Here is a 72089-nt window from a genome sequence, read left to right as displayed (position 1 = left end):
CAGATGATTGCGGTAAGGAAATTCTTTTTGAACTATTTGTGATCAGAGACGCACAGAATGAATCGACCAAATTCAGACTATTTGAATTATCTTTTGAGCATGAAATAAAAGGACTGTTAACATTGGTTAAGGAGAAATTAATAAGGCAGAATTCAGAGACCACCCATTTGGAGAATGTCAAATTTTAGGGAACGATTAAACAGCGCAGAAGACTGAATCGTTTGGAGATAGGAGTCCCTGATGGTCACGGCTGTGAACACAACCTTCTGCAGTTTCTTACAGTTCAGGGCACAGCGGTTGCCGTACCAGACTGTTATGCACCCGGTCAGTACGCTGTCAATGTTGCATCTGTAGAAGTAGTGCATGTTGAATTTTCTGAGCCACCCGAGTGTTCTTGACTGTCACACCTAGGTGAGACATCCAGGGTTGGCAGTTATCGTCACTCCGAGGAAGTTGATGCTCTGTACGTCCTCAACCGTTGATGTAGATTGGGGCATACTCCCCGACTTTCTTAGTGAAGTCAATGGTCAGTTCTTTACTTATGCCAAATTTGAGAGAGAGGTTTTTATCATTACACCATGCCACCACACCACTATGTCCTTTCTGTATTCTGACTCGCAGTTGGTTGTTATACCTCCTGCTTTGGTGATGTCAGCAGCAAACATGTAACTGGCGTTGTTTGGAATTTAGCAACACAACCGTGAGTGTATAGGGAGTACAGTAGGAGGCTGAGGGCAGAGCTGTGGGTGCACAGGGAGTACGGTAGGGGGCTGAGGACACAGCCATATGTATACATGGAGTACAGTAGGCGGCTGAGCACACAGCTGTGGGTGCACAAGGAGAACAGTAGGGGGCTGAGCGCACAGCCGTGGGTGTACGGGGAGTGCAGTAGGGTGCTGAATACACAGCAATTGGAGAACAGAGAGTCCAGTGGGGAGCTGAGGACACAGCCGAGGGTGTACAGGGAGGAGAGTGGGAGGCTAAGGGCATAGCTGTGAGTATATGGGGAGGACATTAGGGGGCTGAGGGCACAGCCATGGCTGTGCAGGGAGTAGAGTAAGGAGCTGATGACACAGCCCTGGCTGTACAGGGAGTACAGTAGGGTACAGAGGACACAGCAGTGAGCTTACAGGGAGTACAGTATGGGGCTGATGACACAGCCGTGGCTGTACAGGGAGTACAGAAGGGTACAGAGGACACAGCAGTGAGCTTACAGGGAGTACAGTATGGGGCTGATGACACAGCCGTGGCTGTACAGGGAGTACAGTAGGGGACAGAGGACACAGCCATGAGTGTACAGGGAGTACAGTAGGGGGCTGAGGACACAGCTGTGGCTGTACACGGAGTAGAGTAGGGGGCTGATGACACAGCTATGGATATACAGGCCGTACAGTAGGCGGCTGAAGGCACAACCTGTGTGTAGGGGGTACAGTATGTGGATGAGGGTACAGCCGGGGTGTACACGAAGTGCAGTGGGGGGCTGAGGACAGAGTCTTGGGTGTGCAGGGGTTACAGTAGGGGGCTGAGAGCATAGTTGTGTGTGCACAGGGAGTGCAGTAGGGAGCTGAGGACACAGCCGTTTGTGCACAGGGAGTACAGTAGGGGGCTGAGGGACACAGCCACGTGTGTACAGGGAGTACAGTTGGGGACTGAGGACACAGCCGTGTGTGTACAGGGAGTACAGTAGGGGACTGAGGACACAGCCGTTTGTGCACAGGGAGTACAGTAGGGGTGAGGGCAGAGCCGGGGTGTACGAGGAGTACAGTAGGGGGTTGATGACACAGCCCTATGTGTATGGGGAGTACAGTTAGGGGCTGAGGCCACAGCAGTGGATGTACTAGGAGTACAGTAGGGGGCTGAGGGCACAGCCAGGGTGCACAAGGAGTGCAGTAGGGGGTTGACGGCACTGCCCTGTGTGTTCGGGGAGTACAGTAGGGTGCTGAGCTCACAGCCCTGTGTGTGCAGGGAGTGCAGCAGGGGGCTGAGGGCACAGCCATGTGTGTACAGGGATGCAGTAGGGGACTGAGGGCACAACTGTGAGCGTACAGGGAGTAGTGAAGGCAGCTGAGGGTACAGCCGCAGGTTTAGAGGGAGTATAGTTGGGTCTGAGTGCACAGCTGTGATTGTGTACAAGGAGTACAGGAGGTGGCTGAGGACACAGCTGGGGTGTACAGGGAGTCCGGTAGGGGTTGAGGACACAGCTTTGGCTGTACAGGGAGTACAGTAGGGGGCTGAGGACATAGCCGGGGTTACAGGGAGTGCAGTAGCGGGCTGAGGACATAGCTGTGTGCGTACAGGAGTACGGTAGAGGACAGATGACACAGCCTTGGGTGTACAGGAGTACATTAGGGTGTTGAGAACACAGTTGTGGATGTACAGGGAGTACAGTAGGGGTCTGAGGACACAACTGTGGGTATACAGGGAGTACAGTAGGGGGCTGAGGTCACAGCCGGGGTGTACAGTGAGTACAATAGCAGCTGAGGACACAGCGTTGTGTGTACAGGGGGTACACTAGAGGGCTGATTACACAGCCTTGGGTGTACAGGAGTACTGCAGAGGGCTGAGGACATAGCTGTAGGTGTACGGGGTGTACCACAGGGGGCTGAGGACACAGCTGTGGGTGTATGAGGGTGTACCATGGAAGCGGAGGACACAGTTGTGGGTGTATGGGGAGTCCATTATGGGGCTGAGGACACAGCTAAGGGTGTACGGGGAGTACAGTAGGGGACTGAGGGCAATGCTGAGGGTGTATAGGGAATACAGTATGGGGCTGAGGACACAGCTGTGGGTGTATGGGAGCACCGTGGAGGCAGAGGGTGTACAGGGAATACAGTAGGACGTTGAGGACACAGCTGTGGGTATACAGGGAGTACATTAGGGGGCTGAGAGCATAGCTGCGGTGTACAGGGAGTACAGTAGGTGGCTGAGGACACACTGTGAGTTTACTGGGAGCACAGTCGGGGGTTGAGGACAGAGTTGTGGGTTTTCAGGGAGGACAGTATTGGACTGAGGGCACAGCTGTGAGTATACGGGAAGTGCAGTAGGGGGTTGAGTGAACAGCCTTGGGTGTACACGTGGTACAGTATGGGGCTGAGGATACAGCCGTTGGTATACGGGAGTACAGTAGCGGTAAAAAAAGCCATTTTATCTGCCTTTGAGTTTGTTCCAGAAAGCTATAGACAACAATTCAGGAATCGAAGGAAGGATCGTGGTCACACCTACATTGAGTTTGAAAGGATCAAACAGACTAACTTCGATAGTTGGATACGAGCATTAAAAATCAAACAATACTATGATGACCTTAGAGAGATAAGTATTTAGAAGAATTCAAAAATTCACTGTCTGAAGTAGTGCAAACTCGTGTGGAAGAACAGAGAGTGTAAACAGTAAGGTTAGCAGCTGAAGTGGCTGATGATTATGAACTGGTTCATTAGACTTGGTTGAGCTTTCAGATACAGTTCCAGTCTACAAGAGATAAAAATTGGAGCAAAGAGATATCCTTACGTGCAAAGGGAAAGGTAGATCTCAGTGAAGATCATCAGGATAATTTACCACGGCAAAAAAGAAAAACTTGAGGGGGAAAAATTAGTTAAAAAAAACTCTGGTGTTTTCATTGTAATAAAGTGGGCTACACAAAATCACAGTGTTGTTGGGCTGGGAGAAAACCAGATGTAGGAAAACCAGATAACCACACCAGCCTAGACATTTTGTTGCACTAGTAACAAAACGCACAAGGGAAGATAGGTAACTGCCTCAGAGTGTACAAGGTAATCAGAGGACCTGCCAGATCTGCATAAAAAGTCTACATGAAAGGGTAAAGTTTATTTACATAGGCCAGAAGTAATTTTGTAAGGAGGTTCCAATACTAATTGACGTAGGATCTTTTCAGTCTGTAATGCTGAGGGGTGAGGATATATGCACTCTTGAGAGGCTATTGCCAGAAAATGTGCTTGTAACAGGAATTCATAATGAGACAAAAAGTGCTCCTTTATGTAAAGTGAGGCTAAAGAGTCCCGAGAAGTGTAGATAATGTGTGGTAGGAGGACTGGACACATTCTCAGCTCCAGGAATAAAATTTGTCCTTGCAAATGATATAGCTGATTCACCGGTAGGCGTGCTGCCTACTCTAGTTGAAAGTCAGTGGAAATGCAAGCAACTGAAGACCTGGAGAATGTTTATCCAGAAATTTTCCCTGATTGAATGATCACAAGATCACAGATGCACTGGTTGAAGCAGGGTATAGGCGCAGATAAGGAAGCTGACATCGAGTTAGCCAAAAGTTGTTTTTGATCAGTTGCGTGGAACAGAGAAGGAGCAAGTAGGAAAACATGCAAGTATTTTTAGCTCTGCTAAGCGCATTGATTTGCAGCAGAAAGATGAGGAGTTACATCAGTTATATCAAAAGGCATTTAGCAAGAAATAGAATGATTGCTTTCCTGTGTGTTAATATTTAACAAATGATGTCTTAATGTGGAGATCAGCACACATTGAAGCAGATCAGACGTGGACAGAAATTCATCAAAATGTTTTGGGTATAGAATGGAGGATGCTGCGAGTGGTTTATGAGCTACCACGTGGAGATCATTTCGGGGTGAGAACAATACAGGCTGGAGTACAAAGGTATTTTCACTGGCCTGTACTACACAAAGATGTAGTTGAATTTTGCCAGACGTCTCAAACATGTCACACAGGCAGTAATAAGACCTGCAACTTCAATACATATTCCAGTATTTGAGGAAACTTTCAGAAGAGTCTTGATAGATTGCGTCGGCCCCTACCTCAAACACAAAGTAGGAATAAGTATTTATTAACAATAATGGATGCGTCGACTCGATTTCCAGAGGCAATCCCATTATGCACCATCACAGCTAAAAGAGTTGTAGAAAAAAATACTTCATGTTTTTACTAGATACGGACTACCAGTAGAGATCCAGACAGATCAAACCTCACATCTGAACAATTTAAGGAGGTGATGGATAACTTGGGAATAAATCAATTCAAATCTACTGCGTACTATTCGGAATCTCAGGGAGCATGAGAGAGATGGCATCAAAAACTGAAGTCCATGTTGAAGTTTTAAGGTCAGGATTATCCAGATGATCGCGAAAAGGAAATTCCGTTTGAACTATTTGTGATCAGAGACGCACAGAATAAATCGAACAAATTCAGTCTGTTTGAATTAATTTGCAGGCATGAAGTAAAAGGACCATTAACATTGGTTAAGGAGATATTAATAAGTCAGAATTCAGAGACCACCCATTTGGACGATGTATCAAATTTTAGGGAATGATTAAATAGAGCTGGGGAGTTGTGTAGACAGCATTTAAAAGTATCGCAGCATACAATGAAACAGGAAGTGGATCAGAAATCACAAATTGGCAATTTTGCAATTAGGAATAAGGTATTGGTGTTACTTCCAGGAACAGTTGAGCCATTAGAAGCAAGATTTTGAGTACCATATCAAATTGGGAAGAAATTGAATGAAGTGAACTACTTTGTACAGACTCCAGACAGGAAGAAATCTCACAGAGTGTGTCATGTGAATATGCTCAACAGGTATTTTGATAGGGAAGGAAAGCAAGAGGAGAAGGTATTAATGATTACAGCATAGAAGGAAGGATTCTGAATTAGACATTCCTAATATCAAATTGAACAATGAGAAAGTTGCCAAAAATTGGGATAAATTATTGAGATACCTTCCACAAGAAAAGCATAGTGACCTTAAAGAGTTATTACGGTATCTTGGAGAGATATACGGAAATAAACTGGGAAGTACGACCATAATTGTGCATGATGTAGACACAGGAGATGCTGTTCTGATTAAATAACATCCTTAAAGGCATTATCCTCTAAAGTTGGCACAGGTTCAGAAGGAAATAGAGCACACGCTCCAAGATGGCATAATCGAAATGAGTTACTGCGCTTGGAGCTCATATATAGTCATGGCGCCAAATACAGATATTACCCAGTGGACATGTGTGGACTATCACAAACTTAACTTCGTTACAAAGACTGATGCATATCCAATTCCATGTTTGGAGAACTTTGTCGAAAAAGTGGGAGAAGCTACTTGCATTTCTAAGTTGGACTTGCTCAGAGGCTACTGGCAAGGACCTCTGTCAGAGAGAGCAAAGGCAATTTCGGCTTTCATAACACTAAATGGATTCAGTTCAAAGTTGTGGCATGTGATATGTAAAACGATCCAGCCACCTTTCAGAGACTGATAATGAGGTCATTGTCGGATTCCCCAACTATGTGGTGTACATTGATCACCTGGTAGTTTTTAGTCACTCTTGAAAGGAACATTTACAGCATTTATCGGACTTGTTTGATTGACTCCAGAAGGCAGGCTTGCTGGTAAACCTAGCTAAAAGTGAATTTGAGAAAGCCAAGTCACGTTCCTGTGTCATGTTATTGCACATGGACCAATGGCCCCATGAGATACAAAAACGAAAGTAGTTGGTGAATGTTCCACACCGTCGACAAAAATAAATATGTAATACTATGGTTCCTGGGATTGGCTGGATTTTACTGAAAGTTTGTGCCAAACCTTAAGCGGTGTGGCTGCTCCACTCACCGAATTGTCAAGGGCAAGAACTCTCAGTGGACAGAGGACTGTCAAAAGGCATTTTCCAGCCTAAAACCTGTGTTAGACACTGCCCCAATATTAGCTACACTAGATTATACGAAGTCCTTCAAGGTGGCTATCGATGCCAGTGATGTTCAGTGTTCCTGCAGCAGGATGATGAGGGAATAGAAAGACCGATCGGGTGTTTTTTCTGGCAAGTCGAACGGACATCAACAGAAATGTTCAACAGTGGAGAAAAAGACTTTAAACGTGGTGTTGGCATTACACCATAACTGTGCTTATATTACCAGCAATGCATCTGAAACAATCGCATACACTGATCACAACAGATTGACATTTGTGGAAAAATTAAAGACAAAAACGCCAGACTGTTTAGATGGAGCTTGTTATTGCAGCTGTTCAATCAGACAATTGTGCATGTGGCAGATCGCGAAAACGTGAAAGCTGATGACTTGCTGAGACTAGAATGAGATACGGAGGTGTTCGGTGGTGGGTATACAGCAGCCTGGTTTTGTATGGGTTTGTGCATGTTTGAATGTTTACAATTAGTACAGTATATCTGTCAGTTTTAAGACTACTAACTGGGTCTGAAGGGTTAAAAATGCAGCCACCTTTGATCATTGATGTTTTTTTTAAGGGGTGAAAGATGTGTCACAAAGCAAGTCCCTTTTTGTCTAAAAGCTGTTCCTTGGCTCAAGTAGACTCTGTCCTTGGTTTTTTTTTCAGAGGAGCAATAAAACGGGGCCAAGTTCCAATCAGAGCTGAAAATTGTGTTGCTGGAAAAGCGCTGCAGGTCAGGCAGCATCCAAGGAGCAGGAGAATCAACGTTTCCGGCATAATCCCTTCCTCACTTTCTCCAAGCTCCCATCAGTCTGGTTTGGTACAGAGATGAAAAGTACTTTCAGAGGTCTTTTATTTATATGGAAACAGATGAGTCTTCAGGCTAAAGTGGCCATGCTTTATAAGTGACCAGTGTAATGGACGGAGAGTGGGGAGCGATTTTAGCTGAACTCGCTGAGCTGCGCAGTTTTCAGTTGAGTCCTGAACTGGGAAGTTCAACTGGGAGCTGTGTGGAAACTCTCTCTCTTTTCTGACCTTCAACTTCAACCTGGAAGTTTGTGTTCCATTTATACTGTTTTTTTATTATTGGGAGTTTGCTTATTGGGCCATTTGTGTGTATTCGGAATAGCATAATTAAGTCTAGCTGAATCAGTTGAATTCTGTCGTGATTTTTTATTCTGTTCTTTGTGTTTCATTGTGTAATTTTATGAATAAAGTTTTTGTCTGTTTCAAAATCTAGTAGTCAACCTCGCTAAATTACCTCAGGTAATTCTCATTGTACACTTACTGAAACAAACTGCAAAGGTATGCTCTGGGCTGCCTGCTTAAAAGTGTTTGGAGTAGTCTAACCTAGTTCATAACATCTCGGAGATTGAAGATGCCTCTTGGGACTTGGCACAAACCATTCACTTTCCCTCCTCATGGTCAGCAAACCACGTTAACATAGCACGTGTGTACCATTAGCAATGGGGCCAGGAGGAACAACATGGAGCAGTTTGTCTTTGCAGTCTATGGCTCATTGGTTTGTCGTGTTGCAGCAACAATGACATCCTCCAATTTCAGTCTAACAGTTTGGAAAGGGCTGATTGGCCTCTTCTGTTCATGTGTCAGTGTCTGGAGGAACTGAATTCTTCCTCCTGGCCCGAGGGCAGAGGTTCAAGGACTTCAGTGGGCAACCCTTAGTTCCTGCCTACCAGCACGCTGTGCAGACTAGACTCTATCTTCCTGGGATGTAGGAGACAAACAGAAGGCTGGAAGAACACAGCAATCCAGCAGCACCATGAGCTGGGAAAGTCAACATTTCAGGTATAACCGTTCTTCAGAACTGGGTTGGGGGGTGGGGGAGCTGCAGATAAAGAAGGAAGGGAGTGGTTTGGGTGGGGAGATCAGGGAGATGGTCAGTTGCGGCTATGTGGACATAAGTGCTATGTGCAACCTGGTTGGGCGATGGGAGGCATGAATCCGGATGGTAACTGAAAGGTAGTTGTTAGGTGAAATGGAAAATCTCCCAGTCACTTCCTATTTCAATTCTCTTTACTAATGCCTTTCTGACATGGCCATCCTTGGCCTCCTCCATTGCCACAATAAACCAAACCATAATTTGGAGGAACAAGATCTCATCTGTTACCTGTGCAGCCTGCACCCCGGGGATTCAACATTGAATTCTTCAATTTCAAATAACCTCCCTTCCAGTCCTCCGACTCCCTTCCCAGGCCCTCCCCTCCCGTCCATTCCTCTGAGCAACCTTTGTCCAGCTACCAACTGGATTCAGCCCTTCCATCAACAACTCGCTGATCCCCTTTATCTGTGTTCACTAATCCCCACCTCGCCACTCTGCCTCCTCCTTCCTCACCCGCACTTTATCTATAGAACCCCTTACTCCCATCCACAGTCCTGACGAAGGGTTATATCCAAGGCATACGCTCCTCAAAGTGTTAATGCTGCCTTGCTTATTCTGTTCTTCCAGCTCCTGAGTGTGTATTTTCGATTCCAACTCCTGCTTTTATTTTAAATTGTCTTCTTGTGTAATAGGCAGGAGTGAGTGAACGCATTGCACCTCTTGTTATCCAATAGATCTGATGGGCTGAATGGCTTTCTTATATTACTGTGAAACTAGCTGGACTTGCTGAAGGGGTCCCTCTTTCTTTTAACTGTGGAAATGTTTAATCTCCAGCAGTGCTTTTAATTCATGTTCCCTATATATTAACAGCACAAGCTTGAATGTTGTCCAGATTTGATTCTTTAGTACCTTAGGAGGTGACTTATTGTTCTGAACATTGTATAATCTTGAAAGAATATCCCCACCTCTGATTGCATGAAAGAAGGAAAGACATTGATGAAGCAGCTGAAGATGTTTATGCCGAAGAAGTTACCCTGAGGATTGCCCACAGAGATATCCAGGGACTGAGAGGATGGATATCCACCAGCCCCATTGTGCTCTGAATGATCCAACCAGTGGGGAATTTACAACTGATTCTCATCAAGTTCAATTTTGTTCAGTCTCCTTGACATCTTGTTCAATCAAATACTGCCGTGATATCAGGGCCAGTCACTTTACACTGTGTTCATATTTTCTATCCATGTCAATAGACCAAGGTATATGTGTGGGAAGTAGTTCCTTCTCTCAGGGAATAGTGATAGTTGGGCCAGACAGGTAGGGGAGGCTACATCACTGAAATGTTTGGGGGGTGCGAGTGGGTGTCAATGGGTTTTGACCCGTCAGAGAGTCGACAGCTACAAAAAAATGGGCATGAAAGAGAAATTGCGGCCGAGTGCAAATCAGCCCTGACTTACTGAATGGAAGAGCAGGTCTGAGGGGTTATGTCGCCTGGTTTTATTCCAGTATACTCCATAATCCAGTCACTTTGTGACCTCTTCTATTTCCTGTGTTACTGACTTCAAGTAGCTGAATAGATTGATCCTGTTGCTGTGCAACTGGATACTGGTGCTGCATGATCTGGTTACAGTTTTATAGGCCCTAGGGGCTTATTGGCCTCCTCCTGAAATTGTATATCAGGCTCCACGGGCTAAAAGCCTCATTCTGTTCTGCTGTAACTGAAATCCATATCGACTGAATCTACTGCCAATGGAAAAATTGAGCACAGCAGATGCTGGAGATCAGTGTCGAAAAGTGTGGCACTGGAAATCACGGCAGGTCAGGCAGCATCAGAACAGGAGAATCGATGTTTTGGATGTTCCTGATTAAAGGCTTATGTCCGAAACATAGATTCTTCTGCCCATCGAATATGCCTGACCCGCTGTGCTTATCCAACACCACATGTTTTAAAATCTACTGCCCCTCACAACTCAATCTTCCTGGTCACATCATCCACTTACTTGAAGAGAATTGTCAGGCACAATCTTCCTCGCACAAAGCCACACTTACTATTCCTAATCAAAGCCTGTCTTTCTAAATCCATGTACATCTTTCCCTCAGAACCTTCTCAAGTAACTTACCTACCACGGATGTTAAACCTGCTGATCTGTAGTTCCAAGGCTTTTATTTGTTCAGTTCTTCTTGAATAAGGGCACAACAATTGCGATCCTCCAGTCTTCGGGACATTACCGGTGGTTACTGATGATAAACATTAAAAGCCAGGGTCCCCGTAAATTCTTCTGGAGCCCCTTGAGGTGTTCTTGGATATATCGGGTAAGGACCATGAGATTTATCCACTTTCAAACATTCTAGAACGTCCAAAATCTCCTCAACTATGATATAGATTGGCTCTAAGATATCACCACTAACTTCCTCTAGTTCTCAAGTCAACATGTCTTTCTCCACAGTAAACAGAGAGTAGAAATATTCGTTGAGGACTTCACCCATCACTTATAGTTCCACACTTACTTGTCCACATTGGTCTTCGAGGGGTCCTATTTTCAATCCTGTTTTGATTTTTTAAAAATATATTTAAAGTACCTTTTTGGATTCATCCTAATCTTCTCAGCCAAGGCTCTTTCTTGCTCTCTTTTCACCCTACTGATTTCCTTCAGCAGTAAACTCCATTATCTCTTATATACCTCCAGGAATTTCTTTGTTCCCAGCTGCCTGGACCTGAGCCATGGCCCAAGTACGAACATGAACCGGTGGACCAGTTTTGTCCTTCTCCATAACTATTTGAATATTAATAGAACTACGGTTAATGGTCACAAAGTGCTCCCCCACTGTTAACTCAATCACCTGTCCTGCCCTATTTCCTAAGAAAATTTCGTGTTTCTCTGTATATTGCTTGAGGAAACTTTCCTGAAGCTTTTATCAGATTCTATCTCATCAAATCCCTTAACGCTCTGGCCATTCCAGTCTGTATTCGAAAAAATAAAAGCCCCTATTATGAAAACCCTATTGCTCTTGCAGGTTTCCCCTCTCTCCCTGCATATTTATTACTCTCATTCCTGTTGACTATTTGGGGGCCTATAGCACATCCCCAATCACCTCACGAACATTTTCCTATTTCTTAACTCCACCCACAAAGCCTCACTGGGTGATTCATCAGTTATTTTATCTCTGATTACTGCTGTGGTACTCCCCTTAATCAGAAATGCAACTCCACTCCCTTCCTTCCAATATCTCTGTCTCACCTAAAGCAACTGTACCCTGGCACATTAAGCTGTCAGTCCTATCCATCACTTAGCCATGTTTGTGTAATGGCTATAATATACCAGTCCCACCTACATTTCCACGCCCTGTGTTCATTGGCCTTACCTGTATTGAAATAGTGCAATTTAATCCAAAAGGCATTTCCCTCTGTCATTTTCCAGCCTAAATTTACTATTTCTGATGACTCTATCTCCTTCCAGCCGCGCACTTGTCTCCCTGCTCTTGAGGATACCCTCCCCCCTGCCGATCTAGTTTAAACCAACCCTCGGAACACGAGCATAACTGGCAGCCAAGATATTGGTGTCCCTTCCAGTGCATGTCTCGGACGGTAATCTCCCTCTAAGGAGATGACCAATGTCAAGGTTTTTTTTTAAATGTTTCTCCGAGCTCTCTGTAATCTCACTCCAGAACCTCGGCCCTATTTCAACGGGTATCATTTGTGCCAACGTGCATAATGATTTCTGGATGCTCACCCAACCCCTTGAGAATGTTCAGCAGCCACTTGTCGACATCCTGGACCCGAGTAGCGGGGAGGTAATCCACCATCCTGGATTCCCATTTGTGGCCACAGAATCTCCGAATGTCCCTCTAACAATCGACCCTCCTATCTTTAACGACCTGTTTACCTTTACCCTTTCCCGCTGTGCCCCTGAGCCAGTGCCAATCCCACCAGCCTGACTATTGCTGCTTTCACCTGAACGGGCATCACCCCCAACAATCCAAAATGGTCTACATGTTATGGAAAGGAATAGCCACAGGCTATTTCTGTACTCTCTGACGACTCCCTTTGCCATTCCTGGTGGTCGCACAGCTACTCTCTACCTGGAATATGACGGAATCAAGGATCGCCTCTTGGATTAAATTGTGTTTATTTAAATACAACAGGACTGACAGGTAAACCTCATGAACCGAGGGCGATGAACGTTGACTGGAATATTGCAGTCATTAAAGAAACATAACTTGGGCTGTGTCTTGGGTGTGGCCACCACCACTAAAGCACTTATCTGTGAAGTTCTGAGTATCTCAGATGACCCTGAGTGCATCCTAAATAACCTTCAGCCCAACAAGTCCGCACCGAGCCTCCAAAGAGCAGCCCACGCAGACCCACTCCCCTACACTACAGGCAAATTAGCACGACCAATTCACCTAATCTGCACATCTTTGAACTGTGGGAGGAAACCGCATCATCCAGAGGAAGGCCATGCAGACACGGGCAGAATGCACAAACTCCACACAGACAGTTGCCCGAGCCAGGATTTGAACCCTGGTCCCTGGCACTTTGAGGCAGCAGTGCTAACCACTGAGCCACCGTGCCGCCTAGCTCCAGCTCCCTAACACGGTCTCCCAGGAGCTGAAGCTGGGTGCACAGTCCACACGAATAGTCATCAGGGACAGTGAAAATCTCCGTGAGCTCCCACATGAAACAAGAGGATCGTGTGACTGCCCTAACTGCCATCTCGACGGCTATAACAATAATGTTAAAAGGACTTTATTTCAGTTTCCCTGTACATTTTGCTGAGCTGGAGCTGTCTGAAGCCTCTCGTGTCAAAGCCTTACTGCATACTCTGCAACAACGGCATGTCTCTCTCCCCCTCCATATATAGTTTTGGCCAGCGAAGGAAGGAGACACGACAGTGATGCAGTGTTTAGGTCTTCAAGACTCCTTGACACCTGGCCACTGACTTCCAGGTCCCCAGTGCACGTCTCTGATTGGCCTTGGAGGGTGTCTTGCTGAGATCTTCCTTCTGGAAGTGGTGACTCTGTCAATGCAAATCCTCACCCCGACAGGCAATCTGTGTTGTCGCAGTCCCCTCATACTTTCTGTCTATTAGTATCGCGTTTATGAATTCCTTGAATCCCTCGAGAGAGGTGATGTTCTTGTGAATGCAGGGCTATTGGAAAAGATGACCATTAGACATAGGGACAACAAAATGTCTGTCCTCTAAATGAGTCTGTGTTTCCTTCGATTCGGTTATTTTTATTTTGTTAATCCCCATTCCACTTTTCTGCAATTTCCCCGTAACACTTGTATAAAAATCTGTCTGTCTCAGCCTTGAAGATATTTAATGATCCAGCCTCAACAGCCCTCCAGATTTTCTGCAATTGTTTCCCTCTCACTGATGTGAGACTTGGTGGTCTTTAATCTGGTGATTTGCCCACTCTATCTTGCATAAACTTCCAATTCTTCCTCAGCTCCTGTATCAATTTGCTCAAGGGTCAGACGGTCACTCTCCCTGAATCCAGTAACAGCTTCTCCAAACTCAAGATCGATTCGGAGGATGTATTTAACATATTCTCTGTCTCTGTGGACAGACTGTCCCCTTAGTCCCTAACACTCCCATTCTTTCCCACGTTAGCGTCTTCCCCTGAATACACCAAAAATATGACTTTGGATTCTTGCTAATCTTACCCGCTAATGTTTTATCATCCCTCCTCCTGCTCTTCCGCTGACTTTTGAGTTTAGCCCTCCACTTTCTGTATTCTTTTAGGGCAATCATTGACCTGCTCACTTGGAACCTGCTTTAAGCTTCTCTTTCCTTTTTCATCCTGTTCGGGATTTGTGTCGACATCTGAGGTTCTCTGGGCTTGTTTTCCTAAATTTTAACTTCGGTGAAACATGCTGGGCCGAGACTGTCATCAATTCAATTTTAATCAAATGACCCCCCAACCCCCGCCCCAACTTGTTCTGTTATAGTTTCATCCAGAAGCAACTGCACTTTGGCAGGATTCTGTCATTTTTTTCATAAAATCTGTCTACCCAATCCAAAAAGCTTTTATGATTCAAACATTTTGGGGTCTTTTCCTTAGCCAAGTCAAAATGTGTGATATCACAATAACTGGTCCGATAATGCTCTCCCACTTCTGCCTGGAACATCTGACTGGCTTCGTTCCCCACGTGAGGCCCAACGCTACACTGCCCATTGTTGTATCTGCTCTATGTTGATTTAAGGATTTCTCTGGAATAAATTTCAAAGCACCTGCTCCCTCTTAAGAAATTATCACTACCATAATGAATGTTTGGAATTGAAATGCCTAAATATAATGATCCTATTAATGTTTTTACACACCTCAATAACTTGATTATATACCTGCTCCCGTACGTTCCTTTATCTGGGGTTCTACAATATATCCCAAGCAGTGTTTCTGTCATGGTTTTGACACTGAGCTTTAACCACCAAACCTCATTAGATGATCCTTTCAAGATATCGTCCCTTCTTAAGCCAGTAACTAAATCCATAATTTATAAGCCAACACCACCTCCTCTTTTACCCTCTCTCCTGGCCTGACTATATTTCTGTTACCACAGAATATTGAGTTGTCAGCCATGACCTCCCTCGAACACATCTCTGTAATGGTAAAAATGACACACTTCCACATGTCATCTCGTTTCCTTGTCATATCTGTCTGTCTGATAATATTCCCAGCATTAAGGTAAAGCACATCCAACCTGAAATATATTACCTGGAATACTCTGTATCTCGGAGTTCTTCAGTCATTCACTGTTGGTTATCAAGCTGCCTAATTCATGAACCAAAACTGTAAATCTGCGACTGAATGAATATTTGTTGAGTTGTAATTTCGTTTTTAGTAAAAGTGTTCATCAAATGCAGCTTTTCAGAACTGAACAGTCAGCTCTAACGACAACGGGTTTCCGCTGATTAATTGCCTGCTCAGTGTGCAGAGAGGACAGCCCTCAGTAATGGAGAATGTGAGGACTGCAGGTCCTGGTGATCAGAGTCGAAAAGTGTGGCGCTGGGAAAGCACAACTATTCAGGCATCATCTGAGGAGCAGCAGAGTCAAAGTTTTGGCACCCCCCTCCCCCCGCCCATGAGAAAGGCATTTGTGCCTTCCCATGTTTGCCATTCCATAATATACAGGATATTGGGAACCATACTTGCTCAGGAAGGCAGCACTGTACAGAGCCCTGAAATGGAAAGCAGTCAATCAGTTGGCTAGACAGGGAGTAAACAAGTTGAGGTCAAATACAGACTGAGGATAGATAAAGGATAGATAAATCCCTCAGCCACACGGGAAACACCCTAAGTTACGACAGGAAGAGAGGAAAGAGATTTCTGTGCTTTTGGCGATGGTCTTTGCGTCTTCACTCTCCATTTGAGAAGCGTCTGTTGATTGGAGTGTGGCAAATGTTAGTCCCTTGTCCAGGCAAGGGAACAGGGATTGTCCTGAGAATGACAAACCAGTCAGCCTTACATCAGTGTTGGGCAAAGTATTGGAGACGTTCTGAAAAATCAGAGTTTGATTAGAAACAGTCAGCATGACTTTGTGAGGGGCAGGTCATACCTCACAACTCTTATTGGATTCTTTGAGGATGGGGATTAAACGCACTGAAGGAGAGAGAGCAGTGAATGCGGAGTGCATGGATTTTAACAAGGTGTTTGATAAGCTTCCCCGAGGTAGTTTCATTCAGAAGGTAAGGAGGCATGACATACAGGGAGTCGTATCCGTCTGGATAGAGAATTGGCTAGCCCATAGAAGACAGAGGGTGGTGGTAAATGGGAAGTCTTCAGTGTGGAATTAGGTGTGCAGTGGTGTTACGTAAGGATCGGTTCTGGGACCTCTGCTGTTTGTGATTTTAATAAATGACGTGGATGACGAAGTGGAAGGGTAGGTTAGTAAGTTTCATGATGTAACACCAGTTGGTGGAATTATGGATAGTGTAGAGGGCTGTTGTAGTTTGCAACAGGACATTTACAGGATGCAGGACTCAACTGCTTAGTGGCATATGGTGTTCAATATGGGAAAGTGGGATGCGATTCATTTTGGAAGGTCGAAGTTGAATGCAGAATACAGGGTTAGAGGCAGGATTCTTACATTGTGGAGGAACGGGGGATCAAATGGGCAATGGCGTAGCTCCCACAATGTTTCTACACAGGTTCATAAGGTGATTAAGAAGGTGTTTGATGTGTTCAATAGCCGAGGGATTGAGTTTAAGAGCTGGAAGGTTATGCGTCAACTATATGGAGCCCTGGTGAGACCACACGTAGAATATTGTGATCTATTCTGGTTGCCTCATTGTAGGAAAGATGCAGAAGTTTTGATGAGAGTGCTGAGGAAATTTATCAAGATGCTGCCTGGACTGGAGGGCATGTCTTGCAAAGAAAATTTGAGGGAGCTGTGGTGTTTTCCTCATTGGAACGAAGAAGAATGGAACGTGACTTGACAGTGGTGTACAAGATGATGAGAGGCATAGATAGAGTGGATAGCCAGAGAATCTCCCAGGGTGGAAATGGCTACCTCGAGGGGTTATGATTTTAAGGTAATTGGAGGAAGGTTTAGGGGAGATGTCAGAGGTAGGTTCTTTACACAGAGAGTGGTGGGTCTGTGCAATGAACAGCCAACAGTTGTAGTAAAATGAGCTATATTAGGGATATTTAATTGGATAGACACATGAATGATAGTATAATGAAAGGTATGTAGGTTAGTATGATCTTAGAGTACATAGAACATAGAACATAGAAAAGTACAGCGTAGTACAGGCCCTTCAGCACTCGATGTTGAACCAACCGAAGCCGACCTAACCTACACTAGCCCAATAACCTCCATATGCTTATCCGATGCCCACTTGAATGACCATAAAGAGGAAGAGTCCACCAGTGATACTGGCAGGGCATTCCATGAACTCACAACCCGCTGAGTAAAGAATCAACCCCTAACATCTGTCCTATACCTACCACCCCTTAATTTAAAGCTGTGTCCCCTAGTAACAGCGGACTCCATACACGGAAAATGGTTCTCACTGTCAACCCTATCTAAACCCCTAATCATCTTGTATACTTCTATCAAGTCTCCCCTAAACCTTATTTTCTCCAATGAGAACAGACCCAAGTGCCTGAGACTTTCCTCATACGATCTTCCTAACATGCCAGGCAACATCCTGGTAAACCTCCTCTGCACCCGTTCCAGTGCATCCACATCCTTCCTATAGTATGGCGACCAAAACTCTACACAATACTCCACATAAGGCCGCACCAGAGTCTTATACAACTGCAACATGACCTCAGGACTCCGGAACTCAATTCCTCTACCAATAAAGCCCAGTACGCCATATGCCTTCTTCCCAACACTATTTACCTGGGTGGCAACTTTCAGAGATCTGTGTACATGGACACCAAGATCTCTCTGATCATCCACACTACCAAGTAGCCTACCATTAGCCCAGTAATCTATCTTCTTGTTACTCCTACCAAAGTGAATGACTTCACACTTACCTACATTGAACTCCATTTGCCACCTTTCTGCCCAGCTCTGCAACTTATCTATATCCCGCTGTAACCTGCCACATCCTTCTTCACTGTCCACCACTCCACCCAAATTCGTATCATCCACAAACTTGCTCACCCAGCCTTCAAGCATCTCCTCCAGGTCATTTATAAAATTGACAAACAGCAATAGTCCCAAAACAGATCCTTGTCGAACACCGCTAGTAACTGCACTCCAAGATGAACCTTAACCATCAACTACTACCCTCTGTCTCCTTCCAGCCAGACAATTCCTAATCCAAACCTCTAATGCACCCTCAATGCCATACCTCCGTAATTTTTGCAGTAGCCTACCATGGGGTACCTTATCGAACGCCTTGCTAAAATCCATATACACCACATCTACTGCTTTTCCCTCGTCCACTTCCTTAGTCACCTTCTCAAAGAACTCAATAAGGTTTGTGAGGCACGACCTGCCCTTCATAAAACCATGCTGACTAACCTTGATCACATTATTCCTCTCCAGATGTTCATAAATCCTATCCCTTACAATTCTCTCTAAGACTTTGCCCACAACAGAAGTGAGATTCACTGGCCTATAGTTACTAGGGCTGTCCCTACTCCCCTTCTTGAACAAGGGGACCACATTCGCTATCCTCCAGTCTTCTGGCACTGTTCCTGTAGACAACGACGACATATAAATCAAGGCCAATGTCTCCGCTATCTCCTCCCTAGCTTCCCAGAGGATCCTAGGATAAATGCCATCAGGCCCAGGGGACTTATCTATTTTCACCCTTTCCAGTATTCCCCGGAGCTCTTCCCTGCATACCTCAAAGCCATCCATTCTACTTAATTGTGACTCAGTATTCACATTGGCAACAACGTCCTGTTCCTGAGTGAATACTGACGAAAAGTATTGATTTAGTGTCTCTCCAATCTCCTCTGCCTCCACGCACAACATCCCACTAATATCCTTGACTGGACCGATACCTACCCTAGTCATCCTTTTATTCCTGACATACCTATAGAAAGCCTTAGGGTTTTCCATAATGCTAGCAACCAAGGACTTTTCATGTCCCCTTCTCGCTGGGGGAAGCTGTGGGTGGGAGATCTCCTGAAGTGATGAGGTTCTGTATGGTCTGGGAGATGATGGTTTGGTGATGGGGGTGGGGTCATGGTCGAGGGGGCAGTAGGAAGAGGTGTCCTCGAGTTGACGTTTGGCTTCAGCGGTGTAGAGGTCAGTGCGCCAGACTACCACAGCGCCCCCTTTATCCGCTGGCTTGATGGATAAAAAGTCAAGGGCCAAAAGGCCTGTACAGTGCTGCACTATTCTATGTTTCCAGTTTCAGCCGGCTTGTGGATTCCCCTTAAATTGTTGAATGTGTGAGGGAGTGATATGTATGGGTTCAGGAAGCTTTGGAGGGGTGTAAGGCCAAAGCCTCCAGTTGTGGTGTGCATTGTTACAGGCACCTGAAAGCCAGTATATTATTTGTGTTTACTTAGACCAGACAGTATCCACAAAGTTCAGTTATTAATGTGAATTTGGATTGCCGTTTGCTGCTGGTTACTTCACATCAGTTCGACTGTGTGATCCATGTAGTAACTCTGACCATTCACAGAGATGTACAATTTTATTTTAATACTGGAGAATGTGAAGGTGACATTTAGTAGATATGGCTTAAGAGACACAAGGAACTGCAATAGAATGTCAACTTGTTTACGTCTTCATCCATGCCTGGTCCGGGGTGCAGATGTATGGAGTCTGGGAGGCAGGTCAGGTTTCATCACTATAGGTAACTTGTATGGTGTGATTCTGGCTCTCAATGTCAACACATCTGCTCTCTGGGCCAGGCTCTGACTGAAGATGAATTTCAAAACCTGGTTGCTGGTCAGCCATTAGTATTTAACCTGGACAATATTTGTACCGACACTGAGACCAGTTATAGTCTGTTGGCGGGTTATCCACCTACCCAAGGAAGGTTCCAACTGATTTGTTTTGAAGTGATATTTGCCTGACTGACCTGAAGCAGGTTAGAAGCTCCATGCACAAATTTTGGAACAGGCCACTGAGTCTCTCTGTATCACAGGCAGCTGTGAGGTCCATTAACACTGTAAATTATTTCAGCTAAATTGGAAGCAAGTTTCAGCGTAGCTCATTGCAAGATGTTGAGTTTACTGACACCGAACAATAATCGGATATTTGCTATAGTTCATGAATTGGGCAACAAGAAGATGATGTAAAAACATTAACTGCAGATGCTGGAAACCAGATTCTGGATTAGTGTTGCTGGAAGAGCAAAGCAGTTCAGGCAGCATCCAACGAGCAGCGAAATCGACGTTTCGGGCAAAAGCCCTTCATCAGGAATAAAGGCAGAGAGCCTGAAGCGTGGACAGATAAGCTAGAGGAGGGTGGGGATGGGGAGACACCGGCACCAATCAACCACACTGCCCCGTGGCCCAACATTTCAACTCCCCCTCCCACTCTGCCGAGGACATGGAGGTCCTGGGCCTCCTTCACCGCCCCTCCCTCACCACCTGACGCCTGGAGGAAGACTGCCTCATCTTCCGCCTCGGAAGACTTCAACCCCACGGCATCAATGTGGGCTTCGACAGTTTCCTCATTTCCTCTACCCCCACCTCACTCTAGTTCCAAACTTCCAGCTCAGCACTGTCCCTATGACTTGTCTGGCCTTGTCCTACCTGCCTGTCTCCTTTTCCACCTGTCCACTTCACTCTCTCCTCCCTGACCTATCACCTTCATCCCCTCCCCCACTCTGCCATTGTACTCTATGCTACTTTCTCCCCACTCCCACCCTTCTCTAGCTTATCTCTCCACGCTTCAGGCTCTCTGCCTTTATTCCTGATGAAGGACTTTTGCCCGAAACGTCGATTTCGCTGCTCGTTGGATGCTGCCTGAACTGCTGTGCTCTTCCAGCACTACTAATCCAGAACAATAAAATGAGAACGATAATCCTTCAACTGGACTATAATCTCTTAAATCAATTATGGTGATTCTATATTTATGGAACTAAAATTTTACTCCTGTCAAGATTTTCTTACACAGATATAAAGCAGGTACATTTTATTTTATCGAAGAAACAACATAACTCTTGTGGTAAGAGAATTAGATATTCAATGTCAGGATTCAAAGCAATGTTTTGCCACTCCAACATTTAAAGTGGTTGGTTTTTGGATAATTCGATGTTCAGAGTGAGCAGAAGATTGAACATACAAATAGAATTAGCGTTCTTAAACATTTATATATAATCAATCAGTTTAATTTCTCACTGAAATGTACGATCTTCAGCTATTTGCCAGCAATTTAAAATGACAATAATTCAACATGAACTGTGAATATTAAACCAAATAAATTATTTGTGTCATCAAATATCAGTGAACAATAATTTGAAAACTTCCAATGTTTAGAATGAATGGTATTTAATATGAAATGTGGATAGTGAAAAAAAACCAACAAACATAATATCGTGTCAGCGAAATGTCAAAGCTTTCCAAAGGGCTTTGTGCCAAAGCAATGATATATTTGTTTTAGTAATTGGAATACAACATGTAAAATATTGATGTTCTGAGTAACAATTAGACTTCATAATGAAGCTGACCTTGCAATAATTTTAAATACTTATGCTGCACCAAATAATCAGATATTTGTGAGCATTTACAATGTGAAATACTTGGATACTGACTTTTCTGCACAGCTGACACTTGATAGAATACAAAACTTTAAAGTACAGGAGGAAGTCATTGGCATTATGCATGAATCAGCTCCAAAAATGTCTCCCAGCACCTCCCATATGCCAGCCCTCTCTCTGTTGCCCGTTAAATTAATAATTTCCAAATATTGGCGACTTAGTCATGGGCGACTAAACTTCCCAAATATTGATTGGAAGCTCTTTAGATCAAGTAGATTGGACGGGGCGGTGTTTGTGCAGTGTGTCCAGGAAGCTTTTCTAACGCATTATGTAGATTGTCCAACCAGAGGGGAGGCCATATTGGATTTGGTACTCGGTAATGAACCGGGACAAGTGGTGGGCTTGTTAGTGGGTGAACATTTTGGTGATGGCGACCACAATTCTGTGACTTTCACCTTGGTTATGGAGAGAGATAGGTGCGCACAACAAGGAAGTTTTTACAATTGGGGAAGGGAAATTACGATGCTGTAAGACAGGATTTGAGGAGCATACGTTGGGAGCATAGGCTGTCAGGGAAGGATGTGGTGGAAATGTGGAACTTTTTCAAGGAGCAGATACGACGTGTCCTTGATATGTATGTACCGATCAGGCAGGAAAGAAATGGTCGTGTGAGGGAGCCTTGGTTGATGAGGGAGGTTGAATGTGCAGTAAAGAGGAAGAAGGAGGCTTACATAAGGTTGAGGAAACAAGGTTCAGACAGAGCAGTGGAGGGATACAGGATAGCCAGAAGGGACCTGAAGAAAGGGATTAGGAGAGCTAAGAGAGGGCATGAAAAATCCCTGGCGGATAGAATCAAGGATAACCCCAAGGCATTCTATGCGTATGTGAGAAACCTGAGAATGACGAGAACGAGGGTAGGTCCGATCAAGGACAGTGGTGGGAGACTGTGTATTGAGTCGGAAGAGATAGGAGAGGTCTTGAACAAGTACTTCTCTTCAGTATTTACGAACGAGAGGGACCGTATTGTTGAAGAGGAGAGTGTGAAACGGACTGATAAGCTAGAAGAGATACCTGTTAGGAAGGAAGATGTGTTGGACATTTTGAACAACTTGAGGATAGACAAGTCCCCCGGGCCTGACGGGATATATCCTAGGATTATGTGGGAAGCAAGAGAGGAAATTGCAGTACCGTTGGCAATGATCTTCTCGTCTTCACTGGCAACTGGGGTGGTACCAGGGCACTGGAGAGTAGCCGATGTTGTGCCCCTGTTCAAAAAAGGGAATAGGGATAACCCCGGGAATTACAGGCCAGTTAGTCTTATTTCTGTGGTAGGCAAAGTAATGGAAAGGGTACTGAGGGATAGGATTTACGAGTATCTGGAAAGACACTGCTTGATTAGGGACAGCCAGCACGGATTTGTGAAGGGTAGGTCTTGCCTTACAAGTCTTATTGAATTCTTCGAGGAGGTGACCAAGCATGTGGATGAGGGTAGAGCAGTGGATGTAGTGTACATGGATTTTAGTAAGGCATTTGATAAGGTTCCCCATGGTAGGCTTATGCAGAAAGTCAGGAGGCATGGGATAGAGGGAAATCTGGCCAATTGGATAGAAAACTGGCTAACCGGTCGAAGTCAGAGAGTGGTGGTAGATGGTAAATATTCAGCATGGAGCCCAGTTACAAGTGGAGTTCCGCAGGGATCAGTTCTGGGTCCTCTGCTGTTTGTAATTTTTATTAATGACTTAGATGAGGGAGTCGAAGGGTGGGTCAGTAAATTTGCAGATGATACAAAGATAGGTGGAGTTGTGGACAGTGAGGAGGGCTGTTATCGGCTGCAGAGGGACTTAGATATGATGCAGAGCTGGGCTGTGGAGTGGCAGATGGAGTTCAACCCTGCCAAGTGTGAGGTTGTCCATTTTGGAAGGACAAATAAGAATGCAGAATACAGGGTTAATGGTAGGGTTCTTGGTCAGGTGGAGGAACAGAGGGATCTTGGGGTCTATGTACATAGATCTTTGAAGGTTGCCACTCAGGTGGATAGAGTTTGTAAGAAGGCCTATGGAGTATTATCGTTCATTAGCAAAGGGATTGAATTCAAGAGTCGTGAGGTGATGTTGCAGCTGTACAGAACTTTGGTTAGGCCACATTTGGAGTACTGTGTGCAGTTCTGGTCGCGTCACTTTAGGAAAGATGTGGAAGCTTTGGAGAGGGTGCAGAGAAGATTTACCAGGATGTTGCCTGGAATGGAGAGTAGGTCGTACGAGGATAGGTTGAGAGTTCTCGGCCTTTTCTCGTTGGAATGGCGAAGGATGAGGGGTGACTTGATAGAGGTTTATAAGATGATCAGAGGAATAGATAGAGTAGACAGTCAGAAACATTTTCCCCGGGTACAACAGAGTGTTACAAGGGGACATAAATTTAAGATGTAGGGTGGAAGGTATAGGGGAGATGTCAGGGGTGGGTTCTTTACCCAGAGAGTGGTGGGGGCATGGAATGCGCTGCCCATGGGAGTGGTGGAGTCAGATTCATTGGCGACCTTTAAGCGGCATTTGGATAGGTACATGGATGGGTGCTTAATCTAGGATAGAAGTTCGGCACAAAATCATGGGCCGAAGGGCCTGTTCTGTGCTGTATTGTTCTATGTTCTATGTTCTATATATCCAGTTCTCTTTTGAATCTTCATTGACAACTTTCCCAGTCAGTCAAGTCCAATTTGTAACAACTCTCTAAATAAAAACACTTTTCCTTATTTCAGTCCTCGCACTTTTGCATATAACCTTGAAATTAGAATTCTTTGGTGCTATAATGCCAACTAATAAAGTACTATTTTTCACTCTGACAGTTTATTCATACTTTTGAGCACCGCAATAAACTCATATCTTTCTCTGTTCTGCTCCAGGAACAATAAGCCTTGCAAGAACTATAACAAACACTATAACGGAAAACAAGCAGAAAACTAGTCACCAGGATATATGAACATCAACTAGCCAGAAAATACAGGATCCCAATACTAATTTCTTACGTACTGATGAGGAAATACGCCACTTTGACTAGGTCTGTATATTCATTCTAGGACAGGCCAAACAGACACAAGCACAAGAATTCCTAGAAACATGGCATTTCAACCGGAACTCCATCAATAAACACATCAATTTTGATGTCATCTCCCACCCTCTGACGAATAGGGCCGGAAATGACATCATGGACAGAGGAATTTACATGACCAACGCAAGGAAACCGAAACACTTCAATAGAAAGTGGCAGATAACACCAGCACTTCACTGGAGGTTCACTCACTGAGTACAGTCAATGGAACAAACCAGGAACTGCCATTAGCTATTGCTTCAGAATATATCAGTGTTCATGGCTGTCACCACATAGAATCATTGAATGAAAATCCGAGCCTGCATCACCAAGGGTATATCCAAAGGCTTTTTGAAACATTTGTGAGATTATCTGCTCCATCACCCGCTGAGGAAATGCACTCCAAACACATGTCACCAGGGGCAGAACAGTGGCTCAGTGGTTAGAACTCCTGCCTTCGAGCGCGGGGACCCAGGATTGATTCCAGCTTCGGGTGACTGCCTGTATGGATTTTGCACATTCTCCACATGTCTGCGTGGTTTCCTCCAGGTATTCCGTTTTCCTCCCACAATCCATAGATGTGCAGGTTAGGTGAATTGGCCGTGCTTAATTGCCCATTGTGTTCAGGGATGTGTAGGTCAGGGGTAAATATAGGAGGAACGTGTTTGTGTGAGCTATTCTTTGGAGGGTCAGTGTGGATGTGTTGGACCAAAGTGCCTATTTCCACACTGTAGGAATTTTAGATTCTCTGTCTGTGCCACCCTCCCAGTTCAAAACAGACTCACAAATCCTCTCTCAATCCCCTGCCTTTCACTTTAAGTATATATCCCTTTGTTTTTGACCCTTCGAGTAAGGGAAACAGCTGCTGTCTGCTCATCATCTCCTTTCCCCTTCTGCTCTTGTACACCTGTACCAGGTTTCCTCCTCAACCTTCCCTGCTGCAATGAAAAAAGGAGCAAATTTAGCCCTTGCAATTCACAGTTTGAGTACTCATTTGTCTTGATAAATGTGAGACGATGAAAATCTGAATTAACAGTGTTAAACTTCATCGGATATTAATCTGGATATAGAAATCATCTGTTTATATCGTCCTGTAGCCTAACCCTTTCTACTTCACTGTGAACCACCCAGCTAATCTTTGTGTCATCCCCAACATTTGTTATCATTCCACTGCCCCCATCTTCCACATTCTCACCATCATCATTTATGAATATCACAAACAAACCTTGATTTCCTTCCTGTTCTCCCGATGTTATTCAAAGAAGAGGAATTATGAATTCCAGTCTCTTGCTAATCTTATTTTGGGGAATTTACATAGTGATGTAGTTAACACCTATTATGAGGGAACTGCTAATAGCATTTTCGACACAGAGTTGAATTCACCTTTTTGACTCTGCCCCTTAGCATGTCTTATTCATAAAGCGTGTACCTAATTTAAGATGAACTAGGGTTTGGCCCCTTGCACTGGAACATAAGCCATTTGTGTGGCACTGTTCTTTGTATCAATAGTCAGAGCTGAAGAAGTTTTTCATCTGCAGGATGGATACTGAGTCAATGCTTGAATCAGTGAATGTGATGAGGATAACTATTCAATTAAATTCTACGTTATGGGCAAACTGCAGGAGATCAAATCATGTTCTCATGTCTACCTTGAATTGGAAGCAAATACATATTGTTAAAAAATTCAAAAATGTTGGGATACCATGCTCGGGGGAAAAAATTTAATCCGCACTTGATGGAGATACAAAAATACAGAGTGAATGTGCAATCTGATCAAGAATCAAGTATAGAAAATGAAGGACATCAAATCTTAATTTTCAATGGAACCAGATCCCAATTTTCCTGAATGGTGATATTTTTCACCCAACCTCACATTTGCTAAAGCAAGTTTTTCCCAGTCACTAAAACTTCATTAGCCATTCTTCTTCGGCCTTCTTACTCTTTTCTTACACTCCTACTTCCCTTGCACCTCCCCATCTGCAGCTACATACTCTTCCATTAATGATTTCTCTTCGCATCTTTCTTCTCCCACTCCCACTGTAAGTTACACCACTTCCCTAGTTACTCCCACTTCCACTGGCCCTTCCTTTCCCTGTTTGCTTTCCAACAGGGGTGATGGGAACTGCTGGCTTCTGTGCTGCTATTGTTCATCAGTGAATGATGAGATTGGGATGATCAATGTCAAATAGGAACAGACAATAGTGTGTGTCTGTCACCGTCCAATGCACCGTAAACATGATGGTTCTGTTCCCTATACAGAGTGGAACGTTATTTCTGTCTCTGTGTCACACGCTTAACCAAACCAGCCTCATCACAAATAGGACAAACCTCACCTCAGAATCAGACGACCATGCATCAGTTTTTCCTTAAACGTTGTCAGGACAGTGACCACATTGATCAAATAAGCTGTGTTCTATTATTTTGCTCTTTACCATTTTAACTGATTTTCCAATGCCATTAGAGGTGAGATCAGAGTAACTTCCCTCGCAACTAAGTAATATTTGACTCATGTAGCATCATTAACCCTCAGAACACTGTGGTTAACGGGAATCAGAGGAAATTCTGTGCTGGTAATTTCCTCAATGAACAATGAAACCTTCCCTAGAGCTATTGGGAATGACAAATAAACTCTGCCTTTGCTACTGCAATCCAAAACCATGGATGGATTTGTCTTATTAATAACATCATTTGTTTTCACAGTTTTGTCTAAAGTGTCAGAAAAGTAAGACCTTGCTGGTTGAGTTTCACCCCAATGAAATCAGAGAATTCCAATAAGATAACGATAATTTTCAATTACTTTCTGTGGACTGATCGTGCGATGTCAGTGCCACTGAGATCAATATTTTCTCTGCCCACAGCATCTCATCAAATTGACTCAAGGTTGCACCATTCCACAATTTTACATCATTCTCCAGCTCATCCGCCGTGCTCGCCGGCTATACGAGGACTACAAGGTGGAATAACTTAGAGATGCCTATGAGCTTCTGGAACCTGTCACCCCACCCATGCCTTGCGCTCTGAGACCATCCCCTCCCCCAAGCCCACCTCCTGTCGTGTATTCACCATCCCTCCTAAACTGCCACGCTGTAATGCTGAATGTTCTGTACTCTGCAAAGTTCTTAGCTTTATCCTTCTGCGCCCCCTTTAATGAATTGCAGGAACGACATAATGTTGAACTCCTCTTCCACTGTCTTCTCCTCGGTGTCCAGTTGTTTGGGCAAGAGTCCACTCTCCATCCCAAAGACCCTTCCCCCAGCTGCAAAACTCTCCCTCCACCTGCACCCATTCCTCTGGTGTTTACTTTGACTCAATCTGTTCTTTGAGAACTTTCAATGTGACACTGGTTGTTTTAATTTCTCTGCATCCCCCCCACCCTATCCCACGTATCACTGGTCACCTATCACCCTCTGAACAGTCTATAAGCTGTATGCTTCGATCCACCCCTGACTGTGTTATTCAGCCTGTGTCGATAAGGGTGATGCTGCTGTAGTCTGGTGAACTCACCTCTCCATTTCAGAGGCTGAGTGCCAGCTCTCGGATACTTCCACATATCACCTGCTCCTCCATAACCCTGCCATGGCATATCAGGCCATTTTATTAACTAAATCTGACAACATTTCATCTGGAGGTTCCCACCCACTCGCCCCCACCTAGCAGTATTCCAGGACATTTCCACGCAAGCTGGATGAACAACACCCCATTTTCCATGCACGGCACCTGCAGCAATTCAGACTCAAAATAATGTTCAATAATTTTCGGGACTGGACTCCTCAAAGCCCCCTACCCATACCCCAGGCCTAGTACTCACCCCCTATTGTTAGCTATTAACAGTCTCCATTTACAGCTATTCAGCCTCTTCTGTATATTAATCAACATTTTCAGGGCTAACATCCGTTCTGAGGAAGTGCCACTGAAATAGAAATGTTAATTCTGATTTCTCTGTACAGACGCAGTTAGACTCGTTACGTCAGCTTTTTTCTCTCATTACGGATGCTGCCAGACCTGCTGAGATTTTCAAGCATTTTCTCTTTTGGTTACAAATTACTGGAGATTCAACTCAGATAGCAGCTTTGCTTATATCGTTCAGATCAGTCAATTTGTCACGGTTCAGAAAAAAAAGAAAAAATCGATAGAGGGTAGCTCAGCAGGTCTGGCACCCTCTGAGCAGAGATACTTAGAATTAACCTTTGATTCCAATATGACTTTTTCAGAACAGGGTTACATCATATTCGATATGTTCACTTTCTTTATCTCTGCAGATACTTCCTCATCTGTGGCGCTTCTTCACCATTTTTAAATTTGTTTTTCATGTTTCTGTATCACTATATTTCATGTTTTTTGACAGGGCTACATGCTGAATTCGGTTATATGTGGACAATGTAGTCCTTTCCTGTTCCTGTTATAGTTGGTGTGTCTGTGACACCTGTGTTACAGCCGAAATCTGTTGCTTCTTTAAGATTCAAAGGAAAAAAGAATATTTTTCTGATTATCCTGTAAATCTCAGGAACTCCACTTTGTTTGAAAAGACATTTTAGAGGCAGCAGAAATTTCATGAGATAACAGGAATAAATTATTGATGGTGGAGCACTCTGTGTCCTTCGTTGAACTCGTTTGTCTACCCCATCCCAAAGGCTTTGGTTACATATCACAGAATTATTTACAGCAAAAGTGGGGGAAACTCAGCCCATTGTCTCTTCCAGTTTGGAACGACTATATCTCTACTGTTAGTCTCCTGCACTGTCCCCATAGCCCTCCACATTTTGTAATTAGTGTCTGCTTTTATTTTTAAGTATCCTGCCGGATATGAACAATATGATCAAGCTCAAACCAAAAAAAAAGCAGACCTTAGAGGGCAAGCTCAGCTGGTCTGGCAATATCTGTGAAGAGAAATCAAAGTTAATGTTTCTGGTCCAGTGATCCTAATCGAACTGTATTCCCAATGATTAAGTGGTGTGTATATTAGATAAAGCTCACTTTATCACATTTAAAATGATCCTGTTCAGTTCACATTGTCATTCAGCATTGCATCTCTCAAATGTTGGCAGTTTCCTTGTTGTGCATTAGATTTAATTCTGTTTGGAAGAAAGAGTGATGATGACTGGGGAATATCATTGTACCCCCCCCCCCCCAAGCAGTCTCCACAGCCACTATCCCATTCCGTCCTATCTCCCAGCGAATGTCATGATCATCCGAACCTGACTCATTAATTCATAAGTCTTAATGAATAAGTTCATTGTAATTATCACTTTTGGTTTCGACTGAGGCCAAAATGCGTAAAAAAGTACGGTTTTAGACAAATAAAACTGCATTTAGAAGTTTGTCAATTTGTATAAATAAATTACTGAAGCATATTCCCTAGTTGCCTTATTAGAGCAGTGAGAGGAACATTCAGAGAAGTCCAAACTTCCTGTCTATGTTCAAGGCGACTGTGCCCAGTGACAGTGTTTTGGCTGGCGGTTGTTCCCGTGGAGGAGAGATCCGCACAGAAGCAATATCCTGATTGTGTTTATTTTGGTGGGTGGAGGGATTTGGGGAGAGATGGTAACAGCAGAATCATCTAGCCTACGAAAAGATAGCATTCATCTTTCTCCCTCACAACTGACATCACTAGAGCAATTGGTGATGGGAGATTTGACCAATAGCCAGCAATGTCGACATGTAGTCGAGTCCAGTTATATTCTGAACTGAATGTGCTGGATTAAAAGCTGGGACTGTTTGCTCAGTGACTGTGATTAATGTCAGTCTCCATGCAATGTAACTGTGTCACTGGAGGGTTTCCCTCTCCTATTGGTGAAGGGCTTCATTCAGTGCGCTATCCCAGTGTAGGAGCAGATGCATCAGCTCCAACAATAACAAAGATCAGCAGCTGCGTACACAGAGAGAGGACAGATCTGAATCTGAGAATAGCGGACTGGAACATTACAACAATGGAGAGGAGGTTTTTCTTGAATCTTTTCAAGTGTGACTCCTCTTCAGAACAGAAAAGGATTGTAAAAAGTGCTTTTAAATCCCTTGACCGCAGTAGAGGAGGGGTAACGGGAAACAAGATGATGTAGAGGAGCAATGCCACTGACAAATTGACTTTTATTTCTGGTAAAAGAGAATCAAATGTAAAATGAGTATTAATTAGATGTGAAGGGGGAAATGGGTTCGTTAATTAACTGCAAGACAAACGATTCACAAATAGGGCAAGTTCATTGGGAGACCAGGAGAAAGAATGTGTGAAGAATGGAGACCAGCCATAATGTGGTCAGGCTGTGCAAGTATGGAATTGAATAAAACTTCCATCAGGATAGAACGTTCCAACGTCTAAAGTGAGATGTTATTCGAGCTTGGGTTTTGCTTCATTGGAGCATTACAGCAACCCAGGACTAAAATGTTTGCATGTGAGTAAGGTAAGTTTTTGAAATGGGAAGCAATGAGAAGGTCAGGGTTATTCCCACAGAGAGAGTGGGAGTGTTCCTCAATACAGTTTCTGTTTGGTCTCCCCAATATAAAGGAGACTGCATTGTGAGTAGCAATGACAGGAGACTGGATTGAAAGAGTACAAATGAAATGCTGCTTCTTCTGGAATATGTGTATTGGGTTGTTAAGAAATAACAGATGTGTCCGCCATTTCTTCAAATGTCCAAATTTATTTTTTCTTATATTTAGACCACCTAGTTCCACAGCTTGGAGAGAGGAAGTACTATAGGTGCGGGAGGCCAGAGTTAATATACTTGGAGCTGGATAAACACAGCAGACCAGACAGAATCAGAGGAGCAGCAAAGGCAATATTTTGATCGTGGACCTTTCGTCAGGACGGGTGAGGGGGAGGGGAGCCTAGAAATGGAGTGATGGGATATGAAAGGGTGGCAGGTAGGTATGGTGGTGGTAGGTACATGCAGGTATGAGGTTACTGTGATTGGTCAATGAGAAGGATGGAGCAGATACAGGTGGGTCTGGTCAGGGAAAAGGGACATGGGATAAGGTGGCAGCCAGAGGGTTTTTGAATCGGCTTCAGTCAATATTGAGGCCATTGGGCTATCAGCTTCAAAGGTAAACTCTCAGGTGGTGTATCTCTGATAGTGGTCTGGCTCAGGATGGGCATGTTGCCGGGCGAGTGGGAGTGGGAATTAAAATGAATGGTAACTGGAAAGTCGTGTTGGTTGTTTCGTACAGAGCACTAATGCTCCATACAGAGCCTGATCCTGGCCTACCGAGCTCATCTCCAAATCCCAACGTTGTCTCCTCTCTGTTGTGGAGACCAAAGGGAGACTCACGGACATAATTATGGAGCATCGGCTCTCTGCATGCTTTAACAAATTCAGCATTCCAGTTGCTATCCATTTCAATCACTCCCCTCCCCTTGCTCATCCGGCGACAGGCCTCCTCCACTGTCAGAGTGAGGTCAAACAGAAACTGGGGAACACAACTTGATATTTCAGCTGGAGACCTTACAGCTTAATATTGTCTTCACTGGCTTCAAAATCTCTCGATCAACAGCTTTACCCCATGTCCCCTTTCCCTGACCTCACCAAAGCTGTGCATCTTCCCATTCGCATATCTGTTGCACCCTTCCCACTGAGCAATCACAATAATTCCCTGCCTGCATCCCCCTATCGCTATCCCACCTAGCCTTCCACCAGCTCCTCGTCCCTCCCTCTATGTACTTCCCGGATCTCCTTCCCCCACCCCAATCCTGATGAAGTCTTTCAGCCTGAAACATTGACTTTCCTCCTCCTAGGATGCTGTCTCACTTGCTGTGCTTTTTCAGATTCATAGGTATTGGCTACATAGTTGCACGTTGAGACCTTCTCAGCAACAGATTTTATTGTGCTTTTTATACATTCCTTGTCTGTTTACTGACAAGCTGATCTCAACATTCTCACAAAAGGATCTAGGAAACAGTTTTTTTGTCACTAATGCTCCTGTCTGCTTCGAACTGATTTCCTTTGTTTTAACCGTACTTTCATCACTGCTGTTCGCAATGGCATTGTAATTGTAGCTCTTGTTATGCTGTAGCTTAACCACACCATTTCCAATATGCTTCACAACTTCCTTGTTCTTATGCTCCACACATCTATTCATAAACCCATAGATCCAATAAGTCCTTCTATAATTTCCTGTCTTCTGTGTCCCTCTCTCCTTAAACGGGGAGGTTACATTTACCAGTCCTCCCTCACTCCAAAGTTTCCTGAAAGATCACCAGCAATGCCTCTACAATCACCTTCGATATCTCTTTAGAACTACGAGCTGTTGCCCAACTGGTCTCGCTGATTGATTCAACTTCATCCACCCCAGCGCCTTCTCCTTACTGAGGTCAGTATACACACCTCTATACCCTGACTGTCTTGATACACACACTCACACACACAGAGACACACATACACAGATACACACACTCTCTCAATCACAGGTACACATACAGACACACACACAGTCACACAGACACAATCACACAGACACACACAGACACACACTCACTCACACACACAGGCACGCACACTTTCACACACACAGACACACACACGCACACATACAGACACACACACACTCACACAGACACACACACACTCACTCACACACACTGACACACACACACTCACACACACAGACAGGCACACACACTCACTCCCACACACAGACACGCACACACTCACAAACACGCAGACACACACACACTCACACACACACTCTCTCTCTCACAAACACAGATCAATCATTGTTCGGCCATTCCATTTCAAATTATCCTGTTTCATTTACACTGTCACTTGCTATTCCTTCTTCCGAATATATCTGTTTCTTTCTCTACATTTGATTTTATTCTCTCTGTCAAGAAGACATTGGGGACGGGGGGATGCCACTTTACTCCTCATCAGTCTCCACAGTCACTGTCTTCTATTCCCTTCTGTTTCTTAGCCAATGAAAAATACATACTGTGTCTGACCCTTGAATCCCGATAAACATGTTTTTTTTAGATTCCTACAGTATGGAAACAGGCCCTTCGGCTCAACAAGTCCACATCGACCCTCCGAACTGTAACCCACCTAGATGCATTCCTCTACCCTCGATTCACCCCCGACACTGTGGGCAATTTAGCATGGCCAATTCACCTAACCTGCATATCTTTGGACTCTGGGAGGAAACCGTAGCACCCAGAGGAAACCCACGCAGACACGGCGACAATGTGCAAACGCCACACAGACAGTTGCCCAAGGCTGTTCAGTAAACAAAACATTTACTTTTGGGCTAAGGCTACAAAAAACCTAAAAAAGAAACGGCATACAAAATCTTATTAGATGTTTGCACCTTTGCAAGTAAATTATAGAATTACATTGTGTAAACGATAATTAACTGATAAAAGGTATAAGAGTATAATCCAGCAAAATCCGTAGCACTTCAAGAGAATAACATGCAATTACATTTAAACTTGAGGATTATGGACTAACATTTATTATGTCCGGAAAAAAGATGGTGATTTTGTGAGAAATTGCATTTTCCCCATGATATGTAATTCCCAGTAGTTCACGTACCAGTGTGGACACCCCATGTTGGTTGAGAGGGAGCTCCAGGCTCTGAATGAATTCTCACTGTCTCAATGTGCAGTTGGCGTGTGTCTCTGCAATGTTCATAAATCTATCAGAAGCCTTAATGCCTTACTCCTGAAATAGTTCGATATTCCCACCACCTTCTGTCCTCTATAGGAGTACAATAATATCTTCTCGGAGATAGAAGGCATTTCCTTGAGACTTCGCACAAACATTTCACTTCTCACTTTTCCCTCTCACGTTCAGCAAACCAGTTAAAGTGACACATATACACCACGAGCAAAGGAACAAGGTGGAACAACATAGAGCAGTCTATATGAGTAGACTCTGCTTCACTATTTGTCATGTTGGGGCATCAAAGACATCTTCCTATTTCTGTATACGTAGTTCGATAGGCTGAATGGCCACGTCCTGGTCATCTGGAAGCAGCTCAAGGACCTGACTTGGCGACTCCGGTTCCTGTTTAACATATCGATGTGCTGACTACACTCCTTCACTCCTTGTGTAATAGGCAGGAGGGTCTGAACGGGCTATCCCTATTCTTGTCCAATAGTTTCAATCGATCGAATGGCGTCCTTGTATTCTGTTGAAACCACGTTTAGCGCAGAAGTATATGCTCAGAAACGGCAATTCTCCTGCTCGTTGGATGCTGCCTGAACTGCTGTGCTTTTACAGCGCTATACTGTCGAGTCTTCAGTCAGTGAATGGTCTCCTCGGTTTCTGTGCACCAGGTTATCGGGGTAGATGAACTCCAAACGCTCCTGTCTTGCAGTTTTGAGGAACTGAATGGAACATAGGGACGTAGGGCTGAGGAGTAGGAGTGTGTCATTAGACACATTAAGCCTTCTCAACTAGGCAGTAAGATCGTGGCTGATCTGGATGTGTTCTCAGCCCCACTTCCATATCTGTAGTTCATTGTCCTTTACTGTCCAATATCTGACTGCCATTGCTTTGACTAAATGCAAACACACAGGCACCACAATCTTCTGGGGAAGAGCATTCCCACACAAACAAACTTTTGTGAAATTCTCCTCTTCCATGTTCAGACTGGGGCTGGACGGACCACTGTTTCATTTTCTAGTCCCGTTCCTCCATTGATCATGATAAATTTTAAATGTAGCTCGGTTGGTGATATGACCAATGATATAGGTATCAGACTAAGTCAGGTTCTTTGCTGGGGACAAGACATTTCGATATCTTACATTTGCAAAAATAATTCACCATAGCAAAGTTACTCAAAGCTAAGATGAAAAAATACATGGCAAACTGTTTGGGCAAATCTGTACATTAATATTTATCTATCAATGCATACTGAGATGCAGTCTGTGCATACACACAGACACACACACTAAGACACGCACAGTGTCACACACACAGGTGCACACAGACACATGCATACTCATGCCTAAAGACAAGCAGGAAAATAAACCTTTGCAAAGTATCAGCTTGAAAGAGCTTTGACCACGCAATAGTTAAACTCAAGACAAAAGTAAAATAATTAAATGTTATTCTGCCTCTGAAGTTGTTCTGCTCACACAAGCAGGATTTATTCCTGGAACAGTCGGATTTGCTAAATTCCCTTTGATTTTAGGCAGTGGGGAGATGCCAATGATTCCTCAATAGTAATCCGACATGAATGATAAAGATGACTGAACGGTTTTCACCTCTCATACATTGCTGGGAGAAGGAACAAGGAAAGAGAGGGAGCAATAAGCAGTGGCTTCTCCAGCATGTTGCCTTTTCTCCATATCTCAATAGAAATATACGTTAATGTTATCTGACCATGAAACTGGACCACGTGAGGCCTCCTTGAACATTCTCAGAACTGTATGACTTCGACCCTGTTCTCTGCTCCATGTAGGAGTTTTAATGAAGATACATTCGTATGTGTCCTCATATTTTTGTCCAATAAAATCATGTCTTCATAGTACTTGTTTTCTTATACTATGAAAAGAGTATATAACATAGACATGTTGTTTTCTTAAATTTGAATCCTCAGTTCTAGACTCCCATACCAGAGAAAATGTCCATAGGCTATGCATCAGATACACTCTACTCAATATCTTATGAACGCCTCTGGTTCTCAACCCTGAAGTGTTCAATCGACCTTCCTAATTACTTGCTGCATATGCATAATAACCCCGTGTGATGTATATACCAGGGTGAACAAATGCCTTTGTACAACTGAGTTTTGTGCTCTCTCTTCTTTTAATTAGTTTACTGTTGTTTTCCCCTTCTGCCACAGCACAAACGTCGGTAGCCCATGTTATCCTGTTTCTGCTGAAGGTTTGCACACTAACCTTCCCTGTCTGTATCACACTACAGACTCTCTACCTCCACTTGACATCTTATCGAATGATTATCTTAGTGGTTGAGCCAATTGAGTTCCATCCAATCAGTTCCCACACGCAAATCATTGACAGATTCTACATAGCTTTTGATGTTGCACTAATCTCTGAGGCACTTCACCAAGTTAAAGATTTCCAACCCGAAAATAAACATTTCTCCCGACTATCTATTTTCTGATAGTTACCCAGGGCTCCCCTGTTTTTGTGTACCAACCTAGAAAGTAGGTGTGAACTCCTGTTGTGCTGCGTAATGTACTGAAATGGCTGAAAAACTTCATCCTAATCCTGTGTAAATCATTAGAGGAGCAGAAAGGTCTCCTCATGTCTCATTGAATCGATCCTGAATGGATGAATGCGATCTTCCTCACCTTCAGTAACAGCATCGCGGGGTTCAGTGAGTGAACAACACATGAAGCAAGATCAGCAAGTGGCCATTCAGCCCCTCGAGTCTGCTGCACAATTCAGAATGTTCATTGTTGATGTGATTATAACTAAACATCCCTTTCCTATCTGTTCATAATAAACATTGATTCTCTTGTTCATCAAAGATCTATATAACTCTGCCTTGAGTGTTTTCCGTAACCCAGTCTTCACTGCTCCTTGGGAATGAGAAGACCACAGAACACACAATCCTAAAGAGAAAGGAACATCCCTTTCCCAGTCTGAAATAGGAATGCCCTTATTCTCAAAATGGTTTCCTCTCAAACCAAGGACACAACAGTTAGGAACAGATATAGACCATTCAGCCCCTGAAACCTCCCCAAATTTTCATTAACCTTCGACAATCAAACACTGACCAGATTAACCTCCACTGATGTTAAAGGAATTCCAGGTATAATATTTTCGCAAGAGTTCAAGAAATTAGAACAGCGAACATTGATCAGTACAGCACAGTAAGAGCCCTTGAGCCCTCAATGGTGTGCTGACCTTTTATCCTACTCTAAGATTAAACTAAACTTCAGAGCCTTCATCCTATTGTCATCTTTGTGCCTATCCAAGAGTTACTTGAATATCCCTAATGTAGCTGATTCTACTACCAGTGCTGGCAGTGCATTCCACGCACCTATCACTACCTGTGTAAATAACCTGCCTCTGACATCTCCCCAAAACCTTCCTCCAATCACATTAAAATTATGTTTCCCTCGTGTTAGCCATTTCCACCCTATGAAAAAGACTCTAGTTATCCATCCTATCTGTGCCACTCATCATCTTGCACACCTCTATCAATTCACCGTTCATCCTTCTTTGCTCTAATGAGAAAAGCTAAAGCTCCCTCAAACCTTCTTCATAAGACATGCCCTACTGAACAGGCAATATTCTGCTAACTCCCGTCTGCACCCTCTCTAAAGCTTCCACATCCTTCCTTTAATGGGGCGAACAGAACTCAACACAATATTCCAATTGTGGTCTAACCAGGCCTTTATGGAGCTGCAGCAAAACCTCGCAGCTCGAAACTCAATCCCCCAGTTTATGAAAACCAACACATCATACACATTCTCAACAGCCCTATCACCTTGAGGGCTTTGGCAACTTTGAGGGATCTACGGACGTGGACCCCAAGATCCCTTTGGTCCTCTACACAGCCAAGAATCCTACGTGTAATCTGCATTCAAATTCAACCTTTGATAGCGAAACTCTCCTGAAAATGGGAACATGGAGCAGAATCAGGCCACTTAGCCGATTGGATCTGCTGTGCCATTTGATCACAGCTGAACTGTTTCTCACCGACATTCTCCTGCCTTCGCCAAATGATCATTAGTTCCCGAATTAATGAGAAGTTTATTCATCTCTATCTTAAAGAAACTATGTGCAGGAGTGTGCATGTGTTTGTTTGTGTGTCCATATCTGTATGTATATGTGTTGTGTGTTTAAAGTGTCTGTGTATGTTTGTGTGTATCTCTGTGAGACGAGGTCTTGCCGTTTTTTGGGATAAATCCATTTAAATTGCGATCAACTCCTCACCACCCTCCACAGCCCTACGTCTGTCCCTGTTAAGTTTTAAGTTATATAATGCCACCCTCTGTTCGCCTCCCCATGCCTTTGCACTAGTGTCAGTTTTTTTGTTTCTTTCAGAGGACATCAAATACTGTCAATCTCTCACATTGCATCGCTGTTTGGTTTTTCTAATAACGTCATTGGAAGTACAGAACAGTTTCATCTGATACCTAGCGATATCGTTACTGAGATATTACCACCAACACTGTGTCAATCTCAGAACATTTCAATCTTTTCTCATTTATCATTTGTAGGAGTGCATCATAAATCATTTCAAGATAATGAACGTGCAATATATTCATTGCATCAACTTACAACTGGTTCCGTCAACCTTGCTTGGAAGCATGTGCGGTGGAAATACTTTTTCATTTGGGCACTCTGGGTCATGAATAATCTTCAAAGACAAATCACTTCCACATTGCAGAGCGAGCATCGGCATTAGTTCACATGAACATTCTCCACTCGAAGGGTCCTCAGTACAATTACAATCCTCCATATACCAAACTGTGGGTGTGTGTGCGTGTGCAGATGGTTCTATCAGTTTGGATGGCGCTATGAGCTACCTCCCTCCCACTCCCTCCCAGACTGAATCCCCTGATGGTTGTCACCCTGTGGCGCTGTCAACTCAGAGGAGTGTGAAGGCCAGCAGAGGGGGACATTGCATCACTTTAAACACCAGAGAGGCTGACAGATCCGCTGTGCACAAGGACACACAGATACACAGAGAGACGAATATAGTCATGCAGACAAAATACAGAGATGAAAACAAACACACAAATACACAAAGAGACAAATACAGGCACACAAAGATGAATACAGATGCACAGGCGCACACAGAGACAAACACAGACGTGCAGGGACACACAGAAACAAATACAGGCACACAGATACACACAGAGACAAATACAGACATGCAGATACACAACAGAGATGAATACAGGCACGCAGATACAGGGATGAATACAGGCACGCAGATACACACAGAGACAAATACGGACACGCAGATACACACAAAGACGAATAGACTCGCACAGATGCCCACAAGAATGAATACAGACACAAGGATGCACACAGAGATGAACACAGACACACAGATAAACACAGAGACAAACACAGGCGCGCAGATACACAGCGATGAATACAAACACACAGACACTCACACATGAATACAGGCATGCAGATAGACATAGAGACGAACACACATGAAGATACAGATATGAATACAGGCATGCAGAAAGAGATAAAGACGAATACATACACGCAGATACATACATGAATGCAGACACGCAGATGCACACAGAGACGGATGCAGACACGCACAGACACAGAGACACGCATTTACACAGAGAGACGGATAGAGACACACAGATACACGCAAGATTAATACAGACACGCAGCTACACACAGAGACAAACACAAATACGCAGATACACACAGAGACACGCCGATACTCACAGAGACGAATAGTCACACAGATGCCCACAGAGACAAATACAGACACACGGATACACACAGAGATGAAAACAGACACATAGATACACACAGAGACAAACACAGATGCGCAGATACTCATACAGACTCGCAGCTACACACAGAGACGAATTTAATGATACACACAGATGAATACAGGAACGCCCTTACACATAGAGATGAATACAGACACGCATATTCAGAGATGAATGCAGACATGCAGATGCACACAGAGACGAATACAGACACAGATACACAGAAAGACAAATATAGACACGCAGATACACAGAACGACAAATATAGACACATATAGAGACGAATAAAGTCACGTAGATACCAACAGAGACGAATACAGATACACTTATACACACCGAGTTGAACACAGATTTAAACTGACACACACAGAGACAAAAACAGACGCGCTGATACATACAGAGATACGCAGATACACACAGAGACGAATAGAGACACACAGATATACACAGAGATGAATGTAGACACGCAGATACACACAGAGGTAAATCCAGACAGTCAGATACACACAGTGACGAATACAGACATGCAGATGCACACAGACGTAAATACAGGCACGCAGATACGCACAGAGAGAAATACAGACATGCAGATAAACACAGCGATAAATGCAGAAACACAGATACACACAGAGACAAAATCAGATATGCAGAGACACAGAGATATAAATATAGATGCATAGCCACACACGGAGACTGATAGCACATATACTAATACAGGCACACAAAAACAAATACCGATAACAGATGCACACACACACACACACACACACACATAAACACAGATACCCAGTCATCAATGCAGACGCACTCCACCCACTGCCTTATGCACATTGGAATCTGCCAGTGTTTATTTTTCACGTGGTGACTTTCTCAATATTTCACTCACTTTGAGGTGGCTTGTGTCAATCTTTCTGCTGTTCCATAGGTAATTCTCTGCGCCATGTCTATAGCTTCCACCTCATTCCCTTAATGAGGTGACTAGAACACGGTATTACAAGTGTGGTGTTATGACACGGCGATGAACCCTTCTGCTAATTAAACTAAACACTGAGAAAAGCTCACCTCGCTCAGAATCTGTTAAAGTCGAGTGTAGAGAGCTCGCAAATTCCACTACTTAATAGAAAATAATATCAATGTATTCCTTAATTCTAAAAGTTAACATTGACAACAACAGTTTTCCCAACTCTAATCTTCCCTTTCTCTGAACTGTTTGTTATCTTCCTCCACCTTTGACAATATACTCTTCCAAATAAAGAAAAACTGTATGAAAATTACATAAACCAGACAGTGGTTGTTGTCTCCAATGCCCTCCTTCTTTCCACTAAATATCTCCCTGGGTCATGTTCTGTCTTTTAATGCAAGGGTCTTTCGTGAAAAAAAGGTATCTTGCACAGAGAATGTTGTTCATGGCAGACTCGCACAATGATAGTTTACTCTCTGTCTAACTTTCAAAATGCGTGCCTCTTTATTCCCTCACTATCAGCTCATCTCATTGGTTTGATGCTGGCATAACAATAAATTTAAAATTGATTGGGTTTAGTATAGTGGGTCAGAATTTCAACTTGATTGTTTAAATTCGAACAGTTGTCAAAAGAGCAACCAAAGCTCAACATATCTGTTTCCTGATGAAGGGCTTTTGCCCGAAACGTCGATTTCGCTGCTCGTTGGATGCTGCCTGAACTGCTGTGCTCTTCCAGCACCACTAATCCAGTATTTACTTTCCAGCATCTGCAGTCATTATTTTTAACCTCATATCTGTTTCACAGCCAAATGTTTCAGATGATTAGGGGTTTAGATAGGGTTGACCATGAGAACCTTTTTTCACGTATGGAGTCAGCTATTACGACGGGGCATAGCTTTATATTAAGGGGTGGTAGGTGTAGGACAGATGTTAGGGGTAGATTCTTTACTCAGCGAGACGTGAGTTCCTGAAATACCCTGCCACTAGCAGTGGTGGACTCTCCCTCTTTATGGGCATTTAAACAGGCATTGGATAGGCATATGGAGGATAGTGGGCTAGTATAGGTTAGGTGGGCATGGATCAGTGCAAAATCGAGGGCCAAAGGGCCTGTTCCTGCGCAGTATTTTTCTATGTTCTATGTTCTAGTTTAAATTGTCCAGTACACGCTGAAAATATTAGCTAGTGATATGACAAGTACTTGCAAGCTCTCAATGCAGAACAGCATTCAACTTTATCACAGTGAGTTAAACAGTGGGATTATAGAGCTGCAGTATAACCTCACAGCTCTGAAACTGATCTCCCCGGCTGTGAAAGCCTACACATCATACGTCTTCTACACAAAAGCAACAACTAGATGGCAACTTTGAGCATCCATAGATATGGACCCCAAGATCCCGCTGTTCCAGTTTTATCTCGATCTGTCACTCATCAACTCAGTTCTGTCAATGTCTGTTGCAACCTACAAGTGCCCTCCATACTAACCACCAACTCCACCAAAGTTCGTGCCATCAGCAAACCTATGAATCCATCTTCGTCATCCAACTCTTATTTTAAAAAATCACAAAGAGCAGAGGTCCCAGAACAGATCACCAAGCTGGTCACCAATCTCCTGGCTGCATCTGCTCTATCTACCAGCACCTTCTGTCTTCTGTGGGCCAGACAATTCTGCATCCAGACAGCCAGATCTCCTTGTAAGCCATGCCTCCTTACTTTGCGAATGAGCCTACCGTGGGTTACTTTGTCAAACGCCTTGTTAAAATCCATATATACCACATCCACTGCTCTAATTCATCAACGTGTTTTGTCACATCCTTAAGGAATTCAATAAGATCTATGAGGCATGACCTGCTCCTCACAAAGCCATGCTGACTGTCTCTAATCATTTATAATTTTCCAAGCATTCATAAATTCTGCCTCTCAAATCCTCTCCAATAATTTTCCGGTGACTGGCGTAAGACTGATTGGCCTCTTATTCCCAAGATTATGCCTATTCCCTTCCTTGAACCAGGGAATAACTTTTGCCAGCCTCCTGTCATCTGGCAAGACTCCAGTGGACTGTAAAGACGCAAAGAACATCGCAAAATGCTTCTCTCGCTTCCTATAGTATCCCAGGGCATATCCTGTTTGGCCAAGGAAATCTATCTATCCGTGTGTTTCTCAAACCTTTCAGCACATCCTCCTGTTCGAGCATATCCGCCTGTTTCATGCTGTCCCCAGAAACGGCAATGCCCCTTTCGTTAATGAAAACTGAAGCAAAACATTCATTAAGAACCTCCACTATCTCCTCCGATTCCTGGCGCAAGTTCCCTCCACTATCCCTGATCAGCCCTACACACACTCTGGTCATCCTCTTGTTCCTCACATAAGTGTAGAATGTCTTAGGTTTTATCTCAATCCTACTCGCCAAGGCATTTTCATGCCCATTTTTATCTCTCCTGATTTCATTCTTCAGTTCCTTCCTGGTTACATTGCAACCTTCTAACCCTGTCTAACCCTTGCCTCCTCAACCTTAAGCAAGCTTCATCGTTCCTCTTGACTAGATGCTCTAAAGCTCCTGGCACAATGAAGATATGGAGCTGTAAATCGATGGGAGTTGCACATCCTGTCACTTCCAGCATGGACTGCAATTTTCCCGACATGGGCAGTGATCAAACTCAGTATTACTGAGCGATGCACAGGGATGATGGACACAGCTCTACATGCTGGAAGGGTAACTGCTCCAGGTTTCCAGAGTTATTCACTGCACAACTCCCCGGGGGCTGATGTGGTCTGGACAGTCTGTACAGATTGCTTGGTTGTATTGAGCGGTACACTAGCCTGGTCTGCACAGTGCTTCACGTTGAATAGATATCTAATCTGGATTATGATGTCTGACTCTGTGAGGTCGATTTGGTATCTGGCATAGCCGATCATTTGAGCTGATCTGTCAGCATATGTATTTTATGTTTTTATTCTTGTCATTGGACCCGCCAGTGTCTGACTCCTCCAGCTAATCCCATTTGTCTGAGAAGAACCATATTTATTCAACTTGTTGATCAAGTAATCATCCAAATATAACACGAATATCCGTCCTTCTGTACCTTAACCTGGCCGTTGGTGCACATATCCCTGAATCCCCCGGGACGTAATTATGAATTTCAGAAACAATGTGCAAAGTGCACGGCCCATGCTTTTCTTTACATCACGGTTGTGGGTCCCATTTGGATCCTTAATGTATCAAGAGCTGGCACTGTGAAGCTCAGAAACAATGAAATTGTGTGTCTCTGGCTGTTCCCTTCCTGGTGTGTCCCATGTGGTGCTCCATGGTGGACAGGGGGTCCCAGCAGCTTTGCGACACGTCTTTGAACCTTGTCGTGTGCCTGTTCACTGAACATCTGTGTTTGCCCTTCTTGGCTGATCATGCGGTCAGTTACATGAGGAAGCCCCTCTCGTATTATTGTTAAGCACCAGGCATCAAACTTGTAACTGAGGGGCTTCTGACCGACTCCGGTTATTGGAAAGTGAGTGGAAGAGCAGGGAATGGTTTTCGGGAGGCTGTGCTATGAGCTGCCTCAGACATTCAGGGAGACCTGTGCATTTGGTGACCCAACTCTGAATGGACCATGGGGACGAAACTAACAGCATCTGCGTCTGTAACATGAACAACAAATGGAGCAGAGGCTGCAGAGAGGGGAAGCTCTGAAACCACTCAATGCGTGTGTCTGGAGAAAGGGATCTGCTGGATCCACCTCGGGTTTTCCAGGAACAGCTTCCCAAGCTCCACTTAACCCAGGAGTAGAGTTTGAGGGGACACTGATTGAACAAGCAGTTGGTCACAGAGCCATGTCACCTCCTTCAACACGACCTGCAGCTTCACACCAGGAGGAGGGCGGTGCTATCAGTGTCTTTTACGGTCACAGTTTTGTTCAGCTTCTTTTTTCCTGAACTTTCCAGGCAGGAGTGGGTGACGGCTTCATCATCCCTCCGATCTCAACCTCAGTGTCATCATTCAGTGACAGAGGAGAAATTTGGTGGATGAGAGCAATAGGCCTGCTGGGAACATCAGGCAGCAGGCGAGCAGGGTGATGGAGCAACACTTGCCATGTCTCACTGGCTCAGAGTGAACCCTCCAGTACACACGGTGTCACCAAGTCCTGTAATCCCTCTGTATTTCAGTAACATACTGCCTGCCGTTCTTCCTGGAAGAAAATGACAGGTTATATATGACGTTAAATCCCACCTGCCAAATTTTTATCCATTGATTAACCATTTACAAACTCTATAACTTCCATTGATAATTTAATTTCCTGCTTATATTATTTCCATTGGCAAACTTATTTACAGTACATTTGTTCCACTTCTCTAGATCATTGATATAGATGGTAAATAGTTGAAGACCCTGCACTGGTCACTGTGTGACCCTACTGGTTACATTCTTTAAAAATTATTATAACTGAATTATCCGGAGTGCCTGCTTTCTGTTTAATAACCAGCCCTTCCCCAGTCCTGTGTTCCCCCATTCGAAGGGCTTAATAAGGACGAGGAACATCAGTCAGCAATATAAGCCCCTTCAGTCTGCTCCACCATTGAATACAATTACGGCTGATGTCAGCCTGCTCCACCATTGAATACAATCACGGTTGATGTCATCTCGGTCTCAGTCCCACTTTCCGGCCCACTCTCCATATCCCTTCAGTTACTCAATATCCCAGCATCCACTGCACTCTGGAACATTGAATTACACAGATTTACAATCATCTGAGAGAAGTTCTCTCATCACCGTTTTAATTCCACTCCTCTTATCCTAAAACTATGATCTCTTGTTTAGATTTCCCCACATGAGGAAATACCCAATGCATATCGACATTATCAATCACCTTTGGCATTGTCCAGACCTCAGTGACATCTCCTCCCATTTTTCTAAACTCCAGAGAGTATAGACCTGAACGTTCAATCTCTCTTCAGAGGACAAACTCCTTTTCTCTGGAATCAGTCTAGTAAACCTCTTCTGATCTGCCTCCATGGTAATTACATCCTTCCTGCAATCAGGATACCAAAACTGTAAACAGTACTCAATTGCGATCTCACAAATGCTTGGCATTATTGCAGCAACAAGTCCCTCGCTTTATAATCTATTCTTTCAGAAATAAATGCCAAATTTGCAGTTGCCTTTCTCTGCTATACCTGCATCTGTATCTTTTGCGATATGGATGAGGATACCAGATCCCTCTGTACCTTAACACTTCGTAGTTTCCCTCTGTTTGAATAGTAAGTAGCTCTTCTGATACACCGACCAAAACGGTAATATACTTTTCCTCGTTTCATTTCGTCTGACAAATAATGGCCCAACCTATCCGTAACCATTCATTATACTTTCTCACTTGAGTCACTGTATTCTGAAAAACTGATTATAGTATGTCCATCCCCTCAAATAAGTGATAGTATTGATTGCTATTAGTTGGGGTCTGGGGACTGAGCCCTATGGTATTTTTTGGAAACAGAAAATGAACCAGTTATTCCATCTCACTGCAATTCTTTGCTTCACAATCCTATATCCAAGCGAATAAATTACTTCTAACCATATGCGATCTTATTCTGCAGATTAACCATTAGTGCACACCTTATTCAATGTGTTCTGCAAGTCCTGATTTTACATCTCTCAGGATCCCCAGTACGCAGCTTGCTTGTCACGTTCTTAAAATCTCAAATAAGTAATGAAAATACGATTCATCACTTGTAAAATTATGTTGATTCTGATTGATTGTGTCTTGACTCTGCAAATGGCCTTTCATTTATTCCTGAATAATCGATTTTAACAATTTTGTTACATTCCAGCAGTTTTCTCATTACTTTATATATCATCGTGAAGGTGATAAGCTTGCATTCTCACCTCTCTATGTTCGCTTCGTTCCCTCCAATCCTGTATAATTGTCACATGGTGTGACATGACCTACTCTGGTTGCTGTGTAAGAGGCATGAGTGGCTGAAAGGACTCATTCTCTTCCCTGTGCACAAAATCAATGGGCTGATGTCAAAACAAAAACAAAACAAAACATAGATTAAACCGAGTTGAACCAAGGCAAATTAAATTAAATTACATGAAGTTACAACACCCAGCATAATCTTGCCAAAGCTCCCAATCACTGGTAGCATGAGTTGCCATACCCGTATTTGTTCAGAATTATTCCTCTCAGAGGCCCCTGGGCCCCCAGACACAGCCCTCACTTTTACACAAATGCACTGACCAATATAGCCAATAAAACCATGTCTATATGGTTGAAATAGGGCCGCCATATCCGATAACAATGTTCCTTTTTCTGGTGCCCATACTCGTAAGGAAGTCCAGGACATGGGCTCCATAACACTATGATCAGAATCCTGGGAGATTTCCTGGAATCCAGTTCATCAGAATGTTCTTCCTCGCACAAAATGAAAGAATACGAAACCATTTCTTCCAATGCAATTCCAAAGAGGGAAGGTTCAGCGAACCCAAGAGGAGGGGCACCAGAGTTGCCTTGACCTCGGTTCCCAAACCCCTTCCAAACTCTTGCTATAGTGCACCAATACCTACGAAACTTGTGGCATGATCACAGGTAATAAGTAAGAGCACTAACGTGTATTGTACATTTGGGCACATTTTTGAAACACCTGTCTTAAATTTGACAAGCTGCTCTGGTGTCAATTAAACCCTGCGGAGTACCTTAAACTGCATAGCCTACGTCCTATTGCAAATTGAAATCTTGCTTACGGTCTCCCAAACATCTTCCCACTCCTCTGGTGAGATCTCCACCCACACTTCCTGGGCCCAGATTCCATAGAGCCGCTCTATATCCTTTGAGATACTGTCTCATAATAAATGATAGAGGGTGCTGACCGAGAGAGCACCTGTGGACCAGAGCACTCTTCTCTCAATTTCCGACCTATGGGGATTAACCATTAATGTAGTCTTTTTTCCTGTATAAAATTCTTTATCTGAAAGTAATGAAACAGGCCCCTCCAAAATAACTCATATTTCTGGCTCAGCTACTTGAAAGCCATCCTGACCACTACGTCAAATAATTCTCCCAAACAAGATTCTCCTCTGGTCTCCCAAAGCCGAAAGCCATAATCCATCAGCCCTAGCTGGGATCCTACTAATCCTACAATGGGAGTAAAAGGGGAAGTTTATTTCTGTAAATTGCCCTCAATTTGTCGCATCATTTCACAGGCTTTAACTATGTTAAGGGCAATTGGATTTCTGCGATGGTCCATAACAGTCCTCATCTTGTCCATGAACAGCAGACTAATGAGGGGGCATTTTGCTTGCGATGCTTCAAGCTCAATCAGCCACATCAGATTGCAGGGAACTTAGTTTGCATTTGTTAAAGTCCAGAAAATTCACACCCTTCATATCCTGCAGAAGCTGCAATTTGGTGAGCTTCATAAGTGGCCACCTGTGGTGCAAGGTAAACAAGCTTAACCAACTTTAAAGCCTCCATAGAACCGACCTGGAGAGCATCAAAAGGACCATTCGCATGGGATAGAAGAAACGAGGAAGTACATTCATTTTAACTATTCTACCCAACCAGGATATTGGAATATCTTCCCAGAGCCGAAGGTCCTGTCTTATCTTCTCGAGCACCTGCACGAAGTTTGCTTTATATAATTGACAGAAGGCTGGTGTGATAAAAACACCTAAATAGAGGAAACCTCCTTGTGACCATCGGAAAGGGAATCGGATTGCACCCCCACGATCAGGTACTCGAATAACACCCCAACAGGCATGGCCTCCGATTTCATATAATTGATGTTATACCCCGAGAAAGATCCAAAGAAATCAATCACTTCTATTAAACGGGGCAAAGATATCATCGGGTTAGTTAGAGAGAGAAGAATGTCGTCTGTGTAAAGGATCTGTTATGCCTTCCTGACCCTACAACCCATTCAGTTATATTGGGACCCCTCTGGGTGGCCTCTGCCAGCGGCTCAATCACCAATGCAAAGAATAACGGCTGCCTCTGCCGATGCTAAAATTATACCATTATACCTAACACCATTAGGGAGAACAGCTGCTGCTTTAGCGTCACTATATAATTCTGCCATCCACCAGGCAAAGACACCTCCAAGGCCAAACAGTTCCAAGACATAAAAGACATATGGCCACTACCCCCAATCAAATGCTTTCTCTGCATCCAGCGAGACTACCAAGCTTGGAATCGAGCTTGTTGCCACACCAGAACCATATTTAGCACTCTCTGAATATTAATCGGGGACATGCGACTCCGAATAAAACCTGTCTGGTCCTCTTTCACAATGAAGGAAAATATCTTCTCCAGCCTCAACGCTAGAACTTTCGACAAAATTTCGAAGTTCACATTTTTAATAACAGTATAGGTCTATACGAATAGGCAATCCTCTCGTGCTTTCCCTCTCTTGAGAATAAGAGAAATATTTGCTTCTCTCTGAGTTCTCTGGGTATAACATCAATTTTATGAAATCGCAGGCCATGCCTGTTGGGGTGTTATTCGAGTACCTGATCATGGGGGGGGGGGGTGCAATTCGATTCCCTTTCAGATGGTCACAAGGAGGTTTCCTCTATTTAGGTATTTTTATCACACCAGCCTTCTGTCAATTATATAAAGCAAACTTCTTGTAGTCCTGTCTACAAAAATAATTGAATATATCCAACATTGGCCCTGCCATCATTCTATGAACTCCTTATAAATCTCACTCCGCAAGCCATCTGTGCTGGTCGATTTTCCACTCTGGAGCTGCCTTACCGCATGCTGTTGGATTGTCAGAGGGGCATTCAAAAGAGACTCCTTCTCTGAAGTTACACTTGGGAGGTCCAGGGTCTTAAAAAGGACTCTGTCTTCACCAATCTGTCTGCACAATCCTCTGACTGGAGCAATCCAGAGTAGAACTTGCTGAATGCTGCATTAACCCTTTTCGGATCGCAGGTGATAGTACCAGCACCCTCTCTAATGGATGCAGTAGATTTGGGCACTCTTCTTTCGGGCCAAGTGCGCCTTCTCGGTTTAGCACCAGACTCGAATAACCGCTGTTTCGCAAAGGAAATCTCCCTCTTTGCTTTCTGGGTGAGCACATTTTTTCTGAGCAACCCGGAGGGCTGTAATCTCCTGCAACTTAGTTACAGAAAGTCTGTCAAATTATGCTGTCTCAGCTGCCTTTAGCTAAGACTTAAGCATACGCGACTGCTTTCCCTTCTGCCGCATCCGAGTCACCGAACAAGAAATAATCAAATCCCTTGCATAGGCCTTGGCAGTATTCCAGAACACTGACAGATTACTGGCCGTACCCAAGTTAACGTCCTAATATAAACTTAAATTCCCGCAAAAAGTGCTCAATGAATTTGCTATCTTTCAGGAGGCAAGGATCCATGCGCCAGTGCTGTGAGCCTGTCCCATCTCCATCAGCCTGAACATCCACGTACACTGCTGCATGATCAGAATTTTGCAAAACAGCATCGAATTTTTAAAGGCCAATGGCGCAAAAAATATGTGAATCCTGGTATAGCACTTACGTGGGTTAGAAAAAAGGTGAAAACCCGACCTTCAGGGTGAAGACATCTCAAACGTTCACCAACGCAGCTCCGTGTTCAGGTCCACCAGCTGCCTTGATGGCTGGGAAATACCCGTGAGAACCCTTGACATCCTCGCCACTTTGGGATCCATAAGTCGGTTAAAGTCTCCCCTTTAATGGTACGATGTTCCCCAAGGATCATCAACCTGGAGGGCACAACCATTAGAAATTTGAGGGGGGCAATATTATACAATGTTCCATATTCTTCTCCATGTATTCAAGTTTTAAGGATCAGAAACCACTCACGATCGTCCTTAATTTGGTCAAACAACTGAAGCAGAAGGTTTGTATGACTGAATGAAGCTACTCCTCTACTTTTTGAATTAAAGGATGAAATAAACACCAAGCCAAACCTTCCCTGCTGTAACTTTAAGTGCTCCTTTTCAGTTAGATGTGTTTCTTGTAGCAAGGCTCCACCAACACCTTCCTTTCTGAGGCTTGAAAGTATGTTTTTCTTTTAATCGGTGAGTGACTCTCCTTAACATTCCAGGTGCACCATTTAAACGAGCGGTTAGCCATAGTCATCTGAAGCAGGCCATGACCCACTGGGAGAAGAACCCCATTTATAGCGCGCCAAGTGAAAGCAGTAAACAGTTCATACAAACTTGAAAATATTACTACAATAACATCCAAATCAAAACTTCTAACAACTATTTCTACAATAAACCAACATATAACACAAATAAGTGGAGACTTTCCCCCTTCCTGCAGTGGGTGTTCATATTACCCACCAATCCCCCATGGCTCATCCTAGCTGAAGCTGCTCCCCAAACCCAGGCAAAACAAAGTTTTAAAAAGTTGCACGCATCTTACAACAAGAAAATTCAAAGTGGGAATTCAATCCGTCCCATCCATACTTTGACCTGAGGCAGTCCTGGTAAAACAAAATGTAACCGACCCCACCATTCCCAAACTCCCTTTCCCATTCTGAGTTAAGTGAGAGAAGCGAAAAGCAAATGATAGAAAAACAAAGGATAATGGGAATGGAGGAAGAAAGGAGAAGAGAGAAAGGGAAAAAATGGGACATCCACATACTAAAAAAAACGAGGTAAACCAGGCAAACCCCAGAGAAATCAAAGAGAACCGAATTGTCCATATTATTTGAACCAGCCAGTCTATTTTAAGGTGTACAGGAAGTCCTTTGCGTTTACCGGTGAGTCAAAATTAAACACAGACCCTCCCCATGGCTGAAACATAAGATTGCCGAATATCCTAACAAATTATTCACATCACTCAGCCTCCATTTTACCTTATCAAAGGCCTGCTTCTTGCGGACCACAGCCGTAGAAAGGTCTTCGAAAAACATAATTCGTGATCCTTTGTATATCAGAGCCTATGGATCTTTCCCCAGAGCTCGAGAAGCTGACAGCACTTTTTTTTCTCTCTATGTGCTGGAATTGCACTTGGACCGGGTTGGGGCACTGGTCTGATCCAGGCTTGAACACTGCGACCCGCTCGGCCCACTCGACGCGCACCCAGTCTGCCCTGACTTCCAGCTTCAGATATTGTATGAGCCATTGCTCCAAGAAGCTGACGAGCTAGCCTTCTTCTTCTCTTTCCTGCAGCCCGACCAGGCTGATGTTCTTCTGATCGTCCCGATTTTCGAAGACGTCGGCCTATTCTATTAAGGCCGTAACCTACCACTCCAGGGCATGGACCCGACCCGCCGAGGATTTTGCCATGGTTTCTGAAGCCCGTGGTCCGCTGTTCCATCTCAACACTGCACGGCCCGAGACTCTTCGTCTCCTGGTCCTGCTTCTGCAGTTTCCAGCCTGGTTTAGGTCTCCTTCATCGCTGAAACAATCTTCTCTCGCAGGCTCTGAACTCCAAGACCAGGCTCTACTCCACAGATAAGTCTCCTGGAGCGTTTGCAGAGGCTGACGTCACAGCCGCGGATGTATCCATTGCTGCTGTGTCCTGCTGGTTGTGATTCTCGTGGTCCTTTTCCCTTAGTCACTTTCCTTACTCACATAATATGGCAGAGAGCAATACTGAGAATCAAAAACAACCAATTTTATCACAAAAGGGAAGAAAGAGAGGGTGAATGATTCACTTTATCGGGCTTCAGGTGCAGAGCTTTTTGAAATGGTTTGAAGATGTTTTTTGTAGGAGCAGACAGTGGAGAACTACTGGATTTTAGAAAGATAGATATTCAAGTGGATGTTCAAGAGCTCAGAAAGTGAATAGTAAATAAAATTGAACCAACGTGGTTCAGGGTGACTTTTGGAAATGGAAGGGTAACAGTGAAGTTGGCCTTCAGTTAACGGAAATTGGAATATCGATGTAAAGGCGGTTTGCACAGACTGCATACAGTGTGGATGGGATTATACCTGTGTTCTGTACTGTTTCAAAGAATGAGAGGTGATCTCAGGGAAACTTAGAAAATTCACCCACAGCAGACTGACTCATACAGGGGAATGAACAAGTGCAGCAGGCAAAGTTAGGGGGAACCCAAGATGTTCTGCAAAAACATCAAGCAGAACAGAATAACCAGGGAAAAATTAGGACCAATTTCAAAACCAAGGGGGTTATCATTATATGAAACTGGAGAACATTGATAGACTGTAACACGAGAGCTTCACACCTGTTTGATTTGGGAGAAGGAAGATGCAGGTACAGAATTCAAGAAGTTGGACTGGGAAGCTCTCGAACAGTTTGATATAAAATGCAGGTTGGGATTGATGATTTTGGATGATGTAAAGTCCAAATGTGTTGTATCGCAGGATGCTGTTGGAGACAAGAGAGGAATTGCCCTGACCTAAATGTTTAAGTCGAAACTGACCACACAAGGGAGGCGCTAGAGGACTGGAGAACAGCTATGTGGTCCCAAGTTACTGGAAATAAGGTAGAAATAGACCGGTATCTGGTGGTGTACCACAGCGAGCAGTGCAGTGTATCTAATTATTTGTGGTATACATAAATTATGTAAGTGTGAATGTGGAGGGGGTGGTCGGGGGTTGGGGCTGACAGTAATAAGTAACTTTTTGTTGACACAAAGATTGGCCAGGTGGTTGGCAGTGAGGAGGAAGGCCTTATGTTACAGGAATATACAGGTGGAATGGTCAGATGGTCAGATCAATGGCAGATGGAATGGAACCCTCATAAATACGAGGTGATGCACTTTGTAAGAAGTAACCAGACAGGGGAGAATTCAATGAATAGCAGAGCACTAGGGAGGTCAGAGGGTGTTTCTTCACATATCCGTGAATGTGACTGGACAGTATAATAACCAGTTAAGAAATCACACGGGACTGTAGGCATAGTGATCATTCATCGAGGCGACATAATTTGAGTTAAACATGTCATTGGTTAGGCTATGGATAGAATATTGTGTGCAGTTCTGGAAGCCATATTACAGGAAGTGTTCTGGTTTATCAGTAACATCAGAAGCTATTGGGGTCACCACAGAGTTGGAAGCTTCAGTGGAAGTCTCCTGGCTGCAACTCTCTAAATTTTCACTTGATTTGTTTTCCCTCCTCGATTGTAGAACTGCATCTGAGAATCTGTGTCTGATCTTTCCTTTTTGCCAAGTACATATTTTTTGCGATATTACTGCATCAGAACACTTAATTATTAATAGAGGCTAGACCAATGCCTTCAAATATTTTTGAGGAGCTCTGCTGTCGTCCATAACACGTGACTCCTTCTCTTTCCGTGTAATTGGTTGGAGGCACAAAATGGGCTATCTCTACACTTCTCTAATAATTTAATTAAGCTGAATGACTTCCTTATATTCCTGTGAAGCCAGCGTGAGGCGCTGAATAATCTCCTCCTTTTAACTGTGGAATTGTGCACTGTCCAGCAGCACTGTTACATGAATGTTACCGATACTTCCAACAGCACAAGCCTTAATGTTGTCCTGGTCTTGCTGCACATGGACAGAGATTATTTCAGGAGATGAAGGGGGACATTTTTCCTGAATATTGTGTGATCTTCAGTGAACACCACCACTTCTAATCTTATGATGGGGTCAAGATATTTATGAAGCAGCTGAAGATGTTTGTGCTGAGGAAGCTACCGTGAGGATCGTTTGCAGACATGTCCAGGACTGCGTGGACATTTGTCCTCAAACCACAATCATTGTGCTTTATGCTTTAAATCACTCTAACCAGGGAAGTTTACAACTCATTCCTATTAAGCACAATCCTGCTCTGGCTTCTTGAGACCATCCTTAGTTAAATGCTGCCTTGATGTCAGGGCCGGTCACTCTTCCCTGAGCCCTTGTGTTCATGTCTTTTGCTCATATCAATAGGTCACAGTGTGGGGGCAAGGAGTGCTATTTGACCAGAGTTGAGGGCTATGAAGAATTAGACATGAAAGAGGATATTAGATCTTATTGTGGGTGAAGACATGCTTGCGGGGAGGGGTGGGGGAATGGTGGTGGGGGTTGGTGGTGTCGTGGCGTGTGGATGAATGACATATCCCTTTTTGTGGCCTTCTCGCATTCTATTATTGGAAAGTAGAGGCTGTTCTTTTCCTGGAAGGTCTGTTATTGAATATTACCAGATTGTCTGGACCATCTCTGGGTGAGGAATGGCGGCTGTACTCACAGTGAAACTGGGTCTACAACTTGACCAACAAACGAAGCTCAAATTGCAGAAAGGGGAAGCTCGGTTATGAGGGATGAGGAGCCTCTTTCATACCGCAACAGGGGTTTTCCAATTACACTTTCTAAACAATCCCAAACAGGGTTTGACAGTTTTGAGGGGCTGAATGATCTCCTCTATTTCTGTGAAAGGGGTAGCTAGCCTCTAATTGCTCCGGTCTTGCAGGCTTGATGGGCTGAATGGAACACAGAAACATAGGACTGAGGAGCAGGAGTGGGTCATTAGGCACTTTGAGCCTTCTCTACCAGGGACTAAGATTGTGGCTGATCAGGTTGTGGTCTCAGCTCCACTTTCCTGTCTATGTGCCGTTATCCAAGAATCACTTCTCTGTCCAATATTTAACTAACTCAGCGTTGAATAAATATAAACAAAGAGACATCACAAACTTGTGGGGAAGAGAATTGCCTGTTTAGAATTTCTGCTCATCCCTCTTATCGAGTCATATAGCATGCAAATGTGTAAGTGCTGACCAGACATCCCATTATGATCGAATCTGATTGAAGATCATTTAGCTCATATTCCTCTAAACCTCCTTATTCAGATACCCATCAAGATGCCAGACTCCACCACTTCCTCTGGCAATTAATTCCATATGGACACCTCCCCCTGTATGAAAACATTGCGTCTAATTTCCCTCTAAAATATTTCCCCTCGTACCTTAAAATAGGCCTCCAGTCTGAAATTCAATCCTCTACCAACCTCTGTCTCCTCCCTTCAATCTAATTTGTATTCACTTGGCGTCGGTGCACTGGTTCCCATGTGTTCTATCCTTTCTGACTTGCTGAATATGCAGAACATTGTCTATCAACTTGTTCTAGTCTGTATGGCAAACATCGACAATACTGCCTTCATCAATCTGCTTTGTCACCTCTTTAACAAACTCAGTCAAATTAGTGCGACACGATTTCTCATGCAAAAAGCCATGGTGACTATCCCCAATCAATCCTTGCCTTTGTAAATGCATGCAATTGGCTATCCCTCAGAATCCCCTCCAACAATTCACCCACCACTGATGTCAGGCTTACTGGTTGTTGGGTAACTGAGTTCCTTCGGTTGTTAGGTAACTGCTTTCTTTTCTACTGTTACTCCCCCATTGGTCACAGCAAATTATCGGTGTAACCAGGTTGATGATATGGCCAATGTTATTGGTCTCACATTGGGTCAGGGTCATCCTCAGAAGAGGTCAGGTTGATTTCGTTCATTTGTTAAAATAACAACTTCATGACGAAAATAAGGTTCCTCAAACTATGATGGAAAGGTGAATGTCAAATAGAATATAAATTACAAAAATGTACATTGATATTCCCATTTCTAAAATTACTGAGGAGCACAAACACACAGACACACACACAGATACATACACAGACAAGCACACTCAGACGCACTCAAACACACACACAGACATGTACACTCAGGCACACTCAAACACACAAAAACACAGACACAAAAACACGGACACACACAGACACATGCACATACAAGTATACGTACAAGCATAGACAAATGCATGTGCCGTTACTGTAAATAATTAGAGCAGAAAAAAGGCCATTTGGCCTATTCAGTCTACTGAGCTATTGACCATGGCGGACATGCTTTTCAAGCCAATTCTCCTGCCTTCTCACAACAAGCCTTGAGCCCAGCTTCAAGCATAACTTATCTAGTTATATCCACACGATGCTAATGTGTCTGTGTATACGTGTGGGTCTGTGTGCATGTGTTGTTTCTGTGTGTGTCCCAGTGTCCTGCCCAGTGCTCCATGTTGGAGGGTACGGTTTTAGCAGTTTTGAAGCATATTTTTATAACTTGCTCTGTGCCTATCAATTGAATGTCTGTGTTAATCACTCTCTGCTGCTCAGGTGGTCAGTAACATGAGGAATCCCCACAACTGTTAGTGATTCAGACCAGGCTTCTCATTTGCACTTGACTAACATTTAACTTGACTCTAGTTTTTGTACGTTCGTGGAAATGCTGGGGATGGTTTCCTGGATGTTGCGCTTTAAGCTACTGTGGAAATTCAGGAAGACCAGAGGCCTTGGTGACCCAACTCTGGATGAAACATGGTGACTGTAGTTACAGCATCTAGATCTGAAACATGACCAACAAATAGAGGAAAGGCTGCGGAGAGGGGAATCTCTGTAAAATGGAAAGAAGGAATGAAAATCAGATCAGCCATGTTTTTGAAGAATGTTGGAGCAGGATTGAACGGCTAGCTCATGCAACTTATTCAGATATTTCTGTTAGTAACAAGCCAATTTCCGTTTTTTTTCCTAGTATCCCAGACTGGAGGGTAGTGTGTCACCTCCCCCAGTTCCTTGGGAACAGAAATCTGGTTCCTCACAAGCCTCCAGATTTCTCTGTATCCCAGTCTCGAATGGTTGAGTGACTGCCTCCTGTCCCTGTGTCCCAGTCTAGAGCAGTTGAGTGACTATCTCCTGTCCCTGTGTCTCCGTCTTGAACAGTTGGAACACTGTCTCCTGTCCCTGTGTCCCAGTCTAGAGCAGTTGAGTGACTACCTCCTGTTTCTCCCTGTTCCTGAGTAGCAGTTTCAATGCTCTGAATGATGTCACAAGGTTAAGAAAGGACTTAATAACAGGGAAGTTCTAATTGGAGCAGCATTACACAAAGGTATCGAGAAAATTCTCCACCATACATTTTATGCAGGTCGTCTGTTATTTTATTCCTGTCTCCTTTTATGAACAGGGTGAAACATACACAACAGTTCATTGTTCCGACAATACACCCACATACAGCGAAATCAGATTTAAAAGATTGAAAAATTTATGGTCTATCCCTCAGCAACCCTTATCCATTCCATCCAAACCGAGTAAATGTGCCCTTCCATTTTGTTATGTAAAATGATGTCAGGAACTGGTCAACTGAACCTGTTTATTTGGTGAATGTGACTAATGTCAGTCTCCGTGGATTCTAATTATGCCAGTGGAGGGTTTCCATCTTTTAATGACAAAATGGCTCCCATCAATATGTATGGGCGGGAGCATCACTGATAGCACTAACAGGTATCGGCTGGTCCAGAGAGAGGGAAAGATCAGAAACTGGGAATGTTAGACTGGAAAGTTCCCAACAGTGGATCAGAATCTGCGAACGTTATGCTGGACAGTTCTAACAGTGCATCAGAATCTGAATACAATAGACTGGAATGTTCCGACAACGGACAGGAGGTTATCCTATTATGTTGGGATTCTTTCTACTTATTATCCGCGTTACCATCGCAGAACAGATATGCACTTTACATTATTCAATATTTTTATTTTCCTATCCTGGCTATTGTTGGTGTCCCTGGTAAGTATCACTGTCAATATATTATTTGCATTAACCATGTGCGACAGTATTGCTGTTCTTTTCATTTACTGTACTCTGTAAGTATTCACGCTCCAAACCACAACAAACAACAGTGAACTTATTCATTCTTTCTCTCCTTCTGTAGGTCTGGCACTGGGCCTTGTTGGTTGACCTACTCACTTTCAGGCATGAACCAGGATTCATTGCATCACTGCACTTGTTATTTAAATATTGAAAGCTTGGAGGTCACTGTCTTCTGTTCTGGATGCAAACTCCATTTCTTTCCTCTGACTTCATCTCATCCCTGGCCAATAACTGAGGCTGAAACAGACGAGTCACAACTACGGTGATCCCTTTGGCCACAAGCTGATTGCTGACAGCATACCCTGGTCATTTCTTATTTTAACTATTGACAACTGCAGATTATACTTCACTGGTTCATCCCATCTGCTGTTTGAACCTTCAGCTATGAACACAGTCTTAATAAAGCGAATGGTTCCACGGCTTGTATCTAAAGGCAGACCAAAATCCCATCATTCCTGTACGGATTGCTTTATATTGTTGTTGGCTCTGGCAATGCCTTTACTTTAATATTCACAAGCACATCGTCACCTCTGACTATGACACGGTCCTCAGTCTCCCTCTTTTAATTACACAAAGCCCTGTCAGTTGTTCACATTTAAGCTGATATCCTCTGTGTCTATTCTCTCTCAAATAATAAATTACATATCTACTGCCATCAAAACACACACACACACACACACACACACACACACACACACACAATTTCGGCAGTGGAGACACAGAGCCATACATTTGTGGGATCCTATTTTCTGTCACTCACTGCATGGGTTACAATTCTTCCCGTGCAAGACATTTCTGTAGTGCAAGTTTAGTAGCAAAATACAGGCAAAGTTTTGCAATGGTGCCCATGCTGGACAGGTAGTCCAGTTTATAGATTAGTCCACGAGCATGGTCTGGATGGCTCTCCATTCTGGCTGGTACCTTGTCCCACTTTATGGTGTCTGGGATGGTTCTGTGAGGCAGAATCACAATATGATGTAACTAACCATTTCAACTGTTCTGGCAATAATTATAAATAATGCTCTCATTCTTGTGATTGGACTCACCATTGCCTCACTTCTCCAGTTACTCCCACTCCCCTGTCTCCTTATCCATATTTTCTCCACATGTTATCAGTTAATTAATTGTTTGTTTTTTTTCTGTACCTTTCCCTGGTGTTGTTTTTTGGATCCCGAGGGTATTGAGTGCTGGCATTATGAAGCGCAGAAACAATGCAATGGTATGTGGCGGGCTGTTGCTCCAAGTTGGAAAGGGGGTCCCAGCAGCTTTGAGACACGTCTTTGAAACTTGGTCAGTGCCTGACCACTGAAGGCCTGTGTTTGTCCCTCTCAGATGATTGTGCCGTCCATAACATGAGGAAACCCCGAGAGTATTATTGTCAAGGAACAGGACTCTAACTTGGAGATGAGGTGCTTCTGACTGACTCCTGTTAAAGAAAGGTTAGTGTAGGTGATGGGGATGGTTTGCTGGAGGTTGTGCTGTGAGCTGCCTCAGATATTCAGGGAGACCTGAGGATTTGGTGACCCAACTCTGGATGAGTCATGGTGACTGTTGTTACAACATCTGGGTCTGCAGAATGAAGAGCAAATGGGGCAGAGAGGGGAAGCTCTGAAACCACAGAGTGTGTGTGGGGGGGGGGGAAGGGATCTGCCAAATCTTCCTGTGTTTTAACGAGGAGACACACATCCTTTCCCTGTCCCCTTTAAATACATCCATGCAAATTCATCCTCTCCTCCCCACAACCAAACACGCCCCCATCTCTCACATGCACACACACACACACACACTCCCCTCTCTCACACGCACACACACCCTCTCTCTCCCTCACAAAGACACACATACTCCCCCTCACTTTCTCACAAACACATTCTCTCTCTCTCCCTCCCACAGGCACTCCACCTTGTTTTCAAACGCACACACACACGTGAGTGCAAACACACAGATACACACACACGTCTAATCTGTAAGTTTCATTTGCCAGTTTATATTTCCAGATGCATAATATTTCTCACAAAAAAATATGCCATTCGTAGCCAGTCAGTCAATGCGATATTTTATGAACTCCTACTTTGGAAATAAAGCCAAACTGATTCCAGGTTAAGACGCATACAGACTCCAAACAAGACCAAATGCCTAAATGCCAGTTGTCTGACTGGAGGGGTCACCTCCTTTACATTGATAATTCCTGGAGGTATCTCCAGGCAGAACTTGAAAGGAACTCTTGGATTTGCATATTCATCAATGAAAACCTCCATCCCCATTCTAACCGATTAAAGATTTAGCTGCCATCTTTGGTATGTTCATTTCATGTGCATGTATTGTGCAATCCCTTCATCTTTTCCTTATAAATTTTGTGCCTAAGGTCTTTTCTATCTAACACCTAACAAAGGAGCGGTACAATGAAAACTTGTGTTTTCAAATAAACGCGTCAAACTATAACCTGGTGCCATGCGATTATTGACCTTACTCAACCCAGTCCAAAGCTAGCACCTCCATACCATGGTTTTTATTGGTTAGCCAATTTTCTCTCCAAGCAAATAAATTGTCCTAACCCCGTGTGCTCTTTTATTGCATATTAATCTTTTGTCAAGCATGCCTTCTTGAAATCCAGATATAATACATCTTTCAGATCCCTGTTATTCAACGTTTTTGTCCAACTTTTTCTTAATAAATTTAGGAAAATCATTCAAACATGATTTATCATTAATACAATCATGTTGACTTTGATGGAATGTAGTTTGACATTCAAAATCTCCTGATGTTAATTCCTTAATAATAGATTTGAACAATTTGTCTTCAGTCCCAATCGTTTGCTCATAACTTTTCATTCCCGGGTGAAGTTGGTTATTCGAAGTTCTTCCCTTTCCATAACCTCGACAGTCCGTTTCAATACCTGTGAAATAGGCACGAAGCTGTAAACGATCGGCTCCAATTGCTGTGTAAGAGGCATGGGTGACTGATTGGACTCATTCTGTTCCTGCTTTACACACACGATGGGAAGAATGTCCTCCTGATGTTCCTCCACTCTAGTTTCGATGGCTTGCATGTCCTGCACTTGTTCCTGACCAAGCCGCTCAAGATCTCAATGTCCTCCTCCTGTTGCTCAATGACAAGTTTGGGGACTTATGGAATCTCCCTACTGTTTTGCCACATTTCGAATGTTGAATTGTGCAGGAAGTTGCGCTGCCCACAGTGGGTAGCTCAGTGGTTAGCACTGCTGCCTCCCAGCACCAGAGATCTGGGTTCAATTTCAGAGTCGGGTCACTATTTGTGTGGAGTTTGCACGTTCTCCCTGTGCCTGCAAACAATACCATGGGCTATATAAATCTTTGAACCGTATATTGTAATGAGTTAGAACAGTAAATGTCACTCTTTAACACTACATTCAATGACTACAGCACTGTACCTTTCACCAAGATCTTCACCAGAAAGCGCGCGAGCTGACTGACCACGTGATGCCAATGCGGAATTCCAGTTCTCTCCAAGATATTCCCCTACCGTTTGAAATTAATTTCCTTCTAAATGTAGACTACAAATCCCACATTCAGGCTCAGTTTCAAAGCTTGCAGAGCAGATTACATTCCTGCTTTAGCTAAGTACACTGAGGGTGCATTTGGCAGACAGAGGGATCCTGAGGATGGGATTTGCTGTTCTTCTGGTGCCAGAGACGGACTCACATAACAGTGAACGGGAGCTCGCTTTATAAAGAAAGGAGCACAATTCACTAATTGTGTTACAGCGAAATTGCACTAAATAAACACACCTTGACTGGATAACTGTCTGTATATTGAATGGAGGATCTAAACTGATGGACCAAAGCGAATACAGTAGTTCCTACTTTGTATGTTCTGATGTTTAATCATACTAAAGGATATGAACACTGTGTCGGGCAAACTGAATTGAGGAGATTTTCACCATGAACTAGAATGGAGGATGCTCAGTGTGTTGAATGACCTAGTCATTTTCCGATGTTTCCGTGCAGTCTGTGGGAAAGCTCTGTAAATGCTGCCACCTGCTCTCAGATGTTAGGAAGGAGATCTCTGCAGGGTCAATACGGTAGTATTTCCCGTTCCAATACTGAGAGTGGTGCCGGGTGATCTGTCCAGTTTTATCCTTTAATTGCCCCAGAACATTTTGATACAATAGAGTGTTTGCTTGGCCGTTTCCGAGACCATTGAAGGGTTTTTCACATGTCTGTATGTCTGGAGTCACGTTTAGGCCAGACCAGGAAAGCACGAGAGATTCACTTCCTGAAAGTACATTGAGGAAGGAAATTGGTGTTTACAATCGACATTGGATTCAAGGTCACTGTTAATGACTCGAGGATTAGCATCTCGATATTTTATTAATTATAACGTCCAATTGCTGTCAGAGCATTAGCCTGGTCTGGATAAGTAATCCAGTGAATTTTCCATAACATCACCATCTCCAATGGGGACCTATCTGAAACCACACTGAGCTGGTTATTTCTGTGCTGCTTGACAGCTCTGTCAAAAAGAACTCCCACCAATGTGATTATCGCGATGGGACTCAGGCGTAGAATAACTGTTGTTATTCCCTTGTTATGGGATTGGACATAGCTGAGTAAATTTCCACATTGCCAGGGAGATGTCAGAGTTGGAGATTGAATGAAACAGCTTCCCCAGGCACACGGCTTGTTGTGCAGCACAAGTCTTCAGTCCTATTGCAGGAATGGGGTCAGGGCCCATTGCCTTTGTCTTATCTACTGTGTTCAGCTGTTTCTTCATGTCACATACTGTGAATCAGATCGATTATAGACTGGCATCTGTGATTCTGCAGGCAACATGACGAGGGTGAGGTGGATCATCAACTCACTACTTCTGGCTGAGGACGGTGCAGATAATACAACCATGTCTTTTACACTGATGGACAGGGCTGTCCCGTGATTTAGGATGGCGATATTTACGGAGTCCTCTCCTCCAGTGAGTTGTTTCATAGTCCATCGACATTTATGTCTGGATGTGGCAGCACTGTACTACTTCGATATGATCTGTTAGTTATGGGATCATTTTGCCCTCTGTATCAGATATTAGTCCTGCTGAACGTAACCAGTCAAGTGCGGTAGCTTTAATGGATTGTCATCAGGTTTAGGTACACATGGTTCCGACCCTATCATGTTCACCCGCACTCATCACTGAACCATAGATCAGCTTGATGGTAATGATAAACTGAGGGATTATCCTGGGGAAAATGTTACAGACTGTAGTTGAATACAATTCTGCTGCTGCCGTGATTGTACTGCACCACATGAATGCCCACTTTGAGCTCCAATATGTTCAATTCAATTCTACTGACTGTCCCCCAGTTCACACCAAGACCCATTCATCCATCAGCCCTGTACTCAGTGTCTTAACCTGGTTTCTGATGTGGTAACACTTCCATTTTCCTATTCTCATTCTGCTCTCCCTGGTATCACGCCTCCAATTTGTTACTTTACTCAAACCCTTTAACGTTTGCATCTGAATCTTTTCCATTCCCCCAATGCCATCTTCTGAGTTTGATGTGAATGTGTTCCCCTCTGTTTCTCTCCCTGACCATGATTAAGAGCTCTGCAGTATCAGAGATGCCAGCCTTATGTAGTTTCAGACCAAGAAATTTGTGCATATTGCATTGTCAGTCTCTTCCCAGTGCACGGCTCCGTGTTCGGCAGGGCGTTTGAGCAGCTTTAACACACGACTATGGAACTTGTTCAAAAACAGAAACTGCTGACGAAATGCAGCAAGTCTGTCAGCATCTTGTGGAGTGAAAGCAGAGTTAATCTTTCAGGGCTAGTGAACCTTCTACATTAGGTTAGATTACTTACAGTGTGGAAACAGGCCCTTCGGACCAACAAATTCACACTGACCCGCCGAAGAACAACCCACCCAGACCCCATTCTCCTACATTTACTCTACACCTAACACTACGGGCAATTTAGCTCAGCCAATTCACCTAACTTGCACATTTTTGGACTGTGGGAGGAACCCGGAGCACCCGGAGGAAACCCACGCAGACACGGGAAGAATGTGCAAACTCCACACAGTCAGGAGCCTGAGGCGGGAATTGAACCCAGGTCTCTGGTGCTGTGAGGCAGCAGTGCTAACCACTGTGCCACCGTGCCACCCACAGAGCTCCCATTTTCTCCAGCCATTTTTGCATTTTCATTTCCAGTATCCATAGTTATTTGTTTAATTGAAAATTTGTTCTGAGCCTATTCATTTCTAGAGAAACTCAACAGGTCTGGTATCATCTGCAGAGACAGAGAAACAGTTAGCGTTTCAAGTCCAGTATGACACTTCTTCAGAACTGAAAAGGATTGAAAAATGAGATTTATAATCCATTGACAGATGTGGGGAGTGGGTTGACGGGTAAAAGAAGGTGTGGCAAAAGACAAACATGCTTTTAGTCGTGAAGAACGAGAAGATCATGTGAAGTAGCCTAATAATTAAAATGTGAATGGGGAAAAGGGGTTCTCTCTATTGAGTGAACGATAAAGAAGATTCAACCACACAAGGTCGTAGGGAGGCCAGATGGGAGAATGCATGGAAACTGCAGAACAGTTATCATGGGGTCAGACTGTGAAGTTGTGAAATTGTATATTTGCTCCTACAGTACGAAAGTGTAAAGTGAGTTGTTACTCGTGCTTGGGTTGTGCTTCCTTGGAACATTGCAGCAGCCCAGGGCCGAAATGTTAGCATGAGAGCAAGGTAGGTTATTGAAATGGGAAGCAATGGGAAGCAATGAGAAGGTCAAGATTATTTCCACAGACAGAGTGGGAGTGTTCCTCAAAGCAATCTCTGTTTGGTCTCGCCAATATAGAGTGACTGCATTGTGAGCAGCAATGATAGGAGACCAGATTGAAAGTTTACAAATGAAATGCTGCTTCATGTGGATGGTATGTTTGGTTCCTTGGACAGTGAGGAGGGAAAAGGTGAATGACAAGTGTTGTAATTTCTGCAATTGCATGGGAAGGTAGAATGGGGGAGTGGGGAAGTGTTTTGGGTGATGGAGGGGACAGAGAGGGAACGGTTCCTGCGAAATACTGACAGTGGGCGGGAGGTGAAGATGTGTTTGATGGTGCTGTCCTGCTGGAGATGGTGGAAATGGCGTAAGATGATTATGTGAACATGGATTCTAGTGCAGGAAGAAGTGTGGACAAAAAGGAATCTATCATTGTTCTGGGATAGAGGGGACGGATTGAGGGCAACAGATGAAGTCCCTGGCCACGAGAGTTAGGGGATTTCTGGTTTGAAGGAAAATGAGGTCACATTAGACGCAGGACACAGGAATGTGGTATCATCAAACAGAAATACCAGAGATGAAGAAACTGAGAGAATGGAGTCAGCCTCCGCTGATGATGTGTTCAGCCACATGCGGGAGTTCCCCCTGAATGATTGAAATGAACCAGGCATGTACATTGAGGATTTCTGCCTCACATCTGGTCTGAAGCGGAACGGGAAAATAGACGAAGAGGAAGGTCAGTGAGTATTTTTGACCAGACATTCAAGCAGATATCCCAAACCGCTCAGTAATTATTGTTTCTGTTCAAATAGAAGAACTCGATAAGCAGGTGAACAACCCATGGTTGACAAAAGCTCTCAAGGATAATATTGATGAGCATTAGTGGAGGGCCAGCTTTATAATGTTTATTTCAGGGACCATAAGCTGATGTTAGGCATGAATTTCAGCTGTGCTTCCTGATTTACCTGGCAGAAAACACTGCCATTGCTGCTCCATCCTCTTCCCTGCTCATCTCCCCTTCCTGATTCCAGGTTCTTCCTCTCAAATTACACAGTACATTCTCTCACATTATGGTCCCCAACCCATTTCACCTGAAAGTCTTTGATCAAGTCCACCTACTCTGCTGTCACATCAAGCTGTGTTTTGTGCTGTCACTTTGCTCTGGTCTCAGTGTGGCTCGGCCTCTCCATTCATGCTGTTTTACACCCTCCCACTCACATCTCACTCTGGAAAGTATCATTCTTGGAATAAACCTTATTGAAAACACCTCTCCCCCTTTGCACTGAATTCACACTGTGATCCAAATTTCAAAACGTATACTCAGCCTTCATCTCACTCTGCTAAAGGTCGACGCTTACTGTGTGGAACAAGAATTCCCCTTCTTATATGGTTCATGCCAGAGATGTGATATCACACGGTTTGGACAAAGCAATTCAGGTGTTTGACCTCTTATTGGTACTCGTAACAGTTTCCTGCTGCCTGAGTATTGTAACATGGAGAAAAACAAATCACAGTAGGAAGCTTGGGCTTAGTGTTATTTACCTGTCATTTGAATACTGTCTCAAATTTGCAGTGCTTATCTTTAAATGTTTGTTTTTGAAGTTAGTGTCAGATAGTGCGAAGGAGGTTGAGGGATGATATTGTAGAAGTTTATAAAATCATGAAAGGTTTGAATTGAGTGACAGGCCAAGGTCTTTTCCACGGGATGGGGGAGTTCAACCATAGAAGGAATAGGTTTAAGGTGAAAGAGGGGAGATGTGAAATGGACGAAGGATCAATATTTTCACACAGAGGGTGATGTGTGTATATGGAATGGGCTGTCAGAGGATGAGTTGGAGGTGCAAGTACAGCTACAACATTTAAAACTCATTAGGACAAACATATAAATGGGAAACGCTTAGAGGCATAGGGGCAAAATGCAATCAGATGGGAATAGTTTAGTTTCGAAAACCTGGTCAGCATGGACAAGTTGGACCAAAGATTCTGTTTGTGCGCTATATGGCTGTATCAATCGAGAAAGCGAGGAAAAGGGCAGAATAGACAAGATGTAGTCAATTGGCAAGAAATACAAAAACAAGCAGCACGAGCTTTTCCGAGCATATACAAAAGTTCAAGATAAGTGTGTGACCTTCGGTGAAATTATATAGGAAAGTATACTGAGGATAATTGGAGGGTGTGACTGAAGAATTAGCTACAGGGAGCAGACAGATAATTTACACCCATGTTTTACATCTTTCCTCATAGGGAAAGGCACAGTAAGTATATCAATGATGTACCCAAAATGTTAATAGGAGGGAAGTTCTTGAAACATCTCAAACAAAAGAAACAAGGATTTTTCGAACAGATTAAGAGTAGACTAAGAGTAGACAGGCCAGCAGTAATTCATATCTGGTTTTAAAAGAAATGGTCACAGTCTTGGGATCATGGCGTCCTCTCTATCAGATGTTAGTTCTGCTGTTTGTTAATGAAAGCAGTAAGTGTGGTAGCTTGAATGGGTTGTCCTCAGGTTTAGGTACACATGGTTCTGACCGTGGCATGTTCACCCACACTCATCACTGAACCGGAGATCGGCTTTATGGTAATGGTAGACTGAGAGATTATATTGTGGTTGAATATAATTCTACTACTGCTTCTGCTACTACAGCTGCGATGATGTGCAGCATCACATGAATGCCCAGTTTGAGCCGCAATTTCTGCAATATAATTCTGCTGCCTGTGCTCAATTTGCATGGGGACACGGTCACCCTTCTCCCCTGTACACAGTGCCCTATCCTGGTTTCTGATGTGGGAACACTTCCTTTTTGAAGAATTCTCATCCTGTTAGGGTATCTTCATGATGCCATGCATCCAATTTGTCACATTCCTCAAAAGCATTTAACGTTTTCACCTGAATCTCTTCCCCTCCGGGAATGCCATCTTCTCTTTAAAGTGAATGTGTTTCCCTCTGTTTCTCTCCATGACCATGATTAAGAGCTCTGTGATGACAGCCTTATGTAGTTTCAGAACAAATGAATTTGTATACCTTGCGTGATCATTCACTTCCCAGTGTATGGCGCTCCATGTTGGACAGGGCGTGTGAGCAGCTTTGACAAACATGTTTGAAACTTGTTCAAAAACAGAAATTGCTGAAGACACTGACAAGTCTGACAGCATCTGTGTAGTGAAAGCAGAGGTAATCTTTCGGGTTCTGTGATTATTCCTCAAAGCACCCAGTAAGTCCAACAATTTTTGTTTTTATTTCAGATTTCCTGTATCCAATGATCTTTGCTATATGGAAAATGTATTCTGTAACTTTTCATTTTTGAAGGAACTCAGTGGGTCTGGCAGCATCTCAGAGACATAGAAACAATGTTAATGTTTCAAGTCCAGTGCAAATATTCTATAGAAGTGCAAATGATTGGAAAGAAGTGTTTTAGTATCTTGGCAGAGGTGGGAAAGAGTGTTTGGAGGCCCAGTGTAAAAGACAAATGGGCTTTAAATTGTGGTGAAAGAGACACAGTTATGTAATGGGTATAAATTAATGTGTAAATATTAGAAATTGATTTCCTCTGTTGAATGCAACATAAACAAGACACAAACTTAGGGAGCACAGAGGGAGCGTGTACGGAAAATGGAGAACAGCCATAGTGGGTGCAGGATGTGAAGTTCTGGAATTGAATATTAACTCCTATAGACTGTAACGTACCAAAGTGTAAAGTGAGGTGTTACTCGAGCTTGGGTTGTGCTTCATTGCCCATGCTGAATTGCCGATTGTGTTCATGGGATAGGTTCGCATACTCTTTGGGTTGTGTTCATGGGATTGGTTCGCATACTCTTTGGAGGGTCAGTATAAACCTGTTAGGCTGAAGGGCCTGTTTTCACACTGTAGGGATTCTAAGAAAATGCATTTTCTTAGAATCCCTACAGTGTGAAAACAGGCCCTTCAGCCCAACATGTTTATACTGACCCTCCAAAGAATATGTGAATCTATCCATTCTCTACCCTAATACTATACATAGACCCCTGACTATTGACCTAACATCAACATCCCTGAACACAATCGGCAATTCAGCATGGCCAGTTCACCTAATCTGCACAACTTTGAACTGTGGCAGGAAACTACAACACACAGAGGAAATCGAACCCAGTTCCCTGATGTTGTGAGGCAGCAGTGCAAACCACTGAGCCACCGTGCCATCCAGGGCCGAAATATTATAAGACCACAAGTCTATACGAGCAGAAATGAAGCCATTCAGACAATCAAGTCTGCTCCGCCATTCGATCACGAATGATAGATTTTCAACCCCATTTTCCTGCTTCCTCTCAGTAATCTTTGATCCCCTTGTCAATCAAACTTTATCTGAGTCTGTTTTAAATATACTAAACGGAACATAGAACATAGAACAGTACAGTACAGAACAGGCCCTTTGGGCCACGATGTTGTCCCGAGCTTTAATCCTCATGTAAAATGTAGTAATTTAACCTACGCGCCCCTCACTCACTGCTATCCATGTGCCTAATCAACAGTCGTTTAAATGTCCCCAATGACTTTGCTTCCACCACCAAAGCTGGCAACGCATTCCATGCATTCACAAATCTATGCATAAAGAACCTACCTCTGATGTCTCCCTTTGATCTTCCTCCTAAAGTCTTCAAACTCTGACTTCTCGTACTCGTCAATCCTGCCCTGGAGCAAAGTCTCCCGGTATTGACTTTATCCATTCCTCTCATTATTTTGTACACCTCGATCAGCTTTCCTCTCTCCTCCTTGTCTCCCGAAAGAAAGATCCAAGCTTGTTCAATCTTTCTTCATAAAGCAAGCCCTCCAAGCCAGGCAGCATCCTGGTAAACCTTCTTTGCACTCTCTCCAAAGCCTCTGTATCTTTCCTATAGTAGGGCGTCCACAACTGGACACAATATTCCAAGTGTGGTCTCACCAGGAATTGTAGAGCAGCAGCAAAACCTCACGGCTCTTAAACTTGAACCCCCTATTAATGAAAGCCAAAACACCATATGCTTTCTTGACACCCTATCCACTTGGGTGGCAACTTTGAGGGATCTATGCACTTGTGCACCCACATAACTCTGTTCCTCCACACTGCCAAGAATCCTGTATTTATTGCTATATTCAGGATTCGAATTTGACCTTCCAAAATGCATCACTTTACATTTATCCAGGTTGAACTCCATCTGCCATTTCTCAGCCCAGCTCTGCATCCTGTCTATGTCGTGCTGCAGCCTACAGTAGCCCTCTATACTATCGACGTCACCTCCAACCTTTGTGTCATCAGCAAAGTTACTAACCCACACTATAACCTCCTCATCCAAATCATTTATAAAAACTACAAAGAGCAGAGGCCCAAGAACAAAGCCCTGTGGGATCCCTCTCAACACTGTCCTCCAAGCAGAATACTTTCCATCTACAACCACTGTCTGCCTTCCGCCAACCAGCCAATTCTGAATTCAGATAGCCAAATCTCCCTGTATCCCATACTTCCTGACTTTATGAATGAGCCTTCCATGGGGAACCCTATCAAATGCCTTGCTGAAGTCCACATGCACCACATCCACTGCTCGACTGTCGTTGACCTGTCATGACACCTCCTCAAGGAAATCAATAAGATTTGTGAGGCATGACCTGCCCCTCATGAAGCCATGCTGATTGCCTTTAATCACATAATGCTTTGCCAAATAGTCATAAATCCTATCCCTCAGAATTTTTTCCAAACTTTGCTGACCGCAGACGTAAGACTGACTGGTCTCTAATTGCCAGGGATTTCCCGATTAACCTGCTTGAAATAAGGAACAACATTCGCCTCCTTCCAATCCTCTGGTCCGACTCCTGTGAAGAGTGAGGAGGCAAATATCCTCACCAGCGGCTTAGCAACCTCCTTTCTTGCTTCCCGGAGCAGTCTCGGATAAATCTGGTCTGACCCGAGGGACGTATCCATCTTAATGTTTTCCAAAATTGCTAGCACATCATCTTCATCAATCTTGATTTGGTCAAGACTGATCTGGCCCAGCTCCTCTAAGTTTCATTTACAACAAGTTCCCTTTCCTTGGTGAAAAGCGAATCAAAAAACTCACGTGGGGCTTCCCCTATCTGCTCAGACTCCACGCATAAGTTCGCTATGCTAATCCTGGTTGGCCCTATCTTCTCCCTGATCATTCTCTTATTCATCACGTATGAGTAAAATGCCTTTGGATTCTCCCTAATCCTTCTTGCCAAGCCTTTTTCGTGCCCCATCATGGCTTGCCTCAGTCCTTTTCTGATCTCCTTTCGAGCAAGCCTGTAATCCTCTAAAGCTGTGCTAGATCCTTGCTTCCTCCATCTTCCGTAAGCTGCCTGCTTCCTTTTGACGAGACGTTCCTCTGTTCTCGTCATCCAAGGTTCCTTAATCTTACTCCTTCTTACCTGTCTCAGAGGGACAAATTTGTGTATCACTCACAACAACTGCTCCTTAAACAGTCTCCACATGTCTGCTGTGCCCTTTCTATGGAACAATTGCTCCCAGTCTATCCTTCCTAATTCATGTCTGATAGCATCATAATTTCCTTTTCCAAAATTAAATATCTTCCCTGGGAAACTGCTCCTTTCACTCTCACAGCCGATGCTACATGTGAGGCATTTGTGATCACTTTCACCAAAGTGCCCTCCCACCGTGAGTTCTGACACCTGTCCTGGCTCGTTGCCGAACACCAAATCCAAAATAGCCTCTCCCCTCGTCGGTCTGTCTCCATACTGAGCAAGGAAACCGTCTTGAGCACACCTGACAAAAACGGC

The sequence above is a fragment of the Chiloscyllium punctatum genome, chromosome 14 (genome assembly GCF_047496795.1).
Source record: "Chiloscyllium punctatum isolate Juve2018m chromosome 14, sChiPun1.3, whole genome shotgun sequence".
Lineage (NCBI taxonomy): Eukaryota > Metazoa > Chordata > Chondrichthyes > Orectolobiformes > Hemiscylliidae > Chiloscyllium > Chiloscyllium punctatum.
This window is presented reverse-complemented; position numbering follows the sequence as displayed.